At 45.6% G+C, this 72,089-nt stretch overlaps 1 long non-coding RNA gene across 1 annotated transcript; it reads left to right on the forward strand.

The window, feature by feature from the left end:
* The first annotated feature begins 12,710 nt into the window (after window positions 1-12,710).
* Window positions 12,711-39,452, forward strand: LOC135322041 (uncharacterized). The gene is made up of 2 exons (XR_010382315.1): window positions 12,711-12,845; window positions 38,566-39,452. It is a non-coding gene; the product is annotated as an uncharacterized LOC135322041 (long non-coding RNA).
* The last annotated feature ends 32,637 nt before the right edge of the window (window positions 39,453-72,089 follow it).

A 72,089-nucleotide genomic window follows, 5' to 3' on the forward strand; every position in this document is an offset into this window, starting at 1 on the left:
TTTATTATTCATGGACTTTTCAATGATGGCCATTCTGACTGGTGTGTGGTGATACCTCATTGTGGTTGTGATTTGCATTTCTCTGATAACTAGTGATACTGAGCATTTTTTCATGTGTCTGTTGGCTATTTGTATGTCTTCATTGGAGAGATGCTTGTTTAGGTCTTCTGCCCATTTTTGGATTGGGTGGTTTGTTTTTTTCTTATTAAGTTGTATGAGCTGTTTATATATTTTAGAGATTAAGTCCATGTCATTCTCTTCTTTTACAAATATTCCTGGGCATATATCCAGAGGGAACCTTAATTCAAAAAGACACACGCACCCCAGTATTCATAACAGCACTATTTACAATAGCCAAGACATGAAAACAGCCTAAATGTCCATTGACAGATGACTGGATAAAGAAATTGTGGTATATTTATACAATGAAATACTACTCAACTGTAAAAAAATAATAAAATAATGCCATTTGCAGCAACATAGATGGACCTGGAGAATGTCATTCTAAGTGAAGTAAGCCAGAAAGAGAAAGAAAAATACCATATGATATCACTTATATGTGGAATCTAAAAAAAAAAAAGAAAAAAGACAAAGTTGTTTACAAAACAGAAACAGACTCACAGACGTAGAAAACAAACTTATGGTTACCGGGGGGGAAGGGGATGGGGAAGGGATAATTGGGAGTTCTAGATTTGCAGATACTAACAACTATACACAAAATAGATAAAAAATAAGTTTATACTGTATAGCACAGGGAACTATATTTCAATATCTCGTAACCTATGGTGAAAAAGAATATGAAATATATATATGTTCCTATATAACTGAAGCATTGTGCTGTACACCAGAAACTGACACAACATTGTAAACTGACTATACTTCAATAAAGATATTTTTTTAAAAAGTATCTTGCAGTCACAAAATATCAGATGTTTCAGAGGCTTTACTTGCATTAACTCAGTCAATCCCTGTAACAACTGCAAGAGGGGGGTGCTATCCTTGCACCCATTTTATGGATAAGGGACCTAAGGTGCAGAGAGGTTCAGTGAAATGTTAAGTGCACACATCTGGTAAGCAGCAGGAATTTAAACCCGGACAATTTCACTCCATCACTCACATGCTCCATTCTTAACCATTCTGGTCTCCCTTCCTCCATCACAAATACTCCCAAAGAGAATGAGCACCCGCCAGTCTCTCCTGAACTAAACCCCAGAATTCTACAATAAATAAATTGAATCTCTGCACCTTCCCCTTTCCCTACTCTGTTTATAGGTCTCCAGAGAAGTTGAATCCTCTGGAATTCACAGGCACATGATCTGCTCTCTAAGCACCTCCTTCTAACAGGAGAACCTTCCTGACCACGGTCCTTGGAGCTCAGCATGCAGCGTTGACAGAAGTAGCAGGGATCCCCACGAACTGTAAGTCCACACCCTGACTCCAAGACCTTCCTTCAGCGAGCGCTGGCTGCTTTATGGATGTGATGGTCATTATCTCCCCTATAAAGACCTTGTTCATGTTTAGAGTTCAAATTACGGTGGTATCTTTTCCACTGAGGAAATGGGGCATCCACCCAGCCATGTGGGGGGCTTTATTCCTCCCTCTTCCCCTCTCTCAGGGGACCACCAGTCAACTCTTTTTCCTTTATGCTTTTCACAGCCTGCACGTCACCGTCACGCCGTCTTTCTCGGAGCTGGGAAATGTTGCATCTGAATGATCACAGTGAAAACATGATTTGCAGGCGTGAGCAGCTGATATATTTTTGTCTCCCTGGGAAGAGGATCGATGAGGTTCACATTTTCTGATGCACCTAAAACGAAATTTGAAAATTCCTGGGAAATCAAGGAAATGTTTAGGGAAATAGTTAACATTTGAGGAAATTTAGGAAATCATAGAGGAGGATCAAGTTGTCATGGTCTGGACGAACTGTGAGGGAGGGAAGATGACGGTGACTCATCTTCCCTCCTCTCTTGGTGCCCAGCCCCTGACTGGCTAGTGTGTTAGTTTCTCCAGGCTGCTGTAACAAACCAAAGGGCAGAGACTTAGTCTCCCAGAATTTTGGTTGCTAGAGGTCAAAGTGTTGGCAGAGCCATGAAGCCTCCGAAGTCTCTAGGGGAGAATCTTTGCCATGCCTTTCTCTTAGTATCAGATGTCACCAGCCGTTCTTGGCTTGTAGACATGTCACTCCAATCTCTGCCTCTGTCATCAAGTGGGGTTTTCCCTGTGTGTCTTCACATTATCTCCCTCTGTGCGTGTCTGTCTCTGTCTCTTCTCCTCTTCTTATAAGGACACTAGTCATATTGAATTGGAGTCCACTCTAAAGACCTCATCTTAACCCAGGTTTATTTGCCAAGACACTAAATCCAAATAAGGGCACATTTGCAGATACAGAGGGTTGGAAGGAAGCGGTCACAGTAGCTCAGGTGAGACAAAAAGAGAACCTGAGAGGAGAGAAAAGGGTGGAAAGAGCTTGGGGGTATTTTTGAACAGATTTCACAGCCCAGAAAAGCCACAGCTCTCAGCTTAAAAGATGCCCAGAGACCTCGCGTCACAAAATGGAGACCTACCGGCTGAGTTAGCCTGCATATGTGTTTTATTTGGCTCCCAAGGCATATTTCACAAATTTAAAAGTTTTGCCCACACTTGAAAGTCAGGAGATCTCATATAAAAGTTCACATTTCCAGATTTTCTTCTTTTGAGTGTCAGGTGATGTAGCATCCTCACTTTCCCACGTTTCAAAAATTGGCTGGCATGAGGCATCACTGTTCCCCTTTCGAGGGAGCCAACTGGTTCTCTGCTTTTCTTCTATTCCCACCCAGACCACCTTACTCATCTGCCACTCTCTGTACACATTTGACTCTTCTGCCTAGATGTGGTCCAATCAGCTCCTTTTGCACGGGAAGAAAGGAAGGCCACGTGGCAGGAACACCTTGTGTTAGTGGTGGATGCAGCTACAGATGGATTTGACAGAGGAAGGCTAGGGTAGGACGGGACACAGATGCCTTCCAGGTAAAGGGAGGCAGGTAATTCACAGCAAGAGGACATCTCAGCAGAAGGGCTCTGCCAGGAAGCGGATCTTTGGGTTCAGACTGGACCCTGGATTTCCTGCAGATGACTTTGCTGGAGATGCTAGATTCAGAAAGGGAGAGAAAGCTTTCCCTTTCTGATGGCTTTAAGCTGGGCCTGAGGTGGGGAAAAGGAAGTTTCCCTGATCATTCTTTGCACGCTGGAGGCTTGATGCTTTACGAAGCACTCTTACGTTCACTGTTTCCCTTAACTGTACAGGACGGAGCAGAGCATATGGTAACACCATTCCTTTTAAACAGATGAGGAAACCAAGGTCCAGGGGATTTAATCAGATCTTTCCATGGGGCTGGATAGTAAGTGGCAGAGAACTATTTAAATCCAGCATCCTTCTCTGCTAGCCCGATGCTCTTTCTAATGAAACGCTTCCTATTTTAGGAGTTGTAATTGCCCTCTGGCCAAAAGGCTCTCCCGCCTTTGAGTCTGGAAGGTTCAATTCAGACCCAGCCATAACAAAGACTAAAAAAGATTAGCTTCCCACAGATCTAGATGGAGTTATCTAGAGAGAGCAAGAATGACCAGAGCCTCCCTTCCGTTCCTCCCTCCTCTCTTCTCTCTGCCCTCACCAATTTCTTTCCTTCATCAAATGGTTATTAAAATCTTATTAAACTATGAAGCATCCCATGACGTTGGTTAGTTTAGTGAGCCCCATGGTTGACTTTTGGGGCTTGCAGAGCGGTGGAGTCCACAGCCAGGGAGCCCATGGAGCAGAGAGGTGAGTTAGAAGTCTGTGCACAGGACACTGAGATGTAGCCACAAAAGGCACAGGGGCTCAGGAAGCTGTCTCCGGCCTTGGGAATGTGTTGGCTAGCTGCACGGAGTTCGTTTATTCACTCATTCAGCAAGCATTTAGGGAGCTCTCCACCAGGCACCCTTCTCAGTTCTGGGATGCATCAGTGACCAAAGCAGAGTGACTACCTGCCCTCAGGGTGCTGGCACCCTTGTGAAAAGGCTGGAGGAAAGGGTCGTGTGGCTTTAGGCTGCTACTTCTCTAATGCACTAAAAGAGTGACTGCATTTCCTGGGGCTTCTGCTTCTGGAAGTCTGGAAGACAGGAACCCCCCCACCCCACCCCGCTAAAGAAGCCCTGGATTCAGGAACAATCCTCTCTGCAAAAGTTTAGCCAAGACAGTCACGGACTGCACCCAGAAACCTGAGTGAAACAGTCCCCATCGCTGTCCCAGGAAGGGGTGCTACCCCCAGGTGAGATGCTCTGGTCTCCTTCCTGTCTTAATTAATTACCTTCAACCAGGGTAGGGACACAGATCAGAGCTTTTCCAGAAGAAACGTCTTTATGGCTGATGCAGGCAGAAAAAGAACAGCAGCAGCCACTGCCCTCAAATAAAGAAATAGAAAGTTTAAAAAAAGAGCCCTCCGTGTCTGTGAGTCCTCATTCATACTCTGGGGTAAATCTGTGAAACACACCCTGGGTAGGTGAACTTGACCATCATCACCAGCTGGTGAACATGGAGAAGACACACTGCTTCTGTTCTCAAGCCTGGCTGCATCTTACTTTAATATCTTGTCATAAAAGAGAGAGCTAATAGAAATTGGGACCTTCCTGATTCTAGTTTCCTTTAACAGAATGCAGCACTTGGGGAGAAAGCAGAGTGCTTCTCCTTGAATTAGTGGTGGTTGCTAGAAATAATAGCTTTCAGCTTCAAAGGACAAAGAGATAAAGTTAGGAGCCGCGGTCAGCCGACAGAAACATCTCTTGATTAGAGAGAGCCACAGGGGAAACACAGAGCTCCTGTAAACGTGGTCTTTTCCTGACCACCGAAGGAAAAGCAGCAAGTCTCGTCCTAGAATGAGAGAAAGCTGTCGCCTTAAGAAAATAAAAACTCCACGTTAATGAGAAAAGAGAGAGAGATTTTACACAGTAAAGGGAGAATGTATAGATGCTAATGCAAAGTGTGGTGAGGTTAGTAAAGAATTACAAAGCATGCTGAGTAACAAAAGGGACCAGGAACAAGACTGATGATTGTTAAGGGTAAATGTCAGAAGACTCTATTGATACTATAGTGTTTGTCTTTCTTTAAGTCTTACATATTTTTTAAATGTAAAATACTAGTAAAACATAGTAAATTATTTATGGTTAGTTGCTTTGATAAGGATCTTTCCCTCCCTTTAAAAAATATAAATGGTCAAATCATTTTCAGTGTCTATTACTCAGTCAAGTGCACCTTTATAAAGCCGACAAGTTCAGAGTTCAAGGTTTCCATTCAGACATGACAGGTCAGTCCAAGGAGGCTTAGCATTGGGATAACAGAGAACAGATTTTTATTTGGCTTTTTTTTTTTTTTTAAACTGGGGTCTCCTAATACCAGAGAAAACTGTTAGTGTATCAAGTATTTCATTACTATCTAATCATTTATCACTAAAAAATCATATGGTTTCCATTTTCTTCTCTATAGAAGTTTTATTATGATATATAATGCACTGATGTAAGTTGGTGTTTCTCAGACCTTCCCGGAAATCACTTGAAATGTTGTCGAAATGCAGGTTCTGATTCAGTAGATCTGGGCGAGGGACCTAAGAATCTTCCTCTGTAATAAGCTCTCAGATGATGCAGGGGATGCTGATTCATGGACCACATTCTGAGTAACAAAACTGAATTAGCTCACAGAACACATCCACAATTTTTTAGAAAAGTGTCTACTTCAAACCATGGTTCTCAAAATTTCCAGTGTATCAAAATCACCTTGAAAGCTTGTTTTAAGTCACAGATTGCCAGGCTCTGGCCCCAAATAGTCTGATTCATTGCTGCCACCTTCCAGTGCACCTGGACCTAAGCCTGGCTGTGCCAAGGCTGTCTAATCAGGGGCCTGTGTACTTTCCAGCCCAGGCTCCAGCTACTCTCCCCCTTGCTCGCAAAGCTCCAGCCTCAGTGGCCTTTCTTCTCTTCTTTGAATGTTCCATGCCTGCTCTGTATGTTTGGACATATGCCTGAGAAACAGCCCCTAGATCTTCCCCATTTCCCTATGACTCTCTCCACTTGTTTCTTAATTCTCAGTTTCAATGTCACCTCCTCCAAGAGGCCTTCCAGGACCACCCAGTCTTAAATAGTACTTTCTCCCATGTTCTCTCTTTTTGACGCATCACCGTATTTTATTGCCATCACAGCTCTTATTTCTCTCTGGAATTATCTTGTTCATGTACATATTTCTTGATTTACTGTCCCTCTTCCATGAAAGCAGGGACCCTACCTGCCTTGTTTCCCACTGAATTCTCAGGACCCAGGCCCAAATGCCAGCATATGGAATGAACGAATGAGTATATGCAGGTTGAGAAGTAAGATCTAAAATAAAATAATGTCAAGAATTCTGGCCTTAGAAACTTAAGACTGCAGAGTGAAGCAGATGTGAAGACTTAATGAATAAAAGGATCAGATGAGTAGAAAAGGAATTGCTATGCTTCCTTCAGGGTGTGGAAGAAAATTAAATTAGGACTGGAAGACGGCAGTGTGTTTGCAGCTTTGTGTTCATATGGTGTATAATACAAGATGCCTTGTTTTTTTCTGTGTCTGCTTTATTTTTTTTTAATTTTATTGAGTTATAGTCAGTTTACAATGTTGTGTCTGCTGTGTCTGCTTTAAAATGATACAAATCCATGTTCATGGTAGACAATTTGGGAAGACGGAAAAATTTAAACACAAAAAGATATACTGCGTTACCCTACCACCCAAAAACAACAATGGTTTTCAGTATTTTAAGGTTTTGCTAAAGGTGTTTTCCCTTTAGAATATTTGCAATATTGGAAAATGCATGTGTCTTACAGGATGCATACCTGGCAGTATGCTTCTGTGTTCTGCTCTTTTATTTAACATTGTGAGATGAGCATATTCTCATGCCTATAAAGTGTCCTTAAAAACTTATTTTAATGGTTGATTAATACTCCATTAAATGGGTGGAAACCCATCACTTATTTTCTTTATTATTATTATTATTTTTTTTTACTCCATTGTCCAGAAAAGCACTCTAACTTTGTGCTCTCTTTGAAGTGGAATAGAAATGTCTAATAAATGAATTTTCCCCTTGATGAGAGTAGCAGATCTCAACTGGGGGGCGATTTTGCTATTGATACCTAGTGGATAGCGGCCAGTTTTGCTACACACACAGGACAGTCCCCACAACAAAGAATTATCTGGCCAGAAGGTCAATAGTGCTGAGGTTGAGAAACTTACTGTCCAGGACAGCGTCAGGGTTAATATTCAACACCCACTTAAAATTCAAATTAGCATTCTACCATTAAAGTTCAGGACTTTGCCCTGGAATTCTGCTTTAGAGTAATTAGAACTCCAGGTAGTCGACTCTGGCATAATTGATATTTACTTGCAAAAATTTTAATTGATTGCAAATGTTTAAATAACAATAAAAGAATGTGAAACTGGAGCTTATATGTATATATTTATTTCTAGTTACTTTTTACTGAAGTATAGTTGGTGTATAATAATACATAAGTTACAAATGTACAATATAATGATTCACAATTTTTAAAGTTTATACTCCATTTATAATTATTATAAAACATTTGCTATATTCATTTTTTTTATTTTATTTATTTGTTTATTTATTTATTTATTTATAGATTACATTTTGAGAGATTTTATTTATGTATATATATGTATCTTGAGAACTTCATGGTCCTGGAGTTTATCCTCACTGGGGTCTAAACTCTCACATAGACATGGAGGACCCAAGAGTGTACAATCCCAGGCTGTGAGTCACGCTCAGCAGAAAACTACTTTCTCAGGCAGAGAAGTGATTCAGCTGATACACAAATCATTTCGAACTTCCAAAGGGGATTTTGATGAACATTTAGTTAAATTCGGATATTTGGAATCCTCTTCCCCGAGCCTTTTCCTTGAATGGAGGTTCCCCTCCGAGATGGCGTTTGCCATGTGTGAGCGTGTCGGGGGACTTCCACGTGGAATAAGCAGAGTCATCAAAACCCACCCCTCTTCCCTCCTTTTGAGAAATATGCGTGTCCCTTTTATCCCAGATTTCAGTCTTTGGGACTTTACCCAACCTTCGCAGAGACAACAGGTGGAGACACAATTTGTTATGATGATAACAATATGTTATCATCCCCCAGGATGATCCAAAAACCATCAGTTCAAAGCAGAACAAAGGAATGTTTGCGGCTCCTTTTTTTTCTACCTGCATTCTTCCTGGGGTTTATTGTGAATGGAAGAGAAGTTTAACTTGGAAATGTTTGGGATCGTGTTTCAGATACTTAAAAGATGAAAGAAAAAGCCTTCCCGAGGAGGTGCTGGGCAAGAGATGTAACACACCGGAATCAGGAATCACTTTCGGAGCTGTAACAATGGAAATGCGATCTTTAGTTAACGCGGACTAGGAATTTAGAGCGGGTGAGCGTGGGCTGAGGTCAGTGATTCATGCCTGGAGATCGATTTTGTTCCTCTGACCTAGATCCCTTCTGTGTGCTGCACTTGTTGACATCCTTACCTTCTGCAATCTTTTATGTGGCTCCTCTGCAGAGCCTCAGACCTGTGGTGAGGGGTCAGCCCGGCTTCGCTTGCCGTCGCATCATCTTTGAGGAGGAAGACGTCTCCCCTTCCCCTCATCTGCTCTCCCCGGGGTTAGATGCATCTTTGGGTTCTCTTGGGCTCTATCGCTAATGGCATAGACTGTGTCATTTGGGACTCCTGGGAGAAGGGGCGGGGGTGGGGCAGAGGGGACAGGGAAGATAGAGCTTCAAAACCGGAAGACAATTTAAAATAAGCAATCAGGGACTGAAAGAAGCTATGTTGGCTATAAAATAAGTACAGGAATAAAAGAGATGGATGGAAAGTCAATTCCTAGGGCTCTCTCTTCCAGGTGATGTGTGGTCTTTTATTTTTCTGCTCTTGGTGTACAACCTTTGGTTTCCAAATGCTCATTTTTTTGTAACTTTCCATTAAAATATTGATTTGGCTGCTGCAAATGATACCAGCCAATGCTCTCAGGATTTGTAGGGTTATAGAAAGGCAGGCCCACTCCTCACTGGCAAGAGATACACATCTGCAGACACAAAGGCACCCAAATATGCAGGTGGCAACAGAGAACACACGCACACACGTGCACACACACAGGCACACACTTTGGAGACTGCTGTAAACTTAGGCGATGTGGCAAGTGTGATTTGTTCATATTGAACTAAATCCAAGATTCAAATCCTTGGACTGGAATGGATGTGGGTGGTGAGAATGGCAGGTTGAAAGAAGTCACTTCAAAAGATAAACAAACCTACTTCCCACTACAGAATTCTTCAGAATAGCGACTCCAACTCAAGTAAAAGCCACGAGGTCGGATCTTGATTTATCATTTCAATCAGTTACGTCTTTGATTGAACAAATACTAGGCAGCATCTGTCTGCCTGCCAGATACCACAGCAATGCCCAGTGAATATATGAGCATTGCCTTGAAGAATTAGATCTAAGTGGGCTGTAAGAAAATTTTACACAGAGTTGCAGCATAAGTTATCACACCCTGGTTCAAACTGACTTTTCAAAGTATGAGTATTGGAATTGGTACTTAAGATACCTTTCAAATAGTTCCAGTCATTGCAACTGGCCCTCCCTGTGGACCAGACAGTCCAGGTTGTGGGTAACACTCTTTTTTTTAACTCATCTATGGGCAATGGGATCTGTAAGTTGGATTCTTCGTGAAAATGTAGGGAGCTTCCTTATCAGTGGGGCTGACAGTACTCCAATTCTAGCATTTTTAACCCTAGAATAATTTTGCCTGACACTAAAGGAAACTGAGAACTACAAAGGGTGAGGGATGCCACCAAGGTCACACAGCTTGTTATTTGAAAGAGTTGGGAATAGAACCCAGCATTGTACATTTTTTCCCCTTCCCCATGGCTTCCTGCCACAGTGTGCTGCTTTCAAGTCAAACAAGGATCTTCCCTGAATTAAGTTTATGTGCCTCAAGACATGTCCTGATTCAGGCAGCAGAGATAAGACAATTCCACTGAGATCAACCAGGCAAAACATGTAGAGCAAAATGCCTGCTACATAACAGCCCAAGGGACCTGAATGACCATTCGCATCTCCATCACCCTCCAGGTTTCCATCATCATGGTGCATCTGGCTTTGTAAGGAAATCCAATCTAGGCAAACCTCAACTTCAAAACTGTTCATCTCATGTCTCAAAAAAATAAATAAATAAATTCACTTTACAAAGGTATCTTCAATGGTGTTCATTTAAATTTTCATCTGCCCTCCAAAAAATTGACACAAATGGGATATTATTGAGCAGAGGAAGACATATTTACTCTCAACTTTGAGTACATATTTGCATCACATAAGAAACGTTAACTAGATTTTCACTTGTACTGTCCACATGACAATAATAATAAAAAATGACCATAAAGTCTGGAAATATATATGTTAGTACTTTTTAAGACTGAAGATATCCTTGACCACATTATTTATATTTGCCTATGTTTCCAGACTTTATGGACATCCTGTAGATCACAAACATAGTAAACACGAATAAATTGCTTGCCACTTTGGAGGAATTCCTAACGTTTTGCATGCTTGGTTTAAAAAAACTTGTATTTTATAATGGAATCTCTGTGTTTATAAACAAAACCCCAAAAATTTACAGCAAAAGAAATCATTTTGACTTTCTTTCTCAATATTGGTTCCATAAACCATGACCAGATTATGACAAATCCTAACTCGAAGGATGATTGAGTCATTTTGTTTGAGTTAGTTTAATGTGTTCAGGACTGGGCAACTTTTTTTTTTCCCATTTTCTCTAAACTTTGTCCTTTGAAGTTTTAAAATTTAATCATCAGGGCTAATTTTTCTTAAGCATTTCTGGACTCTACAATATGGAAAATTTTGCCCTGCTGAATTTTACTTTTCATCTCATTCCTCTGGTACATACTGAAAGTGAAAACAAGTTAATTTTGAAAAACAATTGTCTTAAACCTAAAAACTACCGAAGAGATTACTTTTTAGTTTCATTCTTAACAGGATCAGAGGATTATCTGTAGGTAGTAGGCCAAGTGAAAATAGGAGATGGTTTCTTAGTTTTCTGTGCCCAAATTAAACTGTTTTCCAGGTTCTGCAATGACAAAATCATAGCCCGGGTGACCATCTGCCGGTCAATGAGTGGCCAGCATTGGCCTGAGTCAGCTAATTGTGCGTAATTGGGATTCTGTAGCAGAGATGACACTCCCCTCTCCAAACAAAGAAAATCACATTTGTGCTGTTTCATGTGACCACTGATCTTTCCTGGCCAACCAAAGCAGAAACTTGGGTCGTCACAAAGTCTGTGTCCGCAAATGGCCAAGACGATTGGAAGGATCGATTCTGGGCTAAGCATGAGACAATAGGCAGTGGGGGAGGGGGAAGCGAGAAAGGGCCCAGGGGATAAGCACGCGATGGGGGGTGGGGGGCGGGGGTGGGAAAGTCTAGTGCTGCAAAAATCATTGTCACCTCGCTTTTAGATTCTGAAACACAAGCACAGTTGGTGTCTAATTCCTGTGTTTATACTCCAGAGTCTGACATGGCTTTCCAGTAGCTTCAGAAGGTCAGTGTGCCGTGAGGTACCTGGTGGGGGCAGGGGGAGGGGTTTGTGTGTACAGTAGGGGTGGGGGGTGTTAGGGGTGGTGTGAGGAAGGTGTTGGGTGTGTGGGGGTGGGGGTAGTTGGGGAGAGCAGAGGTGATGCCCCTGATTTCAAGATGGATTATTTATTTGTTGAAGCCCTTCTGATGAGTCAGGTACCTCAAAGGCCAGGCAGGAGCAGGGACAGCCAACCCTTAGCAAATGGGTGACTGGTTGGTGTGTTGGAAAGGGTCAGAAGGAGGGCTTGTCCTCAAGTGGCCAGGGAGGGAAGGCCCAGAGCTGTGGCAGCAGCAGGAGCACGCTGGGGACAAAGGGCATCAGTGGTTATACAGTGGAGGGCTGGATGTGGCCCTGGTACCCAGCCCGGATATCGGGAAAGAGGCATGGGGAGGGGGTGGGTCTCCCACTGTTCATCCCCCTTCCCCTAGAGAGAATGTCAACAGCTCTGTGACTGAACCTGTTCCAGCAGCACTGTTCATTCCGGCAAGAAAAACATCTTTGGTGAAGCCTTAGCCCAGGATTTCTCAATCTTGGCACCCTTGTCATTTGGGGTGGGACAGTCCTTTGTAGTGAGGACTGTCCTGTGTATTGCGGGATATTTGGCAGCATCCCTGGTCCCTACCACCCAAATGCCAGTATCTTCTTCCCCCTCCCCCCAGAATACAGCAACCAAAAATGTTTCCAGTCATGGCCAAATGTCCCCTGGCAGGGGGGTCGGAGAAGGGAATGGCAAAATCATCCCGGATTCCCAGATTGAGAACCACTGGTTTGAGCCTTCAGCCACTATTTGCTGGTATCTACTGGGGCAGAAGGGTCTTTCCCCAAACTTAGATTGTCTGGGGAGTCACATCTGCATGGCCCCGGCTGTGTGTGTGTGTGCATTGGCTTAGGTGTGACAGTTTGCCTGTGTGTGTACACAGTCACACGCAGCTGTTCATGTTTTATTGGCCACCTGGGAATACTCTGGAAGTCAACTGTCTCTTCCCGTTCGAACCGTCAGTCCAAATTCCAAATGCACAGTGCAAAGGCCACAGATTCAGGTAGAGGGGAGACACAGAGGCTGCCCAACTCAAGACCTCAGAAACCTCCATGCTGTGACATGAGCCTGTGACTCCCTGGCAGACCCTCCGGAGCTGAGCAGCCCACCCTCACATCCCCCCGTTCATCGCACACCTACTAGGTAACAGGTTCTGTGCTCTGGGGACACAGAGTGGGGAAAGCCAGTCAAGACCAGAGCCCTCAGGGTGGCTTACGTTCCAGAAGGTGGGGGCAACAGAGAAACACAAGGATCAGATGATTTCAGGGGGCCTGGCCCTTCTCTGGGTCAGACGCTCCCAGAAGCTGGGAGGGTCCAGGTCCAGACCCCTACCTCTCAAGCCCCCTTGAAGGCTGGGAGGGGCCTTGGCCATGGGTTCATATGTTTTGATGAAGTTTGCAAAAGAGGTTTTCTTCAGGAGGACCCCCAAACTGCATAAACTCCAGACCTCCACCAAACCTTGCGCTTCCTGTACGTTCCAGAATCAGATCCTCTTCCAAAATAGCTCAGGGACAAGAAGGAGAAAGTGTATCCAGTTTGAATTCACCGCGGGCACAGGAAGGGGAAACAACACTCAGTCGAAAGACAAAGTAATGAGAAAACAAACGGTAGAGAGAAAACAAGCTGTCTCATCAGAGAACACTGCAATGAGAAAACAAACCCGTATGGGGTAGTTACTGGGGACGGGACTCAGAGACTGGGGTCCCCAGATCCATACACACAAAGGGGGAGGAAGTGACAGAAGCCTGGAGCTCCTCTCCAGAAGGCTGGGGAGGGAAGCTGCAGTTTCTGGTTAGGAGGGGCTGAGCAGCTGGCCAGAGCCGGCTTGCTCGAACCTCCGGGCGGGAGGCCGGGCTCCGCGCCGTGGGCCTGCCGCCTGCCCCCAGCGCTCTCCCGGCCATTGTGCGCACGTATCGATCCGGCCGGGAAGCAATCGGGCCGCGGCAGCTGAAGCTCTGGGGTGGGCGGCATCGATCCGGCCCCCTCCCCAGGTTATTTATAGGATGCGCCGGCCTGGCAAGTAACCGGGGAGAGCTTGTTTAACGAGGGTTCAGAGCGCTCTTCGCTAGCTGGTTAACTTTAAGTATTGGAAATGGAATTGATGCGCACATAATAATATTATGATTCATACAAACCACTTCTCAGGCAACTCAATATATTTCATTACCTCCTTTCTAGCAAATGTATTGATTTCTGTTTTGCGGTTTTATAACACAATTTCAAGGCTGTTGTGGGCTTAATGAGCCGTGTTCTTATGATGTTTAAAAAGATTGGAAGCTATTGTTGAAATAAATATTATGGATCACCCCCTCCCGAGGCCGCCCCCCCTCTCTCCCTGCTCCCGCCTCCCTCCGCGCCGCCCCCATCCCCATCCCCACCCACCCCCTTCCCGGCCCGGGCCCGGGAGGAGCCGCCGGCGGAAAGCAGGGGGCTGCAGCCCCGCGGCCTTTTGTGGCCCAGATCAAAGGACCCGAGCGCCACAAAGGCGGCCCCACTCGGGCCGCGCGGCCACACACAGCCGCACCTGCAGCGCGGCCAAATGTCATTGTCGCTTCTGCGGGGCGAGCGCGGGGGACGCACCTCCGAGGCGGCAGATGACTCTAATAACGCTTGATGGGAATTGATGGGGAGGGAGCCGCGCGGTGCCCAGGGCTTTTTATTAGCTGCCCCGACTTCTCGAGACCGAGCCCGAGCGCCTGCACCTGTGGACCCCCTTCCTCTCCGCCTTTATGGAAGTTGACAGATTTTATTAACTTTAAGGAAGAACTTTCCAGCGTGCGGAGGGCCGCAGTTTATTTTGTATTCATGCGAAACGGAAACCGAAAAAGCCATGTTTACATATTTACCGGCCCCAGTGACCTCCCCCTGGGACTCCATAAGTCACGCTCCAGATTAATTTTGTCATAAAATTAACTAGTGTGCTAGGCGATCTTGGGAGTTGGGGGGCTGTCGTTGGATGTGTGGATTTTTTTTTTCAATGGGAGAACACTATATTCAATTATCTAATATCTCCGAGGAACCCCCCAAAGACTCTCTAAATCGAGCAGAAATTGGAATTCTTTTGCGAAGCGTTTGCTCCTGGGGAGAACGCATTTGCAAGCAACCCAAGTAGCCTTCCCTCTCAGCAAGGTTTCCCAAATCTTTCTGATAAACTAGAAACAAAGGCAAGGACCAGAAGCATCTTCAAACTTTGAGAGAGTGACTTTTTTTACAGGTTTTGGGGGATGACAGTAGGGGCTTCGTGCCTGTCTTGAGCTCAGACATGGGAGGCAAAGCCCCAGCACATGGGAAAGAAAACATGTAGGTTTTAGTAAAATGATATACATGGTTACATAATTTTATTGTGGTTTTATATAACTTCTAGGCTCGCTGTAAGAATTCTCCCAAAGAGGGACACAGTATGAAGATTCTGTTTGTAGCCCTGGTTGTCCCTTGCTCACAGGATATTTTTAGGTTTTATGTCTCATGACAAATGGAAGTCTGAGACTATGAAAATTCATGTTATATTAATGGCCAAGTGTTAGAAGATTCAGCCCCAGAGTCAGCTGGGTATATTGCTTATTAGCTTAAAAGCATAAAGCTTTCTGGAGCTTCCTTTTGTGTGCCAAATAAACTTCCAATGAACCGAGAATCATTTTGCAGGAAACTCTTAAGTTGAGCGATAACAGAAAGTAGTTAACAGAAGATTACACTTTTCATTGGGGCAAACAGATGGGATGCCTGCTTTTCGATTTAATCAGGGGCTGACAGACAGGTAGGACGCCGGCATATTTTAGCTGGAGTCTCTTTCTTTTCAGGAGAGAATGAAACTACTTAATATTCAGTATATCCGTCCCTCTGCCGGGCTCCTCCACCCACCGCGCCTCGTGATCTAGAGATGTCTAACTTTTTTTTCATTTCTGATGACATTACAAAGTACAAAGATCATCTCACTGCAAGTGAATCCATTTATTAACACATCTTTTACTCTATTCTTCCCTTGCAAAAAAAAAAATTTATGAATGTGGAGGTGGAGTGTGTGTGTCTAGAGACATGGTTAAAAAATAAAACAAAGGCTGCTTAAATCACCGGGAGCACACCCGAATCTCCATTTACATAGACACAGACGTAAATAAATGATTTAACAATTTGGGAGTCATGAGTCTCTGACCTCATGCTTTCTCAACTAACCTTTTTAAAAGATTTTGATATCAATTGTTTCTCTTTTTTCTCCCCCAGAAGCATAATACGTGGTAACCTTAGCACACACAATCTGTCTCCACAGAGGAATACAGACAAGTGAGTCAATGGTGGATTTTAATATCGTGGTGTTACTTTACTGGAAACAAAATCTCCCCCCACCCCTTCAAATGCAGGTCCCTTGACACCCCCATCGGAGGAGATCGTTTGTTATGGGGAGTTTTTGAGGCAATCAAAATTAATTCACAGTGATCTTTTCACCCAGAACCTCCAGCTTCTAATAATGGTCTTTCTCAACAGGTGTTCATTGTGGTCGTCTGACTTCAAATTGCCAGACTAAAGGTCTTATTCTTTAGTCATTTCTTTTTTAATCTCCAACTTGTAATTTACTAATCTGTAGCAGCTGCCAAGAAGGGCCCAGCTGCTTACCAAGAGGGGACGTGTAGCCCCGAGGAGGAGGCGAGGGCAGGAGAACTTCACCTCCGGACAACCGGGGGAAGAAATGGAAATTCACGGCCTGGAGAGAGGGCACAGCCAGACGGACTGGTCCTGATGTGGTCTCAGAAGTACCTTCCTCTGAAGTTGGCCTAAAATTTTTAGTGATGATCTGATTGGTGACATCAGACCCCTTCAGGAGAGCCCTCAGAAAATGCCTGGGTCTTGCACAAGTGAGAAGGGATTTCATCAGCAGCAAGAAGCACCACCAGAAAAACACCAGACTGAAGGAAAGGATTTTAAAAACTTGCATTTTTTTTTTCAGTGTGGTCAGTTTAACCAGCCCCGGCTAAGGTTCTGTCTTTGTCAGCTTTCAAATCTGCCTCCTTTTAAGGTAACTCCAGAGTGAGATGGGAGGAATTAGGTTTTACTGCAGAGATTCTTGGACTTTATGGCTCATCAGAATTGAGCTGGGTGAGCGTGTGAGAAAGGATGAGAACAGACTCCAGATTTCCAGATTGCTAGGACTGTGGGCCCTGGAGAGTCTTATATACTTGGTTGGCATGGAGCCTGGGGATGTGCATTTTAACAAGCATCATAAGGTTCTGATCCTGGGGGCCTTGAATCCCTTTTATCACAGTTAGTTGTTCCACTTGCCTCAGTAATCCCATCTCTACAATGGGTTTCCCCTCTGTGCTTCTTTAATCACGTGGTTTTTCCCACAGAATGCAGTGAGGGCTGGTACATTTGGGGGTGGTTTGGGGCACTGTTCCAGGTAAGGGGAGGTTTTCTTCCTAAGGAGATGACATCTGCACAGTAGAGGGTGGACAGCTTCATGAAGAGGAAACCACCTTTGCCAGGCAATAAATCTTGGCCTCCTGTTTGTTTGTTGCGAACGATGTCTGCTTGTTGATTAGCTCTGGGGTGATATCTGAGAGAACATGGCCCACGCAGAGTCTTGCACAAAGCCTGGCACTAAAGGCAGATCCCACCCTGACCTTGGGGAATGGTGGCCCACCAATGCAGGCTTCTGCCTTGTCATAACCTAGAAGTCAACTTTCTGCAAGGGGTCTGAAAGGAGAGAGGGTGACGTTCGGTTTCCTGTATGCCCCAAGACTCACAGAAAGAAAGTATGGATTTCTTTGGTACGTGCTGGAAGGAATAGACATGGACCCAGGCAGCTTCCCAAACCAGACGTCTCATGAGAGTTCAAAGCGAAGATGGAGCATCTGGAAACACTAGAAAAGCAACACAGAGATCTCATTGTCCCGTTGGCCACCTTTCCCTGGAGGCCAAGCCTCCATGGAATAATCACTATTTGGGAGGCAGGATGTGCCTTTGAACCTGCGTTCGGGAGACAGTCCCTCCTTAGCCTTTTAGCACGGTTGTTCCTTTGTGAAGGTCCCCCTGGATCCGTTCAGACCTTAATTATGGCTGTAAAAACTGTGCAGGGAGCAAAGCTGTGTTGATGTGTGTGTCACACGGTGTCTTCTCGGCAACATTTGTCCACACGTGGAGCAGCAGAGCTGCTCTGAGTGCTGATGGGCATTGATTTTGTAATACATGAGCGACTTCGTTTGTTCTGTTCTCCTGCGCCTCTTTCCTCTGGTGGGGAGCGTGGGAAGGTTTCTTGGGCCCCAAACACTAGGGGACCCCCTCCTGCACCAACAGCCTGCAGAAATCGATTTGCCAGCCTCATGTCTGGATTGCACAAGGCAGCACCCATATATTTCAAGGGAGGGAAGATGCTTGCTAGTCTCTCAAAAAAATGTGCTTTTTTTCCTTAACCTTTGTGAGAACTGGTCTATGGTGGACATTGCTGAAGGGCACTTGAAAGAGATTTCTCAGTGGAAACTGCCATATCGGGTAGATTCTGCAGCCTGCAGGGTTTGGGGACTGACGTGTCTGGAGGGATCGGCTGCTGTCAGCCTGGAGAAGTGGGTAGATGGCCTACTCAGCATGATTTGTCTGTGTATTTATAAATATGTACATGCATATTTTATTGTATCCCAGCTCCATATTTGGAAGGTCTCAGCAAAGATGACCTTCACTGGACAGATGAGGAAGCCAAGGCCCCGAGAGTGGAAAACTTTTGCTCAAGGTAACACAGCAAGTATGAGGACACATTACTTAAAGGGTAGGAGCCATCTTTTGACCTGCCATTCACAGACTTTAATCTGTGAAACTATTAAATTCTTATTAGGGAGATGATTATACATTTTTTGATCCACCAATGTTTCCCAAGGACTTGTATTTATATTAGCATTTATTCGAGTCATTCATTCTGTCCCTCAGTAGTTCAACAAATACTATTGAGGATCTAGCCTGAGCCAGGCACATAGGAGCTGGGGTTACAATGATGAGCAAAGCGGATGTGGTTTGTGCTCTCATGGAACTTTTGGTCTCATGCAGAAAATAAACATGAAACAAATAATTACACCTAACTAAGTAATTGTAGTCATGATAAGTGATCCGAAGGGAGTTTGTGGTGTTTTATAGAGACCTGACCAAGAGTCAGAGTAAAGCCAAGTGTATCAGCTAGGTTAGGTTATGTTTTGCTATGTGACAAATAGCCCCCAAACCTCAGGGGTTAACAGAATGTGTTTGTCTCTCCCCCATGTAGATCTGTTCCTTGTGTTCACTCAGGAAATAACTGAGAGAGGTTCTGTCTCAACCTAGCCTCCACAATCATAGGAGGAAGAAATGCATTTCAGGGTTTCTTCCTGGAGGCAACACACGTCACTTCTGGCCACAGCTAACTTGGAGGGTAGGGGGCATTCTCCCTGTGCCCAGAGGAGGAGATCCAGAATGCCTACCAGGAAGGGGTGGGGACAGCTGCTCTGCTTTTTTGCGGGGATCTGAATTGTGCATCAGAGTTGACCAGGGAAAGGTTAACATTATGGTAGTGTTGGGGAGTGGCTAGAAAGTGGCAGCAGCTTCTGTGCAGGCCCTGAGGTAGGAAGCATCCCATTTGAGCCTGTTTGAGCAGCAGAAGGAAGGCCAGATTAGCTAGAACCCAGTGAGCAAAGGGAAAGTGGCTCCCATACCAGCGGGACCCATAGGGAATTAGATGCCAACGGATGATTATTAGTCATACCCAGGGGAGGAGAGGGACCAGGCGGCGTTCACTTTGGCTTCAGTATGAGGGACAAGTGGGTAGAGAGAGAGGCTTCAAGGAGCAGATGCCCGTGCATCATGGCACACCTGCAAGTTGGGTAAATGCCCATTGTATTAGAATGAAACTAGGGGCCAGGGAGATGAGTTGCTCGGCTGGAGATTTGTAGCTGGTAAGTATCTCTGGAACCATGATTCCAAGCCTCTCCTTCAGACTCAGACAGTGCCTGGTCCCCCCTGCCCACGGGGGCCTCCCCACAATGTTGGAAGAGGCTTCCACATCTTGCATCCTCCCTCAGCACCCCGGGGCTGGGCAGTGCTCCCGATGGCAGGACTCACTCACGTTATATCAAATGCAATGTTTAGGCAAAGCAAGCTATTCATATTTCTGATTGCCAAGGAGCTCCTCTGTGTCATGCTTCTGAGAAAACTTCTAAGAGATGATATTGTATCAACAAGGATGAAATGTTGGGAACATCAAAGAGAACGTTTAGAAATGGCTGCTGGAAAAAGCAGGGATGCTTTTTCCAGGCTGAGCCCCCATCTCCCAATTAGCATACAAAAACATTTTTAAAGGCATAACCTTTGCTAATAAAATGCTATAATCTCAATAAGACAGTTCAGCAGGGGAATTATTAGATATTAATTCATGCCTAGTTGCACTGACAGCTCTCGGCCGTCAATGCTAGCCTAATAGCCCACTAGGTGAGAATTAATATGCCATAATTCACGCTCTGTCATGCGTTATTGCTTAAATAAGATACATGAAGAATAACCTATTCTGGCGAAATAACTGGGATTCTCAGAGTTCTCCTGGCCAAGTTATAAATAGTGATGTTAGGATCCAGAAATCTTTTTTTTTGTATTACTAAATTTGAAATAAATTGCATATATGTATCCCCATCTGTAATTACTGTGAACATTTTTCTTAAGTACTAACATTAAGTTCAGTCATATTCCATGTTTTAAAATTGGACTTAAGCAAGATCACATAATTTTCTGGTGACCAAAATAGAAGTTTCTTTCCTCCATATATAATTGTACCTGGCGCTCTGGCATGGGATAACTCATACAGATGATGGCTTAAGAAAGGCGAGATGGCCTGACTTAGAGGGGTACCAAATAGAAACCGTGGGGTGCGAGGATATTTTATTCATGTTTATGAAGAGTTTGTGCTTCCCTGGACAATTATAGGTAGTCATGAATGCCTGTTGTCTTAGAAGGGCGTGAAGTAGGAAGCAATCCCTGTCCTCCAGAAGCTTTGAGCCTCATGAAAGGGACGTATTGATGTAGGTGGCAAGTGAACATTCTCCTCATAAGGTAATAGCTAAGAAAATGCCAAGATATGAAAAGGAAGACCACGAGTAAGTTGAGAGAGCTCTGTAGGCAAAGCAGTAGACTCAGAGCTATGAGGTAAATCGTTCATAAGTCATTCAGGTGTCTATCGTTCATTTATTGAGCACCCTACCCTGAGCCAGTCCCTGGGATGGACACTGAGCATACAAAGAAGCTGGCAGTCTGGTGAGGGAGACGGGCACTCTTAGATAGCCATGATCCCCTCTGACAAAAATAAAAACCAGTGTAACATGAGGGAGTAGTGCCTTTCTCAGACTAGCAGTGGTGAGTTGATCAAGGAAAGCTTTCCAGAATAGGTGACACCTGAGATGAGTCTTAAAGGCTGTGTAAGAATTAGCCAGATAAAGTATTGGGAGTGAGGGACAAGGGTGAGTATAAAGGAGATGGCAACAGATGTAAACAGAGGTGAAGCAGGAGGAAAGGGGACAGGACACAACCATTGAAGGAGTGACACAGCCATTGAGGACAGGACAAACGTTAGAACCAAGATGGCGGAAGGCTCGACTTCCAGTAGACCTTGAGCCTCACGGCACACCCACAGGCGCCCTGGCAGTTCCCCGGCTGACCATAAAAGGTCAAAAAGTGGGCGGGGGGTCGTTTCCTGGAAACCTTGGCCCCTTCCCCAAAGTAGCTGGAATAAACCTCCTACTCATTAGCATATGGAATTACCCAGCCCATAAAACCTAACAACTTCACATCTCACGGTCACTTTCTTTCCTTCTGAGACGGCCCGCACTCTGTCTATGGAGTGCATATCTACTTCTACTTTAAATTAAACACCCCACGCCTCTCGGCTTCTCTCCCTCTCACCTTTCTGAGATGGCCCACATTCTGCCTATGGAGTGCGTGTCTCCTAAGCCGTTTTCCCTCACTCTCTGTGAAGTGTGTCTCTCTCTAAATAACCTTACTTTCGCTTTACTATGCCTTGCTCTTGAATTCTTTCCTATATGAGGCAAGAACCTATTCTCCCTCAACAGAGGCAGGAAGGTGGAAGGTCTTGCAGACCACAGTGAGGGGCTTGTATGTCGCCCGGACATGACTGAGACCCAGCCACCGGAGTGATCTGTGAGGACTGGATCTGGGCAGAGGAGTCGGGGAGCAGGGAGCCTGGGTAGGAAGCTGCTGTCTGGGTCCAGGAGAGAGGATGAAAGCCGGGACTAGAGCAGAGGGAGTGAGAGTGGAGATCAGGCAGTTAGGTGTAGAGCAGGAATGTGTAGAGACCAAAGGGAAGGGGATACGTTTAGTTTGGGGCATGATGCATTTGAGGTCCTAAGCTCATTAGGGGAGACTGGGCTGAAGGTCAGGACTCGGGGCTCATCCCCATGTAAACCTAGAACATTCAGGCTGAAAAGGTTATTTAAGACTGTCTCACCCATCCTCCCACCCATTTTAAAGATGGGGAAACTGAGTTCCAGAAGGAGAAAGGACCTTGTCACCATCCCACCGGGTCTCCGGAATCCTTTTCCAGATTGATTACTTCCTTTCAATGGAAAATTTTCCATTTTAATTGCCAGATAAGAGAACTGACTGTGAAAGCAGGGGAGAGATATCATAAGTGGAGTCAGGGCTTAAACGATGTTTTCCAAACTTTAGTCATTTTCAAATTTCCTCATGATCAGTTAATCACTATTTTAATTAACTCCTCTATTTTTAATAAACTTATTTAAAAGAGAAAGCTTGTATCACTTCCATACGTGGAAGGTGACCTTCTTTCTCCTATAAAAAGAAACAAATCTGAAAATGAACATGGTAAAAAATAAAGCAATCATACTGTTCTAACCATATACTGTTGCCTGCCTTTGTTAAACAGAGAGATTTGAACTCTTTGGTTTTTGTAATTCACTGTAATTTGGAGAGGTTCTCCAAAGTTTGGAGAAGTGTTCGAGACATATTTGCACCAATCTAGATTTTTCCGCTTGTCTTTATAAGATTGGAAGATAATTGAAAAGGGAACATTTTTCTCACAACGTGATTCACAGTTAATAGTTAACAAGGCCCTATATCTCCTAAAACAGGTCATACTTTGGGACATCCTGAGCTAGGAAAAAAGGAAATAAAATTTATCACTTCCACAAAGTGATGGGTTGTTTTATTGATTGATTAAAGAAAAAGAATGAGGAAGTGCCGAGTGGCATGCATTTGTTGAAAAACTTTATTAAAGATGTAATCAAACCCATTTTCAAAGAGCTCTTTGTGAGAATGCTTTTGGTTTGCCATTTGGTCCATCTAGCACGATGCCCTGCCTTGCCCCTGCCTCCTGGGCTGGTCACAGGCTCCAGTGAGCGTGTCACACACCCAAGAGCCGTGACTGTGAGCTGTGCTGGTGCCAGTGAGTTGTCCCTAGAGATGTGCTCACCCTTCCTTGGGGCCACCCCACTGCGGGAAGGAAGCAGGGCACAGCCTCGGGATGATGCCTCCTGGGGAGCCAAGTCTACTCACTTCCTACTGGATCTGGGGCAAACCACGCATCCCTGGCCTCTCAAATATTCTTCTCTGGAAGGGCTCCTGATCTTTCGTCAACTATGCATCTTACAATCAGATTCTCCAAAAAACAGAGCCCAGGAAAAGGACTTGGGCAAAAGTAACTTGAAATAGGGTCCCAGGAAACAAGAGTTGAAGGAGCAGGCAGAGTAAGGGAGGCAAGAAAGGAAAACCAAAAAAAGTTGTTGAGCTGCTTGACGCCCAGGACAGAGGGGCCCCGTTGCACTGGGGACCGTCTGGGGACCATGCAGGACTCAGCTCAGTGTTGTCCTTCCCTGGGAATGAGGCCGGGTCATTCCCGTTTCCCACAGCCTTGGTGGAAGGTCGCCCGTAGTGTGAGGACAGCTCCCCGGACTCCGGGGCCGTGCCTGCACCAGGGCTGAGCAGCCACTCACACTTCCCAGGACACCGAGATAGAAAAGTAGAGAGATGGCCCAGGCACACAGGCATGGGGTGTCCAACCATCTACCACCTCTGTGCTGAAATCTGTGCAACCACGGGGATGTGGCTCAGGCCACAGAAAGCCTGTGTCTCATCACATTCTCTCCAACTCTGAGGAACGCGGGTGGCCAGAGGTAGGCCGCACCCCATGGAAGGAGGTTCTGGGCCATCCCCCGGCCCCCCCAGGTGGCGGTGATGGACGAAGTTGGTGAAGAGGTGGAGTGTTGCTTGAGTCCCTCTCTCCTCTCCCCACCCATCAACTCACCAAACCCTGTTTAAGGCAGCTGCCTCATCCTCGTCTCCCAGGAAATGATCTAGGAGGAGAAATCCAGCTTGGGGCTCCCAGAGCTCCTGCCTGTGTCAAGTTAACATTGATTTCTTGTTTCCTTGGCTGTACGGCTGGCTGGAGGAGGCTTTTCAGGGCCACAGGCTTTCAGGGCGCAGTGGCCCCTTCACAGGTGTGATTTGTGACTGAAGCAAGTTGGTCATGGCGGGAGGAGGGAGAGGAGGAGGAGGAATTGATTTAGGACCATCACCTGGAACTGCTTATGCATCACGCTCACTGCCCGTGCCTTTCACCCTCCTCCAGACCCAGTGAGCTCCCCTGTGGCTTAAGTGGAGGCCCAGGTGGAAACTTTGGGGAGGCAGGGTTGGTAAGGGGCGGAGAGTGGGTTACCTCTGCAAGTCTCCCTCCCTCCTCCCCTCCCCCAGCTCATCTGAAAGGGATGCAGAAATGTCAATTGTCTCCTAGCTCGGTTACTTTGCTAACCCAATCAATCCATATGAAAAGAACAGATTAAATTGACTGATCCTCATATCTTTAATGATTGCTGCTATTTGACCAGGATACGTTTCTCAGGAAGCCCCCGTCACAAGCTGTCGATAGCCTTTTAATCCCGCGGTACTGAGCATGGGGCTTTCTTACTCCCCAAGCTGGCAGGTCTCCGGCGATTCCAGAGCTTGCACAGCAAGAAACGAGTACCAAGTGGTCCCTCCTCGCTAGTGGGCGACGGGGTTTAACTCCCGGTTCATGGATTTTTGCAGCAGGTGTATCTTCTTGCACAAATGATTCCTTGCCTTCCAACTCTGCCTTCGTAATTTTTTAGGGAGGTCTCTGCTAGTCAGAAGGTGTGCCATGAAATTCTTAGACCAAAAAGAAAAAAAAAAAACCCTAGTGAAATGTGTCACTATTTGCAGTGATATTATATGTGTGGGATGATATATTAACCCCCATTTTCGAAGCCTTTGTTTTCCAGCTTTTCTTTGATTTTATTGTCACAGAAATCCGAAAAGGTGGATGTTTTTATTTCTGTATTTTGTGATGAGGACACAAAGATAAAGAGAGATTAAGGAACTTGTCGGAGGTCACACAGCAAGCCCATGGCAGAGCTCAGATGCCAGCCCTAGCTGTTGGACTGCACATACCGAGTAATTCACCCCTGCACGATGAAAATAAAACTCATGTGTGCTGCTAAGTACTGTGTGTGATGGTTACATGCCTTGTGGTAGTATTTGATTAAGATGCCAGCCTTAAAAATACAGCAGTTATGGTCTCCTGGATCCCTAAGGTTTCACTGTCTCTTTACAGCTTTGAAAATATGGAATCCCCAACACAGCCTGATTCCAGGTGAATGCCTCCGCTAGCAATACTGTAGGAACACCTGTTTCCCCCTTCTCTGTGTGTATGTGTGACTCTCTCGGTCTCTGTCTCTGTTTCTCTCTCCAGAGCTGACAGTCCGGAACTTTTCAATTGCACACACATTCTACCTACATTTTAAAGACTTGTTTCATATATTCACTCAACAATGAATGAGGGGAGGGTATAGTTAAGCGGTAGAGCACGTGCTTAGCATGTACGAGGTCCTGGGTTCAATCTCCTGTATCTCCATTAAAAATAATAATAAAATAAATAAAAACAGAATGTATTAAAAAAAAAAACACAATTATTTACCAAGCATCTACCATATGCCAATCACTTCTAGGGAAAAGAAAGGAAAGACATGGTTCCTATACTCAAGGAACTTATACTCTGGTTTCTGCAAATACACAAAGACAATTGCAATATTGTCTAAGGCTTGTGACAGATGCCTGGGGCATGGTGGTGACAGCACCTTTCACTGGCGCCACGTGGGGAAGGCTTCATGGAGAAAGTGGTGTTTGCCCTAAGCCCTGAAGACCATGTGGTGATAGCCAGCTGGAGGAGAGCTTGTATTCAAGGATAGCCTGTTTCTTTAAAATTGTGGCTGGTTATTTTTGGTAGTTTAGATTGATTGGCATATGGTGGTGAGACATGGTGATAGGAAGCAGGGTGGATGAAGATGGAGGGGTTAGTAACACTAGGAAATGAGACTGCACAGTTAAAGAAGTTTGACTTCCATCCGGAAGGCACTGAGGCTCCGTGGAAGAATTTTAAGCATGGCAGTCATAAGAAGCTAATAGCCTGTAGCTGAGAGTATGGGATCTTGTTCAAGACTCAAGTCTCTCACCAGCCATGTGGCCTTGAGCTAATGTGTGTCCTACCCTGCTAAGCTTCCAAGCCCTTGCCAAGTAATAGTTATCTCAGAGGTTAGCTGCAAGGGTTAAAGGAGAGATGGGAGATGCAGGGCTTAATGCCAGAGCCAGGCACATAGTAAGTGCTAAGCAAACACAGTTGCTTTTATGATCAGATCTGCATTTTAGAAAGCTCTTTCGGAAAGGAATCTACACACAAAGAAATTCAGGCTGGATGTGCAGAGAAACATTAGGACACTGAGAGGGTAATCGGGCAAGAGGTGACACTGAGCTACCACTGCTGCAGGGGATGGAGATATGAAGGAGGTCAAATTGGCAGTGGGCTGTTAGAGGTGGATGAGGGAGCTAGAGGAGTCTAGGATGCCTTCTCAATTTCTGGTTTGGTGAATGCGTGGACAGTGATGTCATTCCTTGGGATAATGATTATAGGAAAAGCCATAAACTTGGGAGGGAATGAAGAGTTCAGACTGGGAGGTGTCGGATTTGAGGTGCTTATGGGCTCATCAGTGATGCTGCCTGGAATGAACTTGATCAAAGGATTTGGGCTCTGGATAAATTCCTCCTCCCAAAGGACTGAAAGCTCCTCCTAGCCTGGGGCTATGTTCTTTGGAACATAGCTTTGTTCTTCTTTTGTATCTTCCAGAGAAATGCCCACAGGGCAGGGCCCAGGGAATCCTGTCCACTTCTCAGGGAGACCACAGAACAGATGACCCCCCACCTCCAACAAACTTCTCTGTCATTTAGGAATTGCTGCTCTATCACTGACACATATATACCTTGTCTCCACTAGATGACACACTTATGGATGGTGGGGTGACTCCTTTCCTATCGCTACCCCCATGCCTAGCACAGGGATGGGATCTGTTGCAGACTTACTGATGAATGGGAGGATTTTGCCTCCAGAGAAAGCTCTTGTGACTTTCTGCTTCGTCCTCTATGTCTACAAAAATGGGAACCTTGCTCAATCCACATGGAAGGGGATAGCTGATCAGGGAGGTGAGCCCCTTTGGGGACCCTGAGATGTCTGCTCCGAGCTCACGGGGCAACATGGAGGCAGGCTGCTTGGAGACAGAGGCAGTTTGAGCTCAGTCCCGACTCCTGGTTTGTAAACGCACAGCATAAGAGTCCCAGGCTTTGAGAAGGTGGAGTCTCCGCCTGACCTTCCATACATCATTCTTGACTTTCTCCCGCCCCACCACATTCCTGCCTTGAGCATTTGATCTATGGTCTATAAGTAGATGTAACAAAATGCCAAGTTTCTTTAAAAAGAAAACCACACACCCCCGAAGACTTAACCTGGGGATCGTCCAATAACAGACAAAACCCTGCTCACTTGTGTTGGGCTGGGACACACTGTCTGCCTGAAGTCTCCATGTTCCAGATCCCTGCCTCCTGCTTGCATCCACCAATCATTTCTCTCTTAACCTGTATTTGTTTTCATGTTGCTTGTAAGAAGCCACAAATAGCTTGTTTAAGTATAACATAAAAAGCGTGAGCTGGAAGGCTCTGTTCTGTTCCCTAGCAACTTCTGCCTCAGCAAAGAGGCAGGTCTGGAGTAAGAGGGGATGTTGAAGCTGGTCGGTCCTTTTTGGCTTGTGAGTGTCATCCATCCATGTAGCAAGGGACAACTCCTTCCCTTTGCTTCAAGGGAAATGAAAGGGAAGATCCCCAGGGTCCCCATCAGTGTAGACTGCCCCTCTCTAATCATGGACTTTAACCTCCTTTAGAAACCAGAGTTTTGCTAGGTAATCTTATTGTCTGTTCCCTTCTCAGGGCCTCAACCTTTCCTTCTATAAAATCGTGGAGTACATTAGAAGATTCCTATCAGAAGGGTTTGCATATCTAAATTGACAAGTGAGAGAGGGTTAGTGGACCTCTTTTAGAGCCTCATTCTTCTGGCTTGAGTTAGAGGTGACCCAAGGAGTTAAGGGTGTGATGGTGCTATGCCCCTGCCCGCCTCTTCTGCAAGACCCACCCAGACCATTCTCTGAGGGACCCGTCTTCACCCAAATTTCACCTCCATAATGAATTCTACATGTGATTCTTTGTCTATAACAGAGTTTGTCAATCTCGTTATTAGCGTGGACCAGATCATTCTTAATTTTTCGTCTGAATTCTTTGTGCATTGTAGGGTGTTTAGCATCCTTGACGTCTACCCACTGGATGGTCAGTAGCATTTCCCCCTTGTGTGACAACCAAAAAGATCTGCAGACATCATGCAATGTCCCCTGGGAGGGATGTAAAATCACCTCTGGTTGAGAACCATGGTCTACAACATGATCACATTGGGCTGTATTTATTATTTGTCTTTTGCACTAACTCTGAGCTCCCTCTGGGCCAAGGCTGTGTTTATTTATTCCTGAGGCACGTAGTAGGTGTGTGGAATGAATGGCAATGGTTGGAGATACAGGAGGTCTCTGGGTCAGATGGACTTTTTGTATTTCTTATACCACAGTCATCCACTGGTTAACAGAGAGTCATTAATCTCCGGTAGGCGTCAGGTGCCCGTGTTCCAGGGCATTATGGGACTTACATTCTTGTGGGAGCAGGCTGGTGAGGGGAGGTGTGCAAAAAATAAATGGCTACATGAGCAAGATAATTTCTGGCAATGATCAGCCCTAAGAAAAAATATTTAAAGAGCCAAAGATAGAGAGATGGGAGTAGGGGTGTCTTAGACCTGGTGGTTACTTCGACAGTGACTTCTGAGCTGTCATTGTAACTTAGGGAGGGAATCAGAAGCCCTTACATAAAGTATTCATCTTGGTGTTTTCACCCTTAGTGCTTGGCACTTAGTAGGTCCTCAGTAAAAATTTGTTGGTATCGTGAATGCTTCCTCTTCTCTCAGCAAGCAGAGTTGGTGCTACAAATATTCACTGCCCTTTGAATTCTAGCATAAGTTCTAGAACTATCAGCCAGTGTGGTGTTGAGTGAACAATGTCTGCGGGCAAAGTCTGAATCAACCCCTGAATCATCCTGTCTCCACTCGGTTCTGTTTTTACAAAAAGAGTTTCTTTAAAATAGAGCGGGGCAATAATCTCTCCAAATCAATCATTTAATCACACATCAATCATCGTCGTCATTTAAAACCTGAAACCACATCTCTATACTCGGGCCATTTCCCGGTCCAGGTGTGAACCCAGGACCGGCGGGGGGGGGGGGAATATGCGAGCTTCCCACCCAGCCAGGATCTACCTTGCGATCAAATGCGCTCGGAGAACGGGGTAGCATTACCATTGTGCCTGGATAAGAAGGTCCCCATTCCGGCCCCCACCCTGCCGCGGGGGAGGCTGGTGGGGTGGGGAAGGAAAAAGAGCTTAATCATTAATAACATTAACTTGCATTTCTAGAGCCTTGAAAATGAGAATTTTGCCCTTTTTTTCCCTGGGAGTAAATTGGGTCAGAGTGTTCCCAGAATTTACATTTCAATTAAAAATACAATAATAACACATTGTGCTAATAGTGAATGATTCCGACTCCGGGGAAGATGACACCACCCGCTACTTTGTTGAAGAAAAGCCTCCTTCATTGGGACGGGCCACACATCAGCGGTCACAAATCTCCTGTCTTGTTCGGTGGGGGGGCTGGCGGGTGGAATGGGCAGGGAGGGGTGCGGCTGGGACTGGCGGAGGTGAGTGAGGCACCACCGCCCTGCTGGGGGATCCCAGGGGAGGCCAGCCCATCCGCACTGCCCAGATCTGGGCATCCCTCCTTCCCCCAGCCCACCTTTCAAAAGGAACCTGACTTTGTTTTTACATTCAGATTTTTTAAAAATAAATAAGGCTAGGTTGTTTTTTGATTTCCTCTGGGGTTTGTTGTTGTTTTGGGGTTTCATTTTTTTTTTTTACTTTTGTAGCCCATAGCTGATGGCACCAGAGAGCTTGCCACAGAAACCCACTCCCCCAAAGCTTTGTGAGTGGATTAACTTTAAAAACACCCCTCGTTTGCCCCTTAAGCTGGAATCTGATAGAAACTTCAGCCTGGGCCTGCACCACAACCTGAGTGCCTGCTGCCTTGAGAGAAAGCGATTTGCAGGCCCAGGGGCGGTGGCAGCGGGCCTACCTCTGTGGCTTTCTTTAAGAAGGCTCCTTGCCTCACTGATGTTTACAGTTGGTCTAAAAATCCCTCAGATGGATCCCTTTATCTGGGTTTGGGAATATGGGAAAGGGAAGGGAGATGTTGGCTCGGCAGGTGGGGCCTCGGGAGCCTGCCCACAGGACACTGCAAAGGTGGGGCAGAAAATGTACACCCACAGATTCTTTCAGAAAAGAAAGAGCCTGGTGGTCAGTTCTGTTTTCATCCGAAAACATGCTTGACATGTGGGGAAAGAAGATCACTCAGCACCCCTTCTCCAGGAGTGGGGAGCTTCAGAAACAGGTAGAGGAGCAGCAGTTGGGAAACTGTGGATGTGGGGACACAGACCCCCCCCCAACCCCACTTAGGTATTTTGATGGACCCCTGGTGGGTCTGGTGGTCCCTGTTACTTCCGTCTGGGCTGGGCCAGGTCAAGTGGGAAGGAAACATCCAGAATGTATTAAGCGCAGGTGATAAGTACCAGCCGTGGCCTTTCATCGTGTATTATTCAAAATCTTTTAGTGGGTTTAAAGATACACGTATATTTATTTATACCCAAAGTGAAGTGAAATGCCTCCAATACTTAAATACCTAGGATGCTAAAAACTTGAAATGGCCAAAAAAAAAACAACTGCCCTGGATATCGTGATCTGCAGCCAGACAGAGAAGGGGTGGGAGCTGGGCTCCAGCTGGCTCCCCCCAACAACCGTGCGTACCCCTGATGGTCCTGAAGCTGGGCCTCTCTCTCTTTCTCTCGCTGTTTCTAAACCACTGAAGGAGGATGGAGATCATCAAAGTTCAGGCCTTCAAGTTTTAAGGTCTAATAATTATCAGAGTGTAATTAGCATTCCCCAATAGTAACACTCTTTTTTTTTTTTTACTGTAATACTTGTTTTACCCCAAAGCGTGGACCCAGTTGCCTTGGGTATAGATAATACACCCAAGTGGCATTCATTAACGTCGGTCAATTCTTCCTTCTTGGTTGTCTTTAAGAGTCTAAACCATTCCTGTCATGCTTTGCGTAGACTCTGAGAATCAAGACACACCTCACTGTCCACATTAACCCAACTTTGCTATTCCATATTCTTTAGCCCAACTTGACTTTTCCAGGACTGTCCTGCTCAAGCACATGTTTGGACTTTCCAAAAGACCCATCGCCTCTTCAGTGAGAGCATCCACAGACACTTTGTGCCCTAAGATTCCTCTGAATCTGTCCTCTCAACATCCTTGCCTTGCTGTTTCTACCAATCCTGGATTGTTATCTTGTGGTTCTTACCCGATCAAGTCCGTGCATGGAGAGGGCCTCCAGAAACCAAACTTCCAATTCTCAGTAAATTCTGACCCTCCTTGCCCTGTTCTGAGACATGGCCAGGACTCTGCCAAAGTGATGACCTCCTTGCCCAGGAAGCTATACACTCAGCTGTGTCTTAGCGACAGATTGTCTTCGTAATACTTGGGGAGCCAACTTTTGACGTCTGTCTGTTTTTCTGATTACCTGCCTGGGAGAAGTCACTGTTGGGTACTAACTGGTCTTTGCCACCTTCTGATTTTTCCTTATCTCCTTTTCTCAAATAGATAATGGGCCTCGGGTGCAGAGCTTTGAACTGACAACAATATCCAATAAAAATTAAATCATATTGTTTCGTTTTAATTGTATTAGTTTTTGATCCCTTAAAAAAGTTGTTTTAAAACTAATGCAAAAACATTGCTTAACACATAGCTGAATAGTACAAAGCTTATAATGAGCAGCAGGCCTCTCAGTCCTCCCCTCCCTCCCAGCCCCAAAATGCCAATTCCACTGTCAATTGTTATAGCTGTTTCTTCTGAGTTTTATCCTTTATACTTTCACATGACATGTTTATGCTAATGTCTCCTGATTTTGTTTCACAGAACAGGTAGGTACTATTAATTTCCAAGTATGAACAATGTCCCTTAGACCCCTTCTTACTCACATATATTTCCCCTTCCTTCCAAGTTCCCACCATTGGTATATTGTATTTTTTATGAAATTCAGATTTAGTGTTTTCATTATGATAAATGGGTAAATATTATTCACAGCTTAGTTGGATAGTGTCTTAGGCTGTCACCCTTTCCTGGCCTTTGCCTCCTTCAGCTTGGCTTTCTTTGGATGTCTGGGTGACTCTTCCCACACCCTCCAGTAGCTCTGTACAAAGGCTCTCAATCCAATTTTACACCCAGCCCACCTGTCAGTTAATCTGTCAATTCCATTTTCTCCTGGAGACATCCCTCCTGGAGCCAACCACCCTCCTGCCCCTCTGATCCCCCTTGCTCCTCAGGCCTACAGCACAGCGGTCACCAGGAGCTTCCCTTGCTGCTGTCCTGTGCAAGAACTCCCATGCCCTGGATCTCACATCTTCATCTTTCCTGACTTACTCCCTTGTTTTGATGGAGCACATCCTCTAATACGTTCTTGAGAAAGGGTACAAATTTTTGACATCCGACATGCCTTAAAAAAGGGGTTTAGTATTCCCTTCCATTGGATTGATAGTTTGGCTGTGTGCAAAAGTCAAGCATTGAAGTCATTTTCTTTCAGAATTTTAAAGACATTATCCCATGGGCTTCCAATGAATGCTGAGGAAAAGCTCACTGTCTCATTCCTTCCTGGTTCTTTGTTGTTCTATTTTGTTTATTTTTCTCTCTGGAAGATCTTAGACTTTTCTTTCTATTCCTGGTGCTCTGAAATTTTATGATAATATCCCTTGGTGTGGTTATTTGTTTGTTCATTCTGTTGGGCACTCAGTGGGCCCTCTGAATCTCAAAAACAAAGTCTTTAGTTTCTGGGAAATTTTCTTGTATTACTTCTTTGATAACTTCCTCCCCTCTGTATCCTGTTTCTTTTGTCTCTGAAAGGTCTATTATTCAGATAGACCTACAGCAATGCACTTATTTTCTTACTCTTTATCCACTCTTCTCCATATTTTTGAACCTTTCTCTTGTTCCCTGGGTGTCCCTTTTTGTAGTTTCGTGTTTCTATTTCATGGGCATAATCTCTTTTTCTTACCTGAGTACAGCAGAAGCTGCAGAGCCCACAGTGTTCCCCAGGCTGACCACTGTAGTGCATGCAGGCCCATTGCCCAAGGACAGTGTGCCACCCAGGCCTGAAAACACTGAAGGTTTGTCTTGGTGATTAGTTGCATTTTCAACTTTTAGAATATGTGTCATAATGTTCTTTTAATGATGGATGGACTCATTTCATTATCCACCTTCCCAAAAAATAAGCATTCCATCCCCTGCTGAGAGTGGTCCCTCGTAGGGAGTTGGTGGGAGAGGGAAGCTAGGGGTCTGACAGATTCTAGTTCAGTCTTTCCATTAACTCTACTGGCTTTAGCCCTACCTGAACCCCTACCTTTCCCAGAGCCTTTCCAGGGCACTGCTGCTTAGAACAGCTTATCTCTTTGCTTCTTTACTCTCAGATCTAGATGTCAATTCATCCTGATCCATTTCCTCACTAGTCTCCAAAATTTGGCTGATATCTGTCATTTGTCATCTTCGTCTTCTGTTCTTTTTTTGGTCCTGTGGGTTTATGCCTTTTTGGTTTTTATCCTTTAACTGTCATTGTATTTGGGTTTCAGCAACGAGCAGAGTAAAGCATTTGTGTTTAATCCACCATGAACTCCTGTTGTGCTTATTTTTACAGTCATAACCTATTTATGGCATGCAATATTGATTTTCCAGTTTGGGCAGTGACAAAACGTTTTCTTTGAAAATAAATATGTTCTTTTTCTTCTATGAAAGTGAGCCAATTTAAAGAAAAAAATTAAACAAATAAAATGTAGCACATGGCTAAACTCAGGGTGGTAATATGAAAATGCCATAAATTTGAGATTTACTGAATCACAATGTAATATTCTCTTACTGTGGCAGATAAGACAGTTATCTGTGGGGCTTTTGTCTGCAACATCCCAGGGGTGGACACTGACACTGATGCTGAGGTGCTCACCAAATTCATTATCAGAGATGGCGTCACGGTCCCAAAAGTCAAGTTTGGACTAGGTCTGGGAATGTGCAACCCTTAAAAATTTCCCCAAGACTAACCTCAGGATGGGCCCATGGGGAAGGGAGCTGGAGTTGGGAACACAGCTGAAGTGGGAGAAGGTGGTTTCTGGCCACTCATAAGGGTCACTCCCTGGTCATCTGGCCCCAGAGTCAATATGATCCCTGCCCCGGTGGGATCCATTCACTGGGAAAAGGAGAGCTGTGTCCAGAGCCCCGCTATCAGTGGTCCTCAGACACATTCAAGGATCACAGGGTGGACTCGCAAACTCTTGAGGTTGGCATAGAGACTATTATGGGTGGATCTGATATTTCTTTTCATACCCTCCCTGCCCCCACTGGCTCCAGGCAGCTCACCAGTGATGATGAAAGATGATGCTCATGGACAGTGCAACTCCCAAGAGCCCTTTCACACTTCACTTGTACCTTCATCTCAGGGACGCCGGGCAGCACAAGCTACCTCTCGTCTCAGAGAAGCTCACCCTGTCGGAGGGGGCTGGTCTCCCTGCTTCTGTACTTCAGGAGGGTGGATACGGGGGCCTTCACCTCCACCTGTGTGGAGCAGATGCCCAGACGTGGAGAGCTGGCTGGGGATGTGCGCGTGCTGTTTGGGCACGTGGTGGTGCGATTAAGGGGCATTGATCAGTCTCCGCCTCTAGTGAAAGGAAATCATTCCAGCAGCTGCTGAGGTGCTGGCTGCTGATTGCCTGGGGGTTATTTGTGTATTTAAGTGAACCAAGTAATGGGCAGTGGAGATGTCTGGAAATTGCCTCGGTTTGTTCCCTTTTTGCTTACCTGTCCCTCCTGGGTACCATTATTCTCCAGCACCTACTGCGAGGGTGATTTCACCCATCTATCTCTGTTGGGTCAAATCAATTGGCTCACAGGCTGGTGATGGGAGTGGCGGCAGCAAGAGGGATTCTGATCTTTAGGCACAAGCTGGGGAGCTAGGGAGGAAGCCTGATCCTTCCCGGGACCTGGGTTCTACCTTGAAGGCGTGCAATTGTCAAAGCAGAGAAAATTCTAGCTTGAAGGGGGCTTAGAGCCTTGTTGTGGAATGAAGAAACTAAATGGATGGGGCTTTGTGTGAACTTGATTCCAAAGTAACAGCTTCATTGTTACCTGCTTCGTATGTTGAGTTTCCAAGAGAGATCTGTTAGATAAAATTATTATAAATAATTTAAAAACCAATGGCCTGACCCAACCTGCTCATTGTACCGATGGAATGACTGAGGCGCTAAGAGATGGATATTGTACCTTCAGCCTGGGTTTTGGTTTAGACAGAAGTTGTGGCTGATTGTTATTTTCCAAAAATGGCCATGGTAATATTTCAGCTCCCGTATGGTCTTTCCAAATTTTGCCTGAAGTGGGGTCTATTTCCCCTTCCTTTGGGTCTGGGCACGCCTTTGACTGCCTCATGAACAGAATGTACTAGAAGTGATGCTCCCTGAGCTCTGAGGCTCCGTCATAAGAGGCGAAAGGCTTCCTCCTGGCTCCGTTGCTCTTCTTCTCCATCTCTTTGGACACGTGCCTTTGGAGCCTTGAGCTGCCGTGTAAGAAGTCTGGCTATCCTTAAGCCACCGTGCAGGGGAGACTTCAAGGAAAGAGCACCTCGAAAAATACTCTGGGGCTGCAGATTTCCCAGCCCCCAGTTGGACAAGCCCAGGTACCAGACAAAGAAGATGCCGTCAAGATGGTTCCAGCTGCAGCCACAGTTCGACTGCAACGTGTGCCCACCCACCCCTCAAGCAAAAAATGCCTAGTTGAGCCCATAAACCCCCAGAACTGGGAGAAATAATAATACCTCCCTGCCATTGCTTTCAGCACTACTTGGTGATGGTTTGTTATGCAGGAATAGATAACCAGAGGGGGAGATCAGACATCTTTAAGAATCTAGCATCTTCTCTAGTCCCTTTTCTCCTTTTACATCTAAGAGATGTGTCCTATAGAGTTCAGCCTGGAGCCTTGGATTTGCTGAATGAATTCCTTCTATGCTTCTATTTGCTCCACAGGAAAAGATCCTAGCTGGGCTTGATGGCGTTTTCTTTGTCACTGTATGTCAATAGAGCATATGAACACTGGCTGGAGACTGGCTTACTTTTCATGCTGTAAACTTTTTTTCTGAAGACCTATTTAATTTGTTTGATAGACAATTACTGATTCATTGTTATCAGCTTATCTGAGCTGCTCACTCCAGTAATGGAAAGGTGGATGGAGTTCAAGCCCTGCCTTCAAGGGAGTTTTAATCTTCTGAGGGGAGAAGGAGATCATGACAACTACGTTCAGGAGATGAAGAGATGCAATGGCTGCTAAATAGAAATGCAAGGGAGGTGATGGGCAAACCCAGAGTGAAAGGGTTTGGAAGGGCTAGGTCGGGGGTTACTGACAGAGCACATGAGAAAAGGGCATGCCAGACAGAGAGAAAGCCTGAATACGGCCAGGTGTGGAGTTGTGTTTGGGGGGATTAGGGAAAAAATATGGAGAGAATTTGAAAAGGACAGGTGAGATTAGTGGGAAAGAGAAAAGGACCACACACACACACACACACACACACACACACACACACACACAAAAACAGGAAAGAGTACTTACTACATCAAAATTCAGCATTTCACTTTGCTGAAGATCTCAAAAGACAGTCAACAGGGGGTGAACAGGTTGGGAGGGAAAAATGACTAGGCGATCCATGATGGTCACTGTGCCTATGGAGAGATGCTCAACCTCATTATCAGCAAGAAAAACAGTCAAACAAATAGCTAATGTTTTATACCCATCAGATTGGTTTTTTAAAAAGTTAACTAATACCAAGTATTGGTGATGATGTGGGCACATAGGGCTTCTCGTGAACTGCCGGTGGCAGATGAACTAACACAGCCCCTCTGGGGAGGACTCTGGGAGCACTTATGAAACTGCGCATGTGGAAACCTGGAGATCTTGTCATCTCAGGCCCCAGAGAAGCTCTTCCGCAGGGCCAGGTGAACAAGGATATTCTTTACAGTACAGATTTTGAGGCAGGGAGTTGGAGGTGACTTGGTTATCCATCACCAGAGCAACTGCCAGATAAAATGTGGATACAGGTGTATTCGAGGCAGTGTTTAGAAGCAGAATATGTCCGTCTTAAAGACAGGGAGTTTAGTGGGAGAAGTCGGTCACAGAAAGAGTCCCATAGCACGATACCGTTTCTATCAATTTAGCTACAGACAAAACAGCGCTATGTATTTTACAGGGACATATATAAGAAAGAACATAGACATCAAACATATGAGTAGGGGGAGGCAAGGGATGAGTAAGGCGACTAGAGATTCAAAAATTCAATGAAACAAAACAGACTGGAGTAAGCTATTTCCATTTTTTGTATCTGAAGTCAGAAAAAAAGCACAATAAGAAAACAATAAAATCAGCACCTGGCAATAAACGGAAGGAGTCAATAAATGTCATTTGGATGATTGAAGGCAGCTGGCAGTGGACTGATAACTTCAGGTACACTGTCTTTTTAGGGACCTACACAGTCACAGGCAGTAAGTAGAACCTGTGCTCGGCAAACGAAGGTGAGCTGAGTGTACATTTGGAGGCTTCGGGATGTTTGCAAAACATTTGGGAAAGATTTCTCTCCAGTCTGGTTAGAATGGCTCGGTGCCTCTAGGGGGAAGCAACCATTATCTGAAAAATTCACTTCTGTGAAACTGCTCCTCCCCTGACAGGGGTGGATAAATGAGGCATTCCTGTAATTGTATGCAAATCGTGCTTCTAAAGTGCTTGAAAAGTTTGGTGTCTTGAGTAGGCTAAATGTCACCCCTAGCAAGTTTCTTCACCCTCTTAATTTGCTTAGTAAATCTCTTTTTTTCAGAGTGGGAATTACAGTAAAAGCGGTTTATCTCTTTGGCATTCTGTCAACCAGCCCTGGGGTGCAGGACCAGTGAAATGATAATGGATGCTACTGGTGGTGACCCCCTCCCCCATGCTGCTGGCTTCTGAGTCATCTGAGAAAGTTGAAATTAATTTCTGCAGTTTTAGCATTAAGTAGATGTACCATAAACCAAGCCTTTGAACATTTTGTGGGGGGGAGGAGCTCGCGCATGCGTTTGGAAGGGGTATTTTGAGATTCTACTCAATCGAGGATTTGATTTGCCAAAAGACCCATCCCCTTCCTTTGGGATCACAAGAGGTTCTGAAATTAGGACATTCTGGTTAATGTAGGTTCCCTAAGTCATATTTTCTAGGAATGAAAATTGAGGAAGAATGCCCTTGCTTTCTGTCATAGCTCTGGCACCTCGTGGTGGATTAAAGATGGCGACAGATTCTTTCCATTCTCCCTTTTGAGAAGAGGAGTCTATTTTCCTGACCCTTGAAGGAGGGCTGCCTCTGACTGCTTTAACCCTGAGCTGGGACAGAAGTGACAAGGTGGAGTTCCAGGTCTAGATTTAAGACTGCTGGTGGCTTCCACTGGAGTTCTCTTGTAACACTCACGCTTGGGATCTGACCACCATGTGAGGAAGCCCAAGCTGATCCATGGAGAGACCGCATGGAGAGAGACAGAAGTCCTAGCCTGCCAGCTGTCTTTACCCAGGTGCCAGGCATCGGATGGAAGCTGTCTTAGATTCTGCAGCCTCAGCCACCATCTGACTGCATCTATGTGGGAGATCTCAAGTGACAACAGCAGAATAGTAATGATAATGATGATAATAGGTTGTTGTTATTGTTTTAAGTCACTAAATTTTGGTGTGATTTGTTAGATCACAGTAGATAACTGAAACAATCTTTGTTTATTTAACTGAGAAATTATCAAAATATTTTTATTAATTCACTTAAACACAGCAGTAACTCTAAGTAATATTTTTGTTAGTTTTTCAGTAGTTTTCAATATTATTATGGTCAAATATACATAACATAAAATGTATCATGTAACCATCTTGAAGCATACATTTAGGGCCATTAAGTACATTCACAATTTTGTACCACCATCAGCACCATCCACCTCCAGAACTTCTTCATCATCCCAAACTGAAATTCTATATCCATTAAACAATAACTGCTCATTTCCACCCCCCTAGCCCTTTGCAACAACCTTTCTACTTTCTGTCTCTATGAACTTGACTATACTCTAGGTACATCATATAAGTGGAATAAACCTTGTGGTTTTAAACTTTATGTTTTGTAGAATTTCTTACCTGCTATGATGGTGAATTTTGTCTCAACTTGGCTGGCCAAAGGGTACCCATATAGTTGGTCAAACATTATTCTGGGTGTTTCTGTGAGGGTGTTCTGGGTGAGGTTAATATTGAAGTCAGTAGACTGAGTAAAGCAGATTGCTCTCCCTAGTATGGGTGGGCCTCATCTAATCAGTGGAAGGTCTGAAGAGAACAAAAGGCTGACCTTCACCTAGTAAGAAAGAATTCTCCCTCCTGATGACTTTCACAATAATGACCATTGGCTTCTCCTGCCTCATGGTTTTTGAAATGAGACATCAGATCTTCCTAGTTCTCCAGCAGCTTCCAGCCCCTGAGACAATAGCCATGCAGATTTTAGACTTGTCAGCCTTCATAACTGTGTGTGAGCCAATTCCTTATAATAAGGAATGTGTGTGTGGGGGGGGGTGGGTGGGAGGGTGGGTGTGTGCATGTCTGTGTACATATATCTCCTATTAGTTCTGTTTCTCTGGAGAATCCTGATGAATCACCCACTCTGGTCAGGACTGAGATTTTTGCCGCAATATAGACAGCTCAGAAACTAAACTGAGTCTCATGTCTCTAGCTAATGCTTGTGACTGTAATTCACTTATGCCATGTGCAGACACAGATGTCTCTCAGGGGCTTCCTTGGTGAGAAAAGTAGAAGCTATGTTTTTTAGCAGGTGCCTAAGGAAAGACTATGGGTTTTGTCCTATGTCTTTGCAGTAGTTCCCGCTGAAACATGCACCTCCCAGTAATGCCTCACAGATCTTCCTTGTTCCCTCCTTCCTGTTGTCCATTAAATAGGATTAGAAATGGAGAAAATTAGAGCAAGGGTGGGCAGCCAAAAATCAGGTATGGGCTCATGAGATTCAGGTTTAAAGTCACTACATCTATCTGATAGTGGTAACAGCTTTGTGCTTTGTAGGCAAATAAGGAACCATGAGGAGGGAACAGAGCCAGTAGGGCTATATCCACCATTCCTACCCTTCAAAGAAGTGGAAAATGCTGCTGGCTGGAATACACCGAAATAGTTTATCTTCATATCTGCCCATGAGTAGTATTTTCTCCCTGCCTGCATTCATTTTTGGTAAAGTTCTACTTTGCAATAAAGAAGTGTGGTCGACAAGCGGAATCACCTCCACACCATTTTCACTGTGACTGTTCCTTGTGCTTTTCTCAAATGGTCTTATATGTGTTCATCTCTGTAACAGTCAGGCTCAGCCCAGAAAGGCAGAATCCAGCCTGAATATTCCACAAAGAAGGAATTTAATCTAGGGGATTGGTTACAGAGCTGAGAGAAGAGCTGAAAAGCCAGAAGGGACCGTGGGCCAATCAGAGATTAAAAATTGCAGGAATCCACTACGTTCTCTGGGTGGGAGGGTCTGAGGCAGGAAGCTAGAGTCCAAGGTAGAAGCTGTCAGATGGGATCTAGAACTACCAAGGAGAATGAGCCCCTGTCCAGGGCACCTCTGAGACAAGAGAGAAGGGAGCAAGTCGCAACCATTATAAGAATGACACAGCAATTGAGGATAGGTCATAAACTGGTTAGAACCAACCAGACCCAAGATGGCAAAAGATTCAACTGCTGGTAGCCCTTGAGCCTCATTATATGCCCGTTGTAATACATCAGCTGCTAAATGACACACCCACAGGTGCCATGACAGTTCCCAGGCTGACCATTAAAGGCCAAAAAGTGGGTGGGGAGGCCCAATTCCTGGATCCCTGACTCTTCCCCCAAATAGATGGAATAACCCACTCATTAGCATATGAAATTACTTAGCCCATAAAAGCTAACAACTCTCTACCCTGAGATTGCCTCTCTTGCCTTCTGAGACAGCCTGCACTCTGTCTGTGGAGTGTGTATCTCCCTGAATAAATTTGCTTTCACTTTACTATGGCTCGCTCTTGAATTCTTTCTTGCGTGGAAGACAAGAACCTACTCTCCACAGCAGCACCTCCATCGGCTGAACCCAGCTGGACACCAAGAGATGAAGGAGGCTGCGGTGCATCCTTCAGGGACCAAGCCTGCCGGGCAGGGCAGAGCAGAGCACAGGATGGCTGAGGGAGGCACCTGAGGGAAAACAGTTCCCTAAACTGAGATGGAGCCCAAAACAGGCATTCCAGTCACACGTGACCCAGAACAAACAAGAACAACAAAAGCTTTTTAAAATCAACATTGCATAGAAAATTCAGAAAAGGATCAGACTTGGGTGTAAACACCAGCTTCTCCTTTGCAAGCTACGTGACATTGGGTGAATTTTTTAATCTCTCTGAACTCCAGTTGTAAACAAGGATAATTTCAGTATATTTCTCAAAAAATGTCATGAGATATTGTGGGAAAAAGCCCAGACTTGAAGCATGCCTTTTCTCATTTACTCAGAATCTGCAGGCATGAAGCAATCAGGGCCCCCAAGCTGAGCTGGGGCACTTTCCCACCTCCCTTCTTAACATATCAATCTTACTGGTTCTCTTTTATTTTTGAGATGTAAGCATTTATCTGTAATACCTAGTACATAATACTTAATCCAGTATACAGGTATTTGTATATAAATAAATGTAATTTTAGACGTAAATACAATATATAAACACGATCCCTTTCACCTGCACCTCACCCCCACCCCCCACCTGCCCTGCTTCCAGAAAATGCTTTGGAATCCAGAGGAAGAAAAAATTCTTGTACTCACAAGCAAACAAACTTCAAAAGGCTATTTCATTTGAAAAGACATTCAAACATACATTTTGAAAATCAGGGGGGCCGCAGTAAATGAGGTCAAATATACATTTGAAAAGAAATTCAAATGTCCCTTTAGAAAGTAGGAGTCACTGGCTCAGTTCAGAAGAACAAAGAGAAGCAAGACCCTGAGGACATGGAAGGGGTCCTGAGGATTGTTCTAAGACGTGCAACTGTAAGCTCATTTTTTGTTGGCTAAGTGCTTCAATTTTTTAAACCTGTGACATGAAGCTCTATTGATTGTGAAGGGGTTGGTTTTACCAGCAGAGGATTAAATAAGGTGATGTAAAAATTACATGTAGTGCAGGATCTGGAATGGAAAGAAGGGCTTAAAAAATACTAAGCTGCATCAAGATCGTGTGTGTGTGTGTGTGTGTGTGTGTGTGGACACATGTACACACTCACACATGTGTAATGTTAAGGAGTGTAGACTGGTGGTTTGCTCCTCTGGGTCGGCTCTCTCCTGGATCAGGTGGCTGAAATGATAGGAGAATTGGGGCAGTAGAGGGAGGAGGAAGAAAATGAGTGGATTAAAAACAAATTTGGCAGCCTAGTACCATGACATATTTTATGTGGCAATCAGTTGGAGGTGTGAGACAAGTGGATTTTGTTTGTTGTCAAACTTTAATAGTTAAAATGCCAACGTTTGCTAATAATTCTCACACATTAGAGCTATTCAAGTCTGTGCATACACAGATGCCACTCATTTGCATGCTGGGCACTTCATGGAGTAGGTGTGGAAATGGCACGTAGTCCCGGTTCACCTCAGGTCATGTGCTGTTTATGGAAAATCAACCACATGTTCATGGATGTTGCTTGCCATGTATGTTTCTGGCACCAGGCTGGGAACCCTAAGTGTCAATGTTACGAAAACAACTTTGGGGCATGTCTCTGGTGCCTTTTTTTTTTCATCACGTTCCTTTTTCCAAGATGACTTTCAGCTTAGAGTGGTCTAGACTCTTTTGGGGGGGGCAAAGGTCCTACAAGATCTTCTAGGGAGCTAGCTCACTCTCTTTCCTGAAGGGGGATGAGGTGGGGAGGAACTAAACATCTTTAAGCCACCTTGTGATCAGCAGGTAGATCCTTCCATGTAAGTTTTCTCCCCTTTGGGTAGCCCAGGACCCCAAGCCTATCCCCAACCTCCAGACAGGCCAACCAGTGTCCAAAGACTCAAGTCAACGCAAGGTCTAGTTCTCGGTCATGGATGAAGACTAGATCATATGGGCTCGGAGCTCATAGGTGTCTTTGATGCCCAGCAACTCTTGACAGGCTTAGTTGTAGAAACACCAAACAAACAGCTACCCCAGAAGTGAGACAGTTACTTTCATTTATTCACATACTGCTTTTTAAGCAACAAAATCCTTTCTCTAAGGATATTGCTCTTTGATGTACATCATCCAAACTTGGCTTCACAGCCCAAGAAACTCTTTGTTCAAGGTGAGAAAGTGTAAAGATTTGATTGAGAGAAGAAAGGAGAAGGTGGAAATGCAAGATTTGGGCCAAAGAAAGGTGATCTCAGGTGATATGGCGAAAGAATCTTGGAATGAGAGGAACCAGCTTTAAGTCCCAGTTTGTTTCACACCCTTCATGCCCTTGGGTGGCTTGCGCCATCTCAGACGAGTCACTCGATCATCCAGGCCTCAGTTTCCTCATGTGTCACATGCGAATAATCACAGCACTGGTCCTGCCAGCCTCACTGGGGTACAGTGAGGATTTGATGAGGATTTGAACCTGCTTTGTCAACTTGAAAGCAACATAAAAGAGATTATTATCTTGTAATTAGTATTATTAGGCATTGTTCCTGCCCAAGCTGTTTTCATTGTAGTTGGGGAGATAAGATGACCCGTGAAACCGTTAGAGAACTGCACAGTGGGGTATCCGATTAATTGAAGATTGTTTGGTGTCCACTTATGGAGGAATAAGACCTAGAAGGATACTGGAGAAACCTTCAAGAAAGTGGTGGTCCTTGAGGTTGCCTGGGAAGTGGAACCTGCTTGGGATGAAAAGTTTGAAATGATAGAAAATGATGGTTGAGAAATGACTTTCTCCAAGGGTTATGGTCAGGGGCACCCTTGGGCCACTTCCATGACAGTCAGCCTTACAAACATACCCACCTCTACCTGACCTGGCATGTCCCAGGGAATGCTGGGAGAGTTTCCAAGAGGACCAATTCTCTCTAATTGATAACTGTGGTTCCTTGAGGGGGTGGCCAAACCTGCTGAAATTATCCTGACCTGAATTCAAGTTGGAGTTTTAGCTGCCCCTCAATAGTGACTTTTTTGCAAGTCATTCCGTTACCTGATGTCCATTTAATTTTTCTGTAATTGTGTTTTGACTTGGGAAGTCTTCTGTGGGATATGAAAAGAGGTAAGGGATGTAAGTGAACTTTCACACCTGAAAGGGGTTCCTCAGTCTGTGAAAGATTTATTTTCTCAAAGCAAGTGTAATCCTCTCCAGAGCTAAGAATGTGATTGAAATTTTTTCGGTTCCCCAGTCACCCAGCCCTGGGCTCAGCAACCAGCTGCCACCCAAATAGCTTATGGACAGATAGTTAGTGCCGACAACTTATTTAAGTCTTTCAAGTTCTTTCCAGTTGGCCAGCAGGTGGGGAAGCTCTAGGTGGTGAAGGCAATTAAGAGGGGCTGGGAGTGGGGGTTCCGTCTTGTGTTCAGTTGTGAGGTTGTGTTTACATGGGAGAGATGGAAGCAAGCCCTTAGGATCCCTTGTGCCAGATTTAGTCTCAACCCAATTCCAACATTTCTGCTCGTCTTCTGGGTTCACCTAGACACTAAAAAGTGAGGTAAACCTGACAACAGAAATATGTTGGTCATCTTTGATACAGAGGCATGATTCTGGGGACTCACAAGTGAAGAAGCCCACCCCAAGCTATGGTTCAATTTGAAAATAAGACAACTTTCTTTCTCTTCCATATCTTTTGCCGGGAAATTCCTAAAGTCTCAACTTTAATCACCAAGTCATTTATTCATTTTTTTTTTTAATTCAACAAATATTATCGAGTGCTTGCTCTAGGCTTGGCTCTGGGCCAGGTGCAGTGGATTTCATGATAATTAAAATTGACCAGGTCCTTGCCTTCCTGTAACTTATATTCTAGGGAAGGACAGAGACAACACCTCACTGAACAAAAACTTACTATTTAAGGTGGTGAAAGGGTTTTGAAAGAAAGAAACAGGAAATATCTCAGGCTTGCAAGTTACTTTGGAAAGTAGAGTTCAGGGGACTTCCACGAGGAAATGGCATTTGAGCCGAGAGCTACCAGATAAGGAGGAAAGGGCTAGTTAAAGAGTTTGGGAGAGAGAGGCACAGATAAGAGCAAGGATAGCATGTGCAAAGGCACTGAGGCAGCAAAGACTTTGGAATGTTTAAAGAACTCAAAGAAGCCAGTGTGGCTGAAGAGGAGGAAAGGTGTGAAGATATGAAGGTGAGAGGGGGAGGCGGGGCCAGATCATTATGGATCCTTGGAGGCCTCATTCGAGGTGTGGATTCTGTTCTAGATCTAACGAGACCATTCAAGGGTTTTAGGTAAAGAAGCGATATGAAGTTCAGGTTGGAAGCTTCTCCCTTGGGCTTCCACTGTCCCCTATAAGTCCTGTATCATAGCACTCCAGGGCACTTAGTATAACGGCATGGTTACTTGTCTGTCCCCACACCCCCACCCACTAGTGATGTGAGTTCCTTGACCCTTCCGTTACTGAATCCCTAGCACCTCGTCCAGAACATGATATTTGCTAGACACTCAATAAATATTTACTGAATGGAATCAAATTTGTGTAAAGATAGCTAAAACCCTGAGGGAGCAGATGGCAAATACTAAAGGAATCAGAGGCTCAGGGTTGAAGGGATTCAAAGCCAGTCACTTCTGGTTGGGTAGTCAGGGAAAGCTGCCTGGAAGAAGGGCCCTTGAGTCAGAGATCTGAGGGATGAGGAGAATGTAGATAAGGGAAGGGGAGGGGAATCTAGGCAGATGAAGCCATGGGTCCAAAGACTGCCAGCCTCTTAAAGAATTAAAGCTATGAGTGTTAATTTTATTGAGCTTCCAAAGCTAAGTGGATCAGAAATACACACAAAAGACAATTCTGGGAGAACTAGACTAGCTGGAGCTCTTTCCCACGTGTAGCTTCACCCTTTGGGTTCATACAGTTGACTGTGTGTGCCCTGGGGTGGGGGGTTGGAACAGAGTCTCCCCTTCCATCAGCTGGTAAATTTCATGCTCGGCCGTGACAGCAAAACCACCGACCAGTCCCATCCCTCAAAACATCCCAATATTTCTTGATAGACACTTCTGCTGTCTTATGTGCAATAGAATTGTAATCACCTGTATTTAAAACTAATGGATTTGAAATAACCTGCAGGCTTCCACTTTAATGAGAGTTAGATTAATGAAAAAGGACCTTTTGCCTCAGATTGCATGACAACATTTTCAAATTACATTCCTGGAACAGAGAATTCACTTATTCAGAGTAATTGGATGCTGACTTGGGTTAATACGTACAATGTCCTTAAATGAAAATGTTCTATTGTAAGTGGAACTGTATGATACCTGAGGCTTTCTCAATAGATTTGGTTGGACTCTGAGTTAATTATACTGCACGCTATTTTTTGAATGAATTCAAGCATGAATTCTACACGGTGGAGATTGGGATAATTATATTCAATTCTGCTTGGTGCCCCGCTGAAAGAATTGACCTTTTAGATAAAACGAGTCTCCCGAGCAAGAAACCTGAAGAAAGTCTACACAAAGCCGGCAGATGTAAGAGCAGAGAAAGTCTTAAGTAAGAGGGGGAGGGGGCGCGGGGGCCGGGGGGAGGCAGGCTCAAGGAACAGTAGCATCAGCAAGATTGATTTTTTGTCACAGGAAAGTATTTCTGTTTTGTAGCTTGTTTTGTATCCTTGGTACATAAAGGTATAATTTAAAACCATTGATTTTACTAAGCTGTTTTCTCATCAGTAATACGGCTAAAAAGTAGCAGCATAAAGAATGAGAAGCCGACCAAAAAAGCAATCTCTGGCTGATCTCTGGGTAGGAGGACCCCAGGAATGAGCAGAGGGGGTGAGTGAGGCTAGCACTGTCCTGAGCACCGTAGTCTGGGGCTGAGAGTGCGGGCTTAGAAGTCAGATCGCGTGGCTTTGAAGCTTGACTTGACTACATATGAGCTGTGTGACTTTAGACTAGGTGCTCACCCTCTCTGAGCCTCAGTTTCCTTATCTGCCAACTAGGCTGAGCCTCATAGGGTTGCTGTGAGGATTAAATGGCTTTGTAAAGCACTTTGCATGATATGAATATCCAGTCACTATCAGCTGCCTTTATAAATACGATTCCTCCTGGTCTTAAAATCTCTTCCCACAGGATGAGGAAGGAAAGGTAACCCATTGCAAGGATTAAACCCATCAGGAGGACTAAAAAGATTTCTCCCCTTGGGGAGAAGGGGAAACTAAAAAGCAGAGCCTTCTGGACACTGCGTGTCAAAGAGGCATCCTTTGAAGGCTGCAACAGGACAGGGTGAGACAACCAAGTCCTTGTCTCCTGTGCAGCCTGGGGCCAGCCAGGCGTGCTCGCCAGAGGGCAACCCAGCACCCAACTAAAGGGATGCACCCGCTCCTGCAGCCTCCCTGAAAGCAGAGGACTGCGTGCTGTCTCCTTGGCCCAAGCTCCCTTTCACACTTGGTAAGAGGCCTCATTATTCCAAGCATAAGAACCTACAACATCACAAACAGCATCTGTCTTTGAGCAAGTCCCATGCTCTCACGACCCCTGGGAGTAGAAAGATGACTTAATCCTTCAATCTGACTCTTTTAAAAAAATATTTGGAGTAGATTTTTTTTAATTGAAGTGTAGTCGATGTACAATGGTGTGTTAATTTCAGGTGTAGTGATTCAGTGTCCATATGTACGTATAGATATTCCTTTTCACATTCTTTTTCATTATAGGCTGTTATAAGGAACTGAATATAGTTCTCGGTGCTACACAGTAGGACCTCATTTTTTATCTATTTTATATATAGTGGTTAGTATCTGCAAACCCCGAACTCCCAATATATCCCTCCCCACCCCCTAACCCAGTCTGATTCTTTGTAAGTGTTGGTGAAACACTCTTTACTGACAGCGTGTCCACCGGTATCGGCCTTGTTGAGTTTATGGGGCCCCTCTCCCAGTGAAGTTCCAGTTCTCTCTTCTGTCCTGACCTCAGCCTTCCCGCTGTAGAATACGCTTATCCCGTACCCTCCGTATTAGTTTCCTATGCTGCTGTAACAAATCGCCATGAACTTGCTGGCTGAAAACTAGAGAAATGTATTCCCTCACAGTTCTGGAGGCCATAATTCTGAAATCAGCACCACTAGTCAAAATCAAGCTGTCAGCCACAGTCCCCCCTCACACTTGGAGAGGCTGTTCTTTGCCTCTTCCAGCTGCTGGTGGCTGCGGGCATGCCTTGGTTTTCGGCTGCATCACTCCAACCTCTACCTCCCTAGTCACATTGCAGAATGTCCTCTGATTTGATTTGTGTCAAATCTCCCTCTGCCTCTCTCTTATAAGGACACTTGTGATATCAAATAGGGTCCCCTAGGATAACTGAGATAATCTCTTCCTCTTAAGATTCTTAGCCTAATCATACCTGCAAAAGTCATATAAGAGAATATTCACAGGTTCCAGATTAGGACCTGATATCTTTACGGACCACTGTTCAGCCTCTCCACCAGCTCACAATGCAGCCCCTCTCCTCTACATTTATTGGGAGACTTCAACCTGGTCAGCGCCCTGCTGGCTTTGTCTTCACTCCAAGGGTAAGCATTCACTGACCCTGGGCTTTGTGGGGGCTTCAGGCTCTCCCCTGCCCCCTCCTTCCCAGGGGCCAGTCTTCTAACCACCTCGGAGGTGCTTCTCAGGAAGGCTGAGTTCTCCTTCACCTGTAACATCTGTGGTTTGGAGTAGCAGAAGCCTGGATTTCCTTTGGGGGTCCATCTCCCCGTGGAGAGGAGTGTAGCTCTGCCCATGTAGTATAAATGGGGCCAACCCATTCAAAGTCATTCCTTGAACATTAGACCTGATTTAAAACTTGCTGGTGACTTGGTAAGAGTGATGGTGACAGATATGAGACCCAGCATGGCTAGTCAGAGTGCTTTATTCCCCTGGTCCAGGGTGAGGACTTCTGAGATGGGTATGTGACCTAAGTCACAATGAGACTCAGACCCAACTTTAGCTAGAACTATTGGAAGGGGGGGGGGCGTCTCTTTCTTTCTGATGGACTTGAAGTTGGGAAGATATAAGTCCACAGCTGCTGGGTGCTACCACTTGGGGGTTTGCCTGAAAGTGGAGCCAACAAGAGGAAAGAAGAACCAAAACATGGAGGAGAAATCTAATAGCTACTGACCGACTTTTGAATCCTGGATCCAACCATACCTGAAACTGTAACTATGCTTAATTTTTAGTTTCATAAACCATATGTCACCCTTTTGTGCTTAAGTTTGTTTCAGTCACTTGCAATAAGAGAGTTCTTACTAACACATTTACCATGCAGCTTCTGGCTACGAGTTGACTGCATGAGTCTAAGCAGGAGATTCATTCAATACAACCTGCTCTGTGTTCAGGACTACATTTGGGCCTGACACACAGAAAGAATAAGGCTCTAGTCCTCCTCTCATAGATTTTTCCTTTGAACTGGAGTGGGGGCAAGGACTCTGGAACAGAGTGAAGTCACGCTTCTAGCTTTATCTAGTTTGAGATGGTTTTCTTCATAGCTTTATCAGGTTGTTTACTCTGACCTTCAGATCTTTTTTCTATTGTACATGAGATAGCCAGACCGACTTTAGCTCTCCTAACAGAGTCGGGTTTTTCCTCTGTATGTCTGGCTGTTCAACATTGAAACAACCTCTCTGATTGATTGAAGTCAGCAAAGCTTCATTTATGGTCCAAGGAGGGCTGACTCTGGCCTGGAGAAGCTTGAGATGAGGATACACATCTTCTCTGCTAATGTTATAGAAATATAAACTATGTGGTTCTCATTGTCTTTTAGGAAGATCAGAATTGCCCTCAGACATGCTGGGGACCTCTGAGCGGGGCTTTGTGGCAAAAACGCAGGCTTTATATTCTCTTCCCAATTCTCACCACTGAACTTAACCTTCTGACTTTGGGTAATCACCTCACCTTTGAGGGGCTTTATTCCTCCTTTCTCAAACGAGGGAATTGAACTTGGTCAGGTTTGGCATCTATGCTGCAGTGTTCCCAGGTCCATGTCACGCATTTCTAGTTTATCACTACACTCTTTCAGGTTGAGCCTAACACAGACTCAGGATCCTTCTCAACACTGAACTAGACAATCTTCAGTTTCTCCTAAACCTTTCCATTATATGATCCTAAGGCTTCTGGGCCAAAGAATTGACTCATTAGATGTAATTTTTGAATCTTAATTTGGAAACTTTCTTCCTTTTCATCAATAGCTGTGGTTCCTTTGTCCAGAGATGTTGGGCAGAGAGGATACGCTTGCATTCTCTCTCCAAATCCAGGAGTGCCAGAAGCATGCCTCAGAACTGAGAGAGCGATGAAGGCTCTCTCAAGAGCAGAAAGAACATGTTCCCGTAACTCCGTAGCGATTTGGAGACAAAACGACTCCAGCAATTAATTCCATTATGCAGTTAATATAATTAGTTGGACTTATGTATAAGGACCAACATTGGTAACTCAATTTTTTTTCATTGTTTCTGTCTCTTTCCCAAGGTTCCAGTCCCTTAAATTTGTACATTATCTGTGACGGATCTATCATTTATCTAGAGAATACAGTTGTCATTCACTTCATTTAATTAGCTTATGGATTCTAAATTATCTGCTACCATAAAATGTGATTTTATACTGCAGATTAGAAAGGTTTTCAGAAATTTAATATGCCACTTTTAATTGGCAAAAAGTACCCTAAAGGATTCATAATATTTTTTTACTGCACTTGCATGTAGGCTCAAGAGAGAGAGACTGAAGCTGTTTAGTAAGAAATGGGATTTGGGTCAGTGAGATTGGTGGTGATTTATTTGGAAGAAAAGGAATCTGGGGGGATGGAGTCATAAATAGAGCCATCAGAGGGCTGCGTTGGAGCAGTGAGACCAGTGAGTTGAAAACAGGATATCTTCTGGTTTTCATACCCTAGTTAGTCATTTTGATGGGCTAACAATGTATTTCTGGCATAGGGTTCCAAGTCTGCAGCCACGACTAAGAATAGTCAATTTTCTGCTCTGTTTTACCAGCCATTAAATCCATAATCTGCTGTGTATATGGTATTACCACACCTTCCCTAAATACATTCTTGGCCTCACTGATGCCCGGCTTGGTTGTACAGCTGGGCGGCTGTTTGTTCGGCAAAAGCAAACGGCTCTTTTTGATCCTCAGACTATGGAAATGGCCCACACGGTGAGGTTACGGTCGTCATAAAGAGCCTGGGTTACAGAGAGCAGCTTCAAGGATTTCCACGCTCATCTGTCTTCCTGTGCTGCTAATGAAAGTTTATAAAACATGACAATGGGCATAAAACGTCTACAGCCTTTAAAGAGAAGATTTGGAAAGAATCAAAGGTCAGGAGAGGTAGGTGAAGCTGTGAGGGTCTCCACGCCCCTCTGGAACCCTCCCTCTCTCAGGAACCAGGTCCCCATCATCCCGTAAAATCAGTAAGAGACAGAGCCCGCACTCTCAGCATTTCCCATCCTTTGGGGTTAAGGCATGGAAGGTCTCTGTTAGAAGCAAATGTGGAGCTAGGATTAACGCCTAGTACTTTCAGAGTAATGAATTTTATTGGTTGAGTTTGGCTGTGAGAAACTGATTCTAGTCTGGAAGTTTCTCCTGGGGGAAAAAGATAAAAGAGAAGGCTTTGGTGTTGGGGTCAGAAAAGGACCCGAACTGGAGAAGGGCAGGCTAGAGGGGGAGCCTGAAAGAGGGGAGATGCAGAAAATAATAATCATATTAATTATTTCTATAATAAACATATAATACTTAATATATATAATAAATATGTATTTATTATATATTTATAAATATACATTTATATATTTAGATAGTAGATATAATAATATAATAATAACATATGGATCATGTCAAAATCGTAGTGATAATTAATTAATCATCATAACAAAGAACACCTACATTTTACTGAGTCCTTACAACGTGCCAGGCACTGTGCTGGGCTCTTAGTTATATCAGCTCCCCAATCAGATGAGATAGGTTCTAATATAAAGCACATTTATTTTGCAGAAAGGAAAACGGGGGCTTAGAGACACTCAGTGACTTACCTGTAATCTCACTGTTGACAGATTTAGGATTTGCACACAAGTCTACTTCCAAGGTCAGTGGGGCTACCAAGGATCTCGGACTGCTGAGAAGGGAGATCCCTTTGGCAAAGCTTCTAACACTTTCAGAGGGCGGCCAGCACTCATCCAGGTCCGTTCTGCCCTGAGGAGCACTTCGTTCTGGAAGCAGGGTCCAGCCTGTCAGAAGGAGGCAGAAGGGAACGAGAAAGACACAAACTCTGTCTTAGGACTGGCCCGGGATTGCTTTCAGGACTTCATATTCTCGCTTCTTTTGATTTCCCACCTCTACGACAGACCCATCCTTTTGTTTTCAGTACTTACACGTGGTGTATGGGTTCTTGGTGGCCAGCTTTCTTTGCCAATCTCAAAATGCTTTTGCCTTTTCTAGTAAAAAGTCAATGTATGGCCTCATTTTAGAAAAATCAGAAATGTAAATAAGCAAAAGAAAGAAAATAAAGATGATTGTTACTCCCACCACACAAACGTAGAAAACAATTACGTGCACGTTGTATTCATGCAAATGAGTTCTTGTTGCTTTCACATTTGCCAAGAGGGGAAAACGACATGCAGTGGTTTCAATCTCAACCTCTCTGAGCCTCAGATTTCTCGCTTATAAAGGAGGATGAATAATCCTGCCTTCTTTACGTAATCTTTGTGAGGATTAAATGAAGGAAGCTGGTTAAGAATCTAGCAGAGGGGCTACGTGAAATAGTGCTCCATAAATATTATCTGCAATTGTTAATAATATTAAACTGTAATATAAACACCCATCAGTGCTATTATGTATTCTTGCATAGCATCCCTTTGAAACAATTTTACTGTTTTTCATTCTGTAAGGAAATATGTTTCGTTATAAGCCTAGAGACCAACCACACGATAAACAATAAAACCATTCAGAATCCAGCTGATAAAGAGATAGCCACTGTTAAATTTGAGTAGGTATATTTCCAACCTCACTTTATCTCGTGTTATTACAGGATTTGCCACACACAAAAAATTCCAAGAGCTAACTAGTAATCCACAGACTAGATTTTATATCATCTACTGAGCCAATTTTTATTGCAGAGATTTAGTTTGTTTCCCAATTTTTGCTTTTGGAAACAGTGTTGCAACAAATAGCTCTCTCACCAGATCTCCCGGTCTTATAGGAGTGAATTCCTGGGATTGGGATTTCTGGGTCAAAGTGCTTACTGGTTTTTAAGGCTCTCGATGAACGGTGGCCACACGCTCTTGAGAGATGTCACACGGGATGCAAGGATGTAAGGCAATCTTGTTAGTGCGTGTGGGCGGGGTTTCCTCTACAACAAATTTTGAATCCCAACCTGGTGACTGTGCTATGCATTGTGCTTCTGGGCCACCAGTCCTTGTGGTCAGTGGAAGAATAATCGGCCAATGCCTGCTCTCTTTTGTGTGTGTGTTAGTCTAAGGATAGCAGAAGGCATACTTAAATAAATGATTAGGATCGACAATGGAAGGGTAAACAGAATCTTAATTCATGAGCATTTCCATTGTTCTTTCCTGACTTTCATGCTATAATCATAAAGCCGCCATAATCAGCCATTCAGTTCAACAGACCCTCATTGAACAGCTATTTTGGACAAGGCTGGGAGGTAGGTGCAAAAAATAATACTGAATATTTGTTCAGTGTTCACACATGACAAAGTGCTTTCATACGCTTTAGAAAAAAACCTGAGCCCGGACTCAGGAGACCTGATTTCTAGATTTGCCTCTGCCATTTAATTGATGTTTGACCTCAGGTTGAATCTCTCTGCTCCTGTGTACATACGGGGGGCAGAATCCACGCCCTTTCTGTCTGAGAGGGTTTCTGGGCGATGCTCATGTGAGGTGCTCGTATTGTTCCATAGAATGACAAATTTCAGCCAATTACAAAAGTGGACTGCAAGGTTAAAACATTTTTTTAACTAGACCTAAGCTGAAAAAGGCCTTAGAGATCCTTGAGGGCAATGACTTTCCAGCTGTGTGCTGGGGGAGCCCAAAGGTATGTGGGGCCACCGTGATGATGAAGTGGGGTGTGGTGAGCAGGAAGGACTTGGGTCCCCACTGCCCGCTTTCACTGCCGGTTCTGGAACCAGATTGCTCACATATGTCTTTGGACAAGTTACTTCAACCCTTTGGGTTTTCTCCTCTGATATGGGCACACAGATTGCTGAAAAGCTTAGGTAAGTTAATTAGCATCCAGTTCAGAATCATGGTAGGCACAATTAACATTGCCTTTAATTTTATGGTCCACTTTGGGGTTCCTCCAAGGGTCAGATTTCACTGAAAATAATGTTTGAAGAATCATTGGTGGGGAGGGTATACCTCAGTGGTAGAGCACATGCTTAGCATGCTTAGCATGAGCAAGGTCTTGGATTCAATCCCCAGCACCTCCATAAAAAGAAAAATATTTATATATATAAAAGAATCATTGGCTTCTGTAGCTTTTTTTGGGGGGGTGGCAATTGGATTTTATTTATTTATTTTTGATGGAGGTACTGGGGATTGAACCCAGGACCTTGTGCATGCTAAGCATGCACTCTACCATTTGAGCTATACCCTACTCCATAACTTCTTTATTTTGCAGACGGAAAATTTACAGCCCAAGGAAGCCAGTCTTCATAGGAGAACCTGGCACACACAAACACACACACACATGCACACATGTCATCAATATCACAGGCATCACTTTCTGAGTAATCTCGCCATCACAGATCCAACAGCAAAGCTCTGCTAAACCAGTATCTTCAGTCACAGTGCTAGTGTTTCCAAATTCCCAACAGGTATGAATCTGTGGGATCTGGGAATGAGAAATTGGAATTCTCGAAATCTTAAGTTGTTCTTCAAGTACTTTTAACCATGGGTATCTTAAAATATTGTTTGATAAATAAGACATAGCTCCATAGTATTTTTAAATTTTTTTATTCTTATTTTTTATTGAAGTGTAGTCAATTTACAGTGTTAGTTTCAGGAGTTCAGCAAAGCGATTTGGTTACACATATACATACATACATATGTATTTTTTCAGTTTCTTTTCCATTACAACTCACTACAAGAAACTGGATATACTTCCCTGTGGTATAGAGTAGGTCCTTGTTGTTTATCTATTTTATATATAGGAATGTTAATCCCAGACCCCTTGATGGTAGTTATAAAGAGGGTTATAAAGAATAGTTACAGATGTTCACATACTGGAAAGTGCTAGTGAATAGTATCGGGCAATATTGGAATAACATAACATTCAGATCTCCCAGCAAGCATGAAATCACCACACAGAATCAAAAAATTGCCAAAGGACTTATTTTGCTTCCAACCTTGTTTTCTCTTGGAACTCTACTCATAGGATTTGACTAAAGTAGAGTATGCCTATAAACATTAATATTTATTTTATTTGCAAGAATGACACACCATTAAGCAGCATACAGAGCCACAAGCACAACTGCCAGCAAGGCCAACGGGAAGATTAAGACCCATTCTCCTCCCTGCTCTGGTCCTTAACCTTCAACCCCACGTGGCGGAGTTTCCTGCTCTTGCTTTTCACCTGACATCAGCGGATTCCTTCAAATGAGTAACGTCTGCATAGTGATGGCTGAGCTTTAATTCTCAGAGGAGAATGCTTTTCCTCATTTTCTCAATTTCTTGCCTGAATTTTTCCCGAGAATTGGCAAAGCATCGAAGTTTCCTGAAAAATACTAGAAAACAAAACGCAAACGCGGGAGACATGAAAGAAAGTCAAGAAAATTGAGATTCCAGGTCATGTGATTGGTCCAGACCACAGATGCTGTCCTTGTAGAGGACATTTGGAGAGGAAGGAGATTGTTGGGAACTGGCGTGGCTTCTCCGAGGAGGCGGTAACTGAGCGAGGTTTGCAGGATCTGTAAGACTTGAAAAGGCAACAGGATTCAAACGAAACATCCCGAGGAGACGAGCAACCTGGCAAAGGAGAGAGGGAGGTTAAACCTCAGAGACGGGTGCGTTTCAGGGAGGAAGAGCAGCTGGTCAGAGAGGACCCCAGAAGCCAGGTGTTAATATCCCAAGGATAGCAATGGATTGGTTTTTCCCTTGGTGTATTGATTTTATTAAGATTTTTAATTATAAAAGTAGCACATGGGAGAAAATCCATGTAATTCAGAAGGGCACAGGGTAAGAAATGAGACCCCCCCTTTTTCTCTCAGACCTTCAATCCTCATCAGCGTTCTCTTTGAATCATATACATTCACATGTAATAAATGAATACCCTTTTTCTTGTTAAACAAATGAAGTCACACCAAAAGATTGTTGCTATATGTTCTTTTAAAAAATGTAAATTAAAAAATTTATAAGTATAGACCTTCTTCTGTTTCAATACAGATATCTTTGTGCCCCTTATATTTAACTCTTCCAGGGTATTTTCATTGTATGGATATACCATAAATATTTTACCTCCCCTTTATGAACATCCAGTTACCTTGTTTCCCATTTTTTAAAAAATTATTAAAAATATTGCAATTGCTTTCTTGTTCCTCTACAGCTAGTCCCTTTTGCAAGTATGTCTTTATGGGATAAATTCCTAGAAGTGGAGAGGTCGAGTCACATGATGTGTGCACTTAAAATTTTGACAATTATTGCTAAGTGCCCCTCCAAGAAGATTGTAGCAGATTTACATTCTCAGCTGTGGTGTGTGAGGATGTTTCTTTGCATCCATGGGAAGTACCCTGGTTAATAGGCAGGGCTCTGAAGCCGGTCAGCCTGACATGAATCATCCGTTCACCGTCTCCTCACTAAGGACTTTGGGAAAGTTATTTAATCAAGCCCCTTGCATCTCTGTTTGCTCAGTTGAAAACAGGGACAAGAGTAGGATCTATCTCTTAAGGTGGTGATAGAATAAAATGAGCTGATGAGCCACATAAATGCTTCATCAGCACCGTGCCCACTGCAAGATCCGAACACACAGAGGCTTCTGCAACAGACCTTGTTGATTGATGCCCTGATCCTGTATCATTTACCGTTCTCATCTCTGTGCATGCTGCCCCATGTCAGCGCCTGTGTTTCTTTGCCTTTGGATTTGCTGGTTGCCCAGGGCTGCTTCCCCTGCACATGCTTATTGCTGGCCAGAAGGGCTGCGGAATTCATGACCACCCCACCTCCTGGCAACCTTTGGCTGAACTCTGATGGGAGTGGGTGTATAGGTACCCCAGCCCCTCACCTCTCAGAGGAGGTCACTCAGTGCTCCCATCTCCCTCCACACGCCCTCCAGCTTCCTCAGTGGCATCAAACTCCCGTCACCAGGGTAACTCGCTTCATTCCCCCACCCACTACCTCTGTTCCCAAAGATCCCTCCCAGATCCTGGGATCCCTCCCAAATCAACTAGTGGTACTCAAACACTTTCTAAGGGTCTGCTTCTGGAAGGTCTAAATGAGGACAGGTTTTGAACCTACTCCATCTGGGTTTTCTCCCTGCATTTTTTCTATTGAAGCAAAGTCAGTTTACAATGTGTTAATTTCTGGTGGACAGCATAATGTTTCAGGCAGACATATACATACATATATTTGTTTTTATATTCTTTTTCACTATAGGTTACTACAAGATATTGAATATAGTTCCCTGCTATACAGAAGAAACTTGTTGTTTATCTATCTTATATATAGTAGTTAGTATCTGCAAATCTCAAACTCCCAATTTATCCCTTCCCACCTCCTTCCCCACTAGTAACCATAAGTTTGTTTTCTACGTCTATGAGTCTGTTTCTGTTTTGTCAATAAGTTCATTTGTGTCTTTTTTTAAGATTCCACATATAAGTGGTATCACATGGTATTTTTCTCTTCTTGGCTTACTTCATTTAGAATAACGATCTCCAGGTCCATCCATATCATCTGTTTTTGTAAAAGATAACGGAATGTTTTAATTTTCATTTCTCTAATTCTGAGTGAGACTGGCCTTTTTTCCCATAGGTTACTGGCCAAATGCATTGCTTTCCTCTGCTCTCGGTCTGCTCTTGTACTCCGCTCATGTATCTATCAGGCTGTTTGTCTTTTCCATGTTGATGTGTAAGAGCTCTTTGTAAATAATAAAAATCAGCCCTTTGTCTATTATGTGATGCTGTTCCCCACATCGCTGCTTAGCCTCTGACTTCGGTGAGGACTTTTTTTCCCTTTTTTTTGGTCATACAGAAGTTTAAAATTTTGATGTAATCAACAAGAATGTGAGATTTCAAGTAACTGTGTCTTTCCATTCATTTATTGCTGTGGCTTTAGTTCTGCCCATAAAAGAGTCAAGTATGATGGAGAACATGCTTAGGCAAAAAGGGGCTTTGTGAAAATACTCTTCTGTATACAGATAGCTTAATATTATATTTACATAGTAATAAATTATAATAAAATTATATATAATTATATGTAATAATTTTTTATGTTATACACACAGTGAAATTCTAGCATTAATTTCTAATCTCTCTTCTCTGGAAATTATCCATGCGTGACTGCAGAAATTCTTTGTTTTCTTGTTTCAAAAACCAAAGTTTATAGCAGCAGCAGATTTCTCGGATCCAGGCTGGCCTGAATAGAAGTCAATTTCTATATTTAACATCCATCACAGAGAATTCTTGATTTTTCTGTGTGTAACGTCTCAGAGTTAAGTGTTGAGAATTATCACCTGCCTGTCTAAAGTTCCATCAGTCTCTCTTCTTTGGATCTTAGGATTTAAGGTTTGTTTGTTCGTTTATTTTCCCTCTGCCTCCGTTGATTCCTGTAAAGTGCCTGCAGCCCAGCCTTGGGAGGTTTGCAGGGTCCAGACCTGCCTGGCTCTGATTTAGCTGTGGCTGGAGGTTGGCTAGACTGCAGGGGTGGGGAGAGGGCGTTAGCATCCTTAGGAGGCATGCACATGAGTGGTTGCACAGGTCCACACCCGTGGCTTCAGGTGGAAAGTTCCACAGTTGTTCATGCGTGGATTCGTTGACTCTGGTCTTTTGTTAACGTCTCCCTGGGCTGCAGACACTTGGGGATGTGTGTGGTGGGGAGTCACTCTTTAACTTCTTTTTTCTAACCACTGTAGTGTCATGGGGACGTCAGACTCTCTTTTTTTTTTTTTTTTTCCACTTATCTAGATCACCAAATAATACTAAGAAATATGAAAGCATTTTTTTTTTCTTGTTCTTTAACCACGTCAGCCTGTTCCCACCTCAGGGCATGTCTGCTGGGTCTTCCCCTTTATTTAAGTCTCTGCTCGAATGTCCCTCCCTGGTGGCCACTCCGCCCACCTCATCTAAAGAAGCCACCTCTCCCCACGACTACGCCCCAGTCACTTTTTGGCGTTATTTATTTTTGCAAAACACTGATGTCCAGCTGGAGCTGTGTTGTTTACCGGCTGGCTCGCTTGTTGTGGTCTCCCTGCTAGAATATTCCTTCCACGATGGCAGGGACTCTGTCCTGGATCCCCAGCTCCTGATGGAGACACGGTAGGTGCTCCAAGTGATTGTGCCAACAGGATTGTTTCTATGCCAGGAGGGATCCAGGATGCTCAGTCGTGGGGACCAGTACTGGCCCCTCAGCTGGGGACAGCCTGACACCTTCTCCTTGGCTGCATGGTCACCATGCCCTGGAACAGACGCTTCCCAGTCTTCAAAGAGGACTGGGGACTCTGCCTAGACTCTGTCCAGAGCCTCACTTGTGTTTAAAACCCACAGAGGGACATACCTAACCCTGTGATTTCAAGCAGAACGTGGCACCTGCTCTGGGAAGTGGAGCTGAAAGACAGCACAGAAAAGAAAGGAAGGAAGGCCATTTGGAGAGGCGAGCGGAGCCTACGAGGGTGCGGGTTGGGGGAGGAGAAGGAAGGCTCGTCCTTAATAGGGTCCCCCAGGAGCCCAGGAGGAAAAGGACATGGCCTTGTAGACACCAGTCAGTCTTCCCAGTGCATGGGCCAGTCAACACAGGACCGGGAGATAAACTGCAGAACTTCAAGAAAACCAGCTCCTGGTTAAGAATATCAAAGGCAGCCCAGAGAGGTCAAGTGCGCTGTGTCATTCTCAGCCCCTCCGTCGGCGTCATTCTCTCTGCATTTCTGTCTTTTTCTCTGCCTTCATTCCTGTCTGTCTGTCTTACTCTTGCCCTTGATCTCTCTTCAATACTCTCTCTATGTTTTAAAACGTCTGTATCTCTCTCCTTCTGAGCTCCTTGTATGACGGACGTGGGGCCAGTTTTGCTTGCGAGCTCATCAGTCATCGTTTGCACGGATTCCATCAAAACTTTCTGTGACCAAATCAGATGAAAAGCAACCCATAAGCTGGGCTGAACAAAAGGGCTCTTAGGACTTGAAAAGGTTAGAGAAGACTGCAGGGGCTGCTCACACGGTTCGATCGTGTTCGAAGCTGGGGTTTTAATTTAGTTTTCCGATTTACCCCGTAGAAGTTCCTCACGGCTCAGCTGCTAATGCATTTCCAACTGAAATTTTGTAAATTATATTGGGAAACATTCTCAGCTAGAATAGATTGTGCAAGCTCTCATAATGGCTTCCCGCTGCTGCTTCTAGCAATATGGGGCTCTTCCGGAGAGATGTGTGTGTGTGGACGCGCGTCTTGAATCCTCCTCTTTATCCACGTGGCTGGGGGCTCTGTGTTCTCAGTGCCCCACCACGCACAAACTCAGACTTTCCATCAGCACTCCAGGCTGGCACTTCCCTTACCATCTTGCCAGGGCATCCTCTAAACACTTCACTTCCATTTTTAATAAAATCACCTTCCCCACAAGTTGACAAGAGGATGCCATGGCTTTTCTGTAGCTTAGCTCTGCCCATGCCTTTCCTCTGCTCTAAAGTCTTCCGCCAAAAAAAAATTTAAAATTTTTATTTTTAAGCCAGGCATGGAAGGTTATTCAGAATGTTGACCCCAATCTATTTTCCCAACAATATATGCTGTTACTCCTCTGCACAGATAAAATATCACTTCTCACCCCTGTCTGCTTTCCCCCTGGATGAAGACCCATCTTTCACCTGGACAAATGTGTAGCTTTCCTACCTGGCTTCTGCTTTGACCTTTGTCCCCTCCCCCACAAATACACACAGACGGGCGTCACTCCCAGAATAAAACTCAGTCTCCTAACTATGGTCTCCCAGGCCCTCTGTAATCACTCTATAGTGCTTTTTTCTCAAACATGTCACCCCTACTCCCACACCAACTCCTTCCCCCTGCAGGACCTTTTATTTGCTACTCCCTCCACCTAAAACCTTCTTCCCTTAGACAGTGCGTGTCTGGACACCTTAGTTCATTCAACCCTCTGCTCAAATCTCATGTCAAGATGCCTCTCCTGTCCATTTGACTTATGGGATAACGGTATTTATACATTGTCTCTCCACACATGGCAGAGAGAGCCCCCAAATCCATCCTCCACCTCTTCAATTCAGTTATAAAACCCTCAAGTTTTAGCTGGGAAGAGGGCCATCCAGCTGGAGACTATACTTTCCAGCTTCCCTTGCAGCTTGATGTGACCATGTGATTCAGATCTACCTAATGGGATGTGAGCAGAAGTGCTGTGTGCAACCCTCAGGTCAGGTCCTTTAAGGACACTGCCTGCCCTATGTATCCCTCTTTTCAGCCATGACCATGTGAGTGACAACATCCCACTGGGGGCTGGCAGAGCTGGTGGAAGGAACCTGAGTCCCTGGATGACTTGTGGGGTGAAGCCACCCTCCCTCCCCACCCCGGACTGCTTACCAGCTGGGACTTTCAGTGAGAGAGAGGCAAGCCTGTCTTGTTAAAGCATGGTTACTTAGTTTCTGTCAGGCAGGAGAGCCAAGTTTAGCTATGGACTAAAGTACCCCAGTGGATAGTCAGCTCCAAGCAGGCGGGGACCAGGGCTGTATCTGCAGCACTTGGACCCGTGACTGTCACATCGTAGGCGCCAAATAAGTAGTGGCTGAAGCTGTGAAATGAAAGCGGGAACAGGAAAGTGTCTGTGGGCCCAGGATGGCAGAGAAGAGGGCAAGAGGGCAGGGACTTAAACGCAAGGGTTCCTCTGCCTAACTGGCACTGTGGATACCCGTGGTCGGGACATGAGAACCCTAGACTGGGGACAGCAGCCTGACCTGGGTATTGCTGCCTCCCAGCCTGGGCAGCCTCTGAGATTCATCACCCTTCTGTCTCAGTTTCTCCTACTGCGAAATGGAAGCCATGGTAGTCATTCAGTTTCCATCAGGAAGATGCAGAGGCAGTGAGGGGTGGGCTCCACTGGGGAAGCCCACCAGTGCCCCTTGGGGGACGGGCTATCACTGTGCAATCAGGACTCGGACGCCTCACTCAAAGTTTTGCATCGCCAAGGTGTTTCCCACGACACCCTGCAGGGAGTTTTTTCCGGCTACAGCCCACCTGGCAGGCTCTGCTTCTACTGTCAGAGCAATGAGAGCCTGGCTACAAGGGAACAGCCGGGCTTAACCCAACCAGGAGAGGAGGAGGATCTGGTGAACTCAGGGCTTTTCCCTCTTTGCTTTGCTCAGAGGGGAGAAGAAAGCAGGCAGTGTGCTGACACAGGGGAGGAGCGATTTCCCCACGCCTCGTTGCAGAAAGCAGTAAAGCCGGCAAGCTGGTAGAGGGAACACCTATGCGTAGGGCAAACCCGAGCCTTCCCACGGGAATGACCAGAGCACAAGGTACGCCTTTCCAACCTCTGAGCAAGCAGCTCATCCGCATCTGAATAAGAAGCAGGGGGATTTCATTCCTATAACCCATCTGTGGATGTTGAAAGCATATCAACTCACAAAGCAGCCATGTGACTTTCAAGGTTTACTCAGTCATTCAGCAAGTATTATGCACCTACTGCATACCCTGCACTGTGCAGGTATGCCAAAATACAAGATAAAGAGGAAGGGAACAAGCTTTGTTGGGTGCCTATCGGGTGTTAAATCTCATGCCAGACTTTGCGTGCATTTTCTTATTTTGTCCTTACAGCACCCTGATGAGAGTCATGGTATTTTTATAGAGGATAAGGCTGAGACTCAGAGAGGTTAAGAAATGCACCCAAGGTCACACAGCCAGGAAGAGATGGAGCCCTGGACCAGCTGTCTCCTAAGACCATCTTCTTTTCCACAGCAAGTTCCTGCCCTCCCAGAACTGATTATTAGTCATTTCAATAATAATACTTACTATTATTATTATTATTTTCTTTATTTTAAAAATTCTTATTTGGTATATAACATGTATACCACCAAGTATATTCATTAGGTGCAGCTCAGTGAATTTTCACAAATCCACACACCCTGTCACCAGCAGCAAATCAAGAAGCAGAAGACTGAAGCACCCACAAAACCACCCTCACCCCCTTTCAGGGACCGCCCTCACCCCTCAGGGGAACCATGCTCCTGACTTCTAATAGCCCAGATTAGTTTTGAACTTGATATCAGTGGAATTACACAGGATGGACTCTTTGGTGTCTGGCTTCCTTCACTCCACATGGAGCTTATCCGCCTCATCCGTGCTGCTGTGTGACAGGGTGTGCAGATTTGTGACGTGGTAGCCTTCCATTCTCAGGGTTGTATAGTATTCCTTTGTGTGAATAGCCACCTGCTACTTATCTATGTGCTGCTGATGGGCATGGGGTCACTTTCCAGTTTTGTGCGGTTACAAATGATGCGTCTCTGAACAGGAGTCTCCCAATACGTGTCCTCCGGTAGACACATGGCTGCATCCTGCGGATGTGCACCTGGGGGAGATACGCTAAGTGTCTTGCAGGCAGTCTCCCACTGAGTTCCCACGGGGACCCAATGAGCTGCTACAATGATTAGCCTAATTTTACAGATGAGTTAGTTAAGGCTTGAAGTGATGTCCCCAAGTTCCCCCAGGTAGAAGCAGCAGACCACCTATGACCCCAGGTCTCACTTCAGAGCTTGAAACTTTAACTCCTGCCCTGTACAGTGACATCCATGCTTCAGTGCCATTATCTATGAGTTTAAAAAACCCCAGACAGACAAACAAGACCCACCTTAAGACAGGTGGCAGAGCAGGGCACCAACGCTGGAGCTGGACTGCCTGGCTCTAAGTCCCAGCCTCACCACTTAACCAGCTGTGTGACTTGGGACAAGCTGCTTCACCTTTCTGTGCCTCAATTTCCTCCTCTGTAAATTTGGGGTGATTGTGAGGATGAAATGGGTTAATACATGTCAAATACCTAGTGCATGCAGGCATTGCAAACACATAAAGCTAGCTGTTATTAATACTGTGGGGTGAGGAAGCCTGCATGGTTATTGAACAAAGCAAAACCTACAGGTAGGTTTGACACTGTGTGATTGGCATCAGATTGTGATAGCTAGAGGGCAGCTCAGTGGTCTTAAAGTCCAAAGAGCCCACTTTACAGAGGGGAAAGCTGAGGCTGGAGGAAGGGAAAGTCTTTCTCTGGGACACCGCCAGTTAAAGGGAGGGGCAAGGTCTCACTGACGGCTCTTCCGTATAAGAAGGGCAAAAGCTTATTTGTGTTCCTTTTGCTCCATTAAAAAGCTTTTAAATCAGTAGCAGAACTCTTCAACCTCATCTTTTCCTCCAGCCACTGATCTTGGTCCTCTCTTAAAATTTCATCGTCAAGCAAAGTCTTCTGGTGAAAGTGAGTGATTCCTTCCGCTTTCCTTTACTCTTCCCCAGTTTGGGTCCTAAAAGTCTTGCTTCAGAAACCGGGTCAACCAGGTCCGGCTCCCAGCCCACCACCTGGCTGTTTTGCTCAGTTTCCCTGGAGTTAACCCTTCTGTGAGCCTGTGTGGTTCACTGAGCGGCCTCGTAGGAACCCGGGGAGCCAACACTTGCATTGAAGCAGTTGTTTTCCGAAAAGGAGACACGAGCAACCCTTCCAGAGAAGAGCAGATAGAAAATGCAGACCATCTCTAGAAATATGTAGCTGGACATCTGAGTGTCCGGATTTTGCACGCTGTTCCTCAGCTGACATCCAGCTCACGCACTGAACCTCAGCTGATGGGCACACCCGATCGAGGAGACTGTGCGTGTGGATGTGCCCTGGCGCACACACTTGCACACATGTGCTTAGGTACCTGTTTTGCTCACCGCCACCCCCCCGCCTCAAGCTACATAGAATAGAAACTTGGCAAATTCTTATCAAATGACTAAGAACATATGTGTTTTGTACGTTCAGGACTGTGCTTTTCCACTGAATTACAGACTGGCTTTGAGTCTCAATTCTACTCATTTTAAAGGAACGCACACACAAACGCCCACAGGAGCTTGTAGTAATATAAACAGTGAAAGAGGGAGATTAGTCCACAGGAAGCAGGGCTCCCCCACTCTATCTAAAGGGGGCAGCCTCTACTCACTTCCAGTGTCTGCTGCCAAATAGCAAATCTGGATTTTTTTTTTTTTTTTAAGAGGGAAGGGGGTCAAGTTTTCTGATTTTCAAATGTTGGAAGCTCATAAAAAACACAAACCAAACCAGACCAAAAATATTGCACGGGCCAAATAAAACAGAACCGAAGGCTGCACTGGGTTCTCAGGCCCCTAGGTTTGCAACCTCTGACTTTTGAGTTACGGAAGTGTGGGCATATCACGGAGCCTCCCCACGCCCCAGTTTCCTCAGCTATAAAACGAGAAGTCCACTCCCTGCCCTCATTTTCTGTCCATGTGCTGTGAGGCACGCGTGCGAGCGCACATGTAAGATGTTACCGCCTTGCGAGCCGCAGTGACTCAGCGATCTGTAGGTAGCGACACTTTCATGATGCATATAAATTTCCTAAATACACTTGTCTGAAAGGCGTAGTGCTTCTCCCACAAAGTCAGCTGTGCCAGGCATCTTCTTCCTTCTCCTTTTCCTGAGAACTTTAGGTAGTAAATACAGTCCTGGCTTCGAAAGGAATTTTTTTTAAACGAAGTAAAAATTCCTCTGAATTTAAAGCCAATCCACCCAGTCACTGGAATAAGGGAAACTTAAGTGTTTTAGTGGGATCCAGCCTCCCAGGTCAGGTGGGGGAGCAGATAGGTGTTGGCAGACCTATCAGTCAGGGTTCCATTTGAGAAGCAGGCTCTACTAGGAGATGAGTCTGTTCCAGGGATTTGACGTGATGCACGAGGTGGGCGTGCTGGTTAAGCTGTCTCTGAAAGGCTGCTCTCCCACATCTGATGCTGGAACCTGTCCTCAGGGTAGCAGTTGGGAAAGGAAGATGCAAGTAAAGTCCCGAACGAGCCTGATGAGATCGAGCCTGATGAGATCAGAAGCTGGCACCCCCAAGGACAGAGGGAAATCTCATTGTCTCTGATCTTGGTGGGGCAGGCTCTCGCAGAGTTGCTGAAGGAAGATGCAGGGGAGGGTGGGGTTTGCAGGTCCCGCTGCTGTTTCGTTCCGATTTGATGAGCCAGCAGATGTGGCTACAAAATGCCTCATGCTTCCCTTTCACCCTCCAGATCTCCCCAAAGAACCCTTCTGTGGTCCACGCGAGCTGGAACTCTAAACGGAAGAGGACTCTGGGGAATATAGTCCAGCTGAGCTGAACTGATCCTGTCTGTCCAAAGCCACCATGGCAGATAAAATGGGATTCAGTTATGCCAAACAAGAGACAATGTTTTATCCCAGTGATGGGACAGGAAGCTTGGTGGACGACACCAATGACTGCTTGTTCTAAGGACTAGAGAGCTGGGTTTGGGCCAACTGGCCAAAGACAATAGGTCTCGAGATAGGGAGAGGCAAGGATCAGAGCGGAGGGGAGACGGGATGAAGGCTTCTGTGTGCCCTGGTCTGAATATCTGTGTCCTCCCAAAACCCATATGTTAAAATCCGCATGCCCGGTGTGATGGTGTTAGGAGGTGGGGCCTTTGGGAGGAAATGAGGTTCAGGGTGGAACCCTTGTGAATAGGATTAGGGATCATATAAGAGACAGCACAGGGCTCCCTAGTCCCTTCCACCAAGTGAGGCTATGACAGGAAGTCTGCAACCCAGAAGAGGGTCTTCCCCAGAACACAGTCGTGCTAGTACCTGCTCATGGATGGATGAGATATCAGTTTTGCTGTTCATAAGCCACCAGTCTGTGGCATTCTGTTACAGCAGCCCAGACGAACTAAGGCACACAGTCACCGTCAATCCAGAGCCTTTGGGGAGCTCAAGAGAAGGGGAGAGGCCTGGCTCCTGCTGCAGGGGTGTGTGATCCAGGCAAGGGAGCCCTGCTGGGAGGGAGACGGCAGGGAGGAGGCATGCCACGTGTAAGCACCCTCACAGGCCAGCCGTGGAAACAGGAAAAGGTCTTGACAAAGAGGGGCGGTGCCTAGGGGGTCAAACTCTTCAGAAAGACTTTAAGGAGGAGGGTCAGCAGGGGATTTATTCACACGTGTGACGAACCTTCACATCCTGACAGACAGCACGCTGGCCCAAGGGGAGGGGTGGAGACGTCTAAAACTCGGTCACCACCTGGAGAAGCTGCTAGTGTGTGTGAGGGAGAGAAAGGCCACATCATGGCCAACTGACAACAGCTTAGTTCAGAGATAAAGATCAGCAGGGTTAAAAAATAAGTAAAATAGAACAAAACAAAGTAGGCTTTGTAGAGTGTTTTAGAAGAATTCTCTCCTCAGAAATCACCCCTGGTCACCTCACCCAGGGTCCAGACTCTCTCACCCCCTCTGCTCCCTGTGGGGCCGAGCACCTGACTGAGGGGCAGCTGGCCCATGGGTTCCAGGCTGAGCCCACCAGATCCCCTCTTTCTCTGAAGAATTTGAAGCAAGAGACACTGAGAGCAGTGAGGAATGGGGGGGTTAGCCTCAGAGCTCGAAGCAGAAAGGTTGGGGGAGGCAGGTGCTCAGAGAAAGTGGCCACCTTGTGCCACACGTAGGCTGATGTGTGATGAGAAACTACTCAAGAGGGAGCCCGTGTGGGACAGAGACCCCTCCTTGAAAGGGGAGCCCGCTCCCTGAGCCTCCCCACCCCGGAAGGTAAGTCAGCCTCAGGACGCCCTGACCCCTATAAGAGAGTTCTTTGTTTGAATCTTCCAGGTCCCTGTGTCCTTATAACCATTGCCACCACCCTGGTGCCCTTCCCTTTAGGTAAATGAGGAGAATGCTGGTTAGAACAGCTCCTCGCCTAGAACAAAGCTACACGGCCACCTCAGCCTGTCCTCACAAGAGCCCTATCAAGCGGAAACCATCGGGATCCTCCCCTTTCTGATAAGCAAACAGAGGCTCAGAATTTCTGTGGCCAAGGACAGCCAGTAGTGTGGGGAAGGGCCGGAGCCCCATCCTGGGCCTTTGGGCCCGAAATCTTCGCTCTGCTGCTCCGCTAACTGGTTCCTCTGGGGTCCAGCAAGTTTAAGGACTTTAGGTTGGAGGCTGGAATTTGTTTGTGTCTTTGAGCGACGCTAGGCGTCTGGTGAGGGCAGAGGCCTGAGGGCTCATTTGAGACTCAGGAAGCAGGGCTTCTGCTTCTAGGGGTGCAGCGGAGGGGAGGTGCGGGGGGGTTCACACGTGTGAACCATGACCCGAGGCCTCTGACAATGAGGTGACAATTCTGAACTCAGCTCCCATCTTTCCATGGAAGGGGGACAAACCGGGTCTTCACATCTGCTGAGGGGGCTGTTCAGAAAGAGCGACATGTTAGTAAGTGAGCTGTGTGGTCACACTGGTCCTGAAGGAGGCTTTAAACAAACGACCCAAAGAAAATGCTCCTGTCCTTATCATCACCTTTCTGGGACTAATTATAAGAAATAACTCCTTAAGAAGAAAAAAAAAAATCTGCATGCAAAATGATAGCTGGGGGGGGGAGGGGCGTGCCACCCTCCTCTCTGGACCCTGCTTTCTGGTCTGTCATGTGAGGTCTGCGAGCCCGGGCACCCACAGGCACTCTCTAAGTGGCAGTGCCAGGCTAGCTTACCTTCATCTCTGTGCCCGGTCTCCCGCCCCAGCCCCGCACAGGAAGACGGCCTTGGCCTCCTCAGACCTGAGCCTTGGGTGCCTGAGTCACGCCCTGGCCCCACAGTCAGCTGCACGACCCCACGGCCTGTCCACCACCTCAGGGCCCAGCTCCCTGCCTGGTGTCCTGGGCCCCAGCCCCACTGGCAGCATTTCTGGTCTTTAAACACACCTGCCCCAGGGCCTTTCCCGCCACATGTCCCTTTGCCTGGAGCTTTGATGGCTCCTTCCGAAACCCCACAGGCTGGAGGGACCTAAACCATTTATTCTCTCCCAGTTCTGGAGGCTGGAAACCTGAGGTCAAGGTGTCTGCAGGCTTGGTTCCTCCTGAGGCCTCTCTCCTTGGCTTGCAGACACCACCTCCTTTCTCCCTGTGTCCTCACAGGGTCTTCCCTCTGTGTGCACACATCCCCGGCCCCTGTGGGTGTCCACGTTTCCTCTTTTTACAAGAAAATCTGTCAGACAAGATTAGGGCCCACCTAGGGCCTCACTTAAACTTAATAACCTCTTTAAAGGCCCTATCTTCAAATATAGTCACATTCACATTTGGCTTTTCCTTGGCCAAAGGCATCGTCTGCACAGGAAGCCACACACCCAGGGGCCGTGTCTGCCCAGAGGGCCACCTTCTCCAAATTCTTCTAAAGGCATCACATAGATGAGTGGGGGCATGCTGACCCCCTACCTGCACCCCGATGCCTGCAAACCCTCTGACTTCTCATTCCGCCGCCCCCCCCCGTTTGGTTTCTTTAGTGCACTTGCAACCACCTGTCCTGCGGTTGAGTGCTCTGTTTTGTTTTTCAAAGGGACCTTGCCTTGTTCAGTGTCACCACCTCAGCCGCTTAGGCAGCACCTGGCACTGGAGTAAATCTCCATCAGAGGAGGAAAAGGGCTGACTGACCCTCCCGAAGGCCTCCTGAGAGATGCTGGGACGCTCTCCTCGTCTCCCGGGTCCGTGAGCTCACGCCTGGAGGCAGGGGCATCGGGCGGGAGAACCCGGAGGCTTCCCAAGGACGAGGTACAGAAAGGAGTTCACCGGGGGTCCGGGGGGCTGCTGGCTGGCCTGAACCCCGGCTGGTGGAAATGCTGAGTGAGATGGAAAAACGGAAAAACGTCTCGAGCAGAGAGGAAGGAGCCGAGTGAGCCTTGGAGACACATAAGGGGCGCTGATGGGGGAGGGAGGAAGAAAGCACGAGAGCCTGTGAAAGAGCCCACAGTCTGCATAAAAACGCCACGGAGGGCCGAGCTGGCCCCAGATTGGTGGGAAGCGTGCAAGGCCCAGACGGAGGAGCCCTCTGCGTCTGGGAGGGCAGCCCGTAATACCTGCGAGGACAGCGTGTAAATCACTCCCGCGGCTGGCAGGTTGCAGAAGACATTACCCTCTAAGGAAAATCGTTTCCTGACCCCCTGGTTCATCTATTTCAGGGTGTTGTTTTTGGAATAATTGCAGGCATATAACTTGCAAAAGCATCATTTGAATATTTTTCTTGAGGCCTGGTGAACGCCAGAGCCTCCCAATTCCCTTTTCCTGCTCAGGATTGCCCGGCCGGGTCACTGCAAGCCCAGAGGAACATTCTGGAGAATTCCTTTCCTCGGCTCAGTGGGCCATTGTGCATCCAGGGTGGTATTTTTCCTCGCAGGTGGACATATTCATCTGGGGGGTTGTTGTTAAGTTGTACAAGGTCCTGGGAAGTGGCCTATTGTTTAGGGGTGGAAGGCAAAGTCGCACAAGGAATGACATTCTTATTAGAGGTTTGATGAATACAATGCAATCATGAAGTTTCCTTTGTTCTCGCCTCAGGGGCCCACAATTGTTCATCTATAACCTGCTCTATGGATTCAAACTTATGAATCATTTGAAAGCAAAATTTTGTGTAAGGACTGAAGTGGAAAATGAGACCTTGATGAAATGAACTGTCAGACTGGCCCCATTTTCCTCCCCAGTGGATGCAAAGTGGCAGATTCTCGAGTTTCTCCCCGAGAGAGAGGGTTTGGGGGAGCCGGAATGGGCAAGACAGGAGAAGGCCGGGATGCTCATGGGTGAGGGGAGCATCCTTGCCCCCTCGTGCACAGGTGTGGACGAGACCTGAGACTCCAGGTGAGACCTCTGGATTGGCCACTGCTTCCTGGGGAGGCAGGCCTTCCTCCACTTCCCACCCTGGTTTGCTGCCCGGTCTAGGAAGCTGGGCTGGAAAGGGTTCAGCCTTCCTGGCCAGAGCTCATCATGGGAATTCTAACTTCTTATACCTACAGAGCACTTAAGGATTTATAAACTGTTTTTACAGCCACGGTCCCATTTGATTTCACCACATCCTTGGGAGGTGAGCAGGACTGGGTTTATTATCTCCATTAGACAGATGAACAAACTGAGGAAGGGAGAGGAAGGTGATGTGATCAGATCACCGAGTGAGGACTCCAACCCAGTTCTCCTGACCTGCATTCCAGTGCCCCCACATGCCCCTTCAGGGGGTCCAGGCCCTAGGACAGAAAGTTGAGCCCCTGGGAAAGGAAATGGGTCTACTCCTCTTTACAGTAAGAGTGTGCGGTGGACAGAGTCCCAACCCAGATGATTTGTGGAAGAGGTGTGACTTTTTGGGGTATATTGTCTGTCCCCCTATGGAGTGTGAGGTCCATGGAATCAGGGAAATTGGTCTGTTCTGTTCACTTTTGTTTCCCCAGCATCTAGAAGAATGCCTGGCACATAGTAGGTGCTCAGGACATATTTGATGAGTGAATTCGTGGATA

Source organism: Camelus dromedarius, chromosome 9 (genome assembly GCF_036321535.1).
Source record: "Camelus dromedarius isolate mCamDro1 chromosome 9, mCamDro1.pat, whole genome shotgun sequence".
Lineage (NCBI taxonomy): Eukaryota > Metazoa > Chordata > Mammalia > Artiodactyla > Camelidae > Camelus > Camelus dromedarius.